Genomic DNA, 72089 nt, shown 5'->3' with positions numbered 1-72089 from the left:
TGCAAGTGTTTAGAATCCAGGGCGCGATTCTCCGACCCCCCGCCGAGTCGGAGAATCGCCGGGGGCTGGCGTGAATCCCGCCCCCGCCGGTTGCCGAATTCTCCGGCACCGGATATTCGGCGGGGGCAGGAATCGCGGCGTGCCGGTTGGCGGCCCCCCCCCCCCCGCGATTCTCCGGCCCGGATGGGCCGAAGTCCCGCTGCTAAAATGCCTTTCCCGCCGGCGTAGATTAAACCACCTACCTTACCGGCGGGACAAGGCGGCGCGGGCGGGCTCCAGGGTCCTGGGGAGGGGCGTGGGGCGATCTGGCCCCGGGGGGTGCCCCCACGGTGGCCTGGCCCGCGATCGGGGCCCAACGATCCGCGGGCGGGCCTGTGCCGTGGGGGCACTCTTTCCCTTCCGCCTTCGCCACGGTCTCCACCATGGCTGAGGCGGAAGAGACTCCCTCCACTGCGCATGCGCGGGAATGCCGTCAGCGCCCGCTAACGCTCCCGCGCATGCGCCGCCCGGAGATGTCATTTCCGCGCCAGCTGGCGGGGCACCAAAGGCCTTTTCCGCCAGCTGGCGGGTGCGGAAATTCGTCCGGCGCGAGTCTAGCCCCTTAAGGCTGGGGCTCGGCCCCCCAAGATGCGGAGCATTCCGCACCTTTGAGGCGGCGCGATGCCCGACTGATTTGCGCCGTTTTGGGCGCCAGTCGATATCAGAGAATTTTGCCCCTGGTCTTTATTTTCCCTTCCCTGTGTCAGCTGAAGGTGGCATCTTTTTCTCAGGGCATAATGAAGTTAATTTTATTTTCATTGTTCTGGTATTAGAGTTGTAAATGCCTTAAAGTTACACAACAGATTTCTATTCATTCTTGCTCCATTTTCCTCCCTACTAGTGTAATTACTCATTTCCTCTTATTAGGAGTTTGGTTTCTGGAAATTCCTATGAAATCCAATAATATTCCAGCAGGCAAGACAATGTTTACAATTTGACTTTTGAGAACTACAAGCCTAGAAATTGGCGATGAAATGAAGTATTACACCGCTGGCTAATTAGCGTCAGTGGCCAGTGACTCGGGGAGCCTTTCGTTTCACTCAACTCTGTCTGCATGTCAGGAAATTGCTGTAACACTGTTGAGTTGGCAGTTCTCTGGAGCTCCACATTCTGCATTAACTTGAATAAGACCATTAATTCCAGGATTGTTGCTGGTTAAGGCAAAGTGCACAAAATTCAAAATCTTCCACACATATAAAATAGGTATTGCAGTTGAGGCGATTTCTTGCATGTTGATACACAGGAGGGAGTAGCTCCATACAATTTGTTGGTTACACAAAGCTGATTAAAATGGCAATTGCTTTCAGTGCTCTCTCGTCCCTTGCCTTACAGAAGGAGGATGAATGGAAGCAGAGGAAGACTGCCAGAAATAGATGGCATCATATACATGGGCAGACTGCCACTGTGCCACTCATTATAGCTACAGGCCCTGACATGAATTACTGAAGAGCATTATTTCTGGCAATTCAGGATTAGGGATTGCCATCTGCTTCAGAAAGATTTGCAGACCAACTCAAACGTCAAAAAGGTGTGTCCTGACCAGAACGGGAGGTACAAGTAGACCACAAGGATGTACAGCCAGGAGGTTTGGTGTGTTGAACATTTTTACAAAAAGCATTTGCCTTAGTGCCTGATCCTGGTCATTTAAGGAAAGCTCCTGTCCATAAGTACCTGATAAAATAACCCAAATCACTTTTGATTGCTCGATCTTCTGGACTAATGTCAATGCTGATATCAATATCCTTTCTTTGCTGTGCTGATACCTTCATTCTGCACAATCACAAACAAAATATCACAGCAGGTTACAATTCAGAGTAATCAAACTATTTCACATTGGAATGTAGCGTTGAACTGCCTTTCTACATTGCTTCCTCCGAGTGCCAGTGTACTGTGTGGCCTATTAAACCCCTAGACCTCTACGAATTGCTTTCTGGAAGATGGGAGTTCTCTGGCTTTAATGTTTCAGTGGGCTTTAGGTGCCCCAGTATCACCTGAAGGTGGATCTGCTGCCAAGGCCCTAAGCTCTGGAATTCCCTAAACCACTCCACACCTCCAAATCGCCCTCCTCCTTTGAGTCGCTTCTTAACAAATGTACTTGCTTGGCCAAACCATTGTTCATTTGTCCCAATATACCTTGGTGTCAAATATGTCTGATAATACTCCTGTGAAGCACCTTGAGATGGTTTCACTACATTAATGTTTCATGTGAGAGTACCTTTAAGAAATGGGTGTTTAAGAAATGTACCTTTAAGAAATGGAGCTGCTCATGTTACTGGAGTGATGTCAGAGTGTGGGTTGAGCTGAGCTCTACTTCTGCTTTTTAGTTTCAGTTTGAGAAAAAGCTTGGGTGTGTCTGTGTTTTTCAGTGAGCTGCATCTGAATTTTAACAAAGAGCTGTACTGTTGATCTGTGCCATCCAAAGACTATCTATGGATTACTTGGTGAACCCAGAATTGTAAAAGATCTCAGTATTGAATGTAAACCTAATGTTCTCCTGTTTGAAGGTTTGATAAGTCTGCTGGATGTTAAAAAGACAGCTTACAGGGTTACTTAGTGTTGTAGTCGTTGGGGTTGTATTTGATTTACTGGTTGCCAAGATGTTCACTGTTTGTTTTAAAAAGGTTAACTTGAGTTCATAGAATAAACATTGTTTTGTTTTAAAGAAATACTTTTCCATTTCTGCTGTACCACACCTGTAGAGTGGGCCATGTGCTCCCCATACCACAATCTATTAAAAGTTGTGGGTCAGGTGAACCCCATGATACACTTTGGGGTTCTCTAAACCCTGACCCATAACAAATGTTCTATATAAATGCAAGTTGTCGGTGAGTGTAAACTGCAGATTGAATTAGTTTGTGGGATTCTGTGCATCTTCTAATACGTTTACTCAAGAATGGGATAAGTGGAAGCTTTGGAGTGCGTCATGTGATGGGTGGAGTGATAGGAGGGATGCAAAACAGAAAGAAAAAGATAAAATCAAATTACTGCGGATGCTGGAATCTGAAACGAAAAAAGAAAATACTGGACGATCTCAGCAGGTCTGACAACATCTGTGGAAAGAGAAAGGGGCTAACATTTTGAGTTTGGATGACTCTTTGTCAAAGCTGATGTCTCGTGTCCGGGGTGCAAGGTCAGGGGTCGCTGTGGCCCACAGATCACCAGTCCTGCATAATAATAATAATCTTTATTGTCACAAGGAGGCTTACATTAACACTGCAATGAAGTTACTGTGAAAAGCCCTTAGTCGCACATTCCGGCGCCTGTTCAGGTACACAGAGGGAGAATTCAGAGTGTGCAAATTACCTAACAGCACGTCTTTCGGGACTTGTGGGAGGAAACCGGAGCACCTGGAGGAAACCCACGCAGACATGGGGAGAACGTGCAGACTCCACACAGACAGTGACCCAAGCCGGGAATCAAACCTGGGACCCTGGTGCTGTGAAGCAACAGTGCTAACCACTGTGCTACCGTGCCACCCATAGTTCTGCTGTGCCAGTGTGTGCTGTGGCTCCAAGCATAGCTCACTCTCTTTAGCTGTCTTCGATATTATTGGAAGTAATGGAGCACCTTGTCTGCTATTAGAGCAGGTGAAGTGGCTTCATTGATGGTAATTAAAAAATAAACTTGAGCCAAAGGAAGAGTCAGAAGGAATCTAGTCATCCCCAGGATAATCTGACGTCTGTCGGGACCATTGAAGATAAAAGCACGGATTCAGAAATTCAAACCAAAAACAAAACAAAACAAAACCCAAAATGCATTAGCTCTAACTTAGATGCCGACCCTCAGTGAGGATGAACTCACCCTACAAACCCCAAACTTCCACCCCTCCCCTCTCCGGCCCCACTCATCTTCCTGCTAAACGAGACAGGGGCTGATAACGAAGAGCATCCCCCCCTCTCCCAATCACAAGGATTATAAGACACCATAAAGCATAACTACCAATAGGAGGAAAACTGCACAAATTCCATTTCCCAATCAGGATAACCAACAGTGCAGGCCGTCACACCCACATTTCACACTCCCCTGTAAGAAAAAGGACAGCATCAAGAAGACAACAACATGATCAACAGCGAGTAATATTCAGGATAACAGACGAGCTGCAAGGCAGTCCTCAGGATAAAGATATCATATGAAGCAAGCAAAAGCCAAGAATAAAGCAGGATCAAAGAACATTCTTCAGAATCTCTCAAGGATTCCGACAATTGAAGCACGAGACGTCATTACTTCCATCGTGCTGCCTCACCAACACCCAGGCATTCTACAGCTAGGCCTCGGTCGGGACGGGGGAGGAAATGACTCGACTGGTTCAACCACGTCCAACCCCTCAGGAACAGGACAATAATAGTCTGGTGACAATACCATCACGACACTGCCTCCCAGCGAGTGGGAGTGGGACAATGGCCTGGCTGGGAGGGGAGAGTTGCAGGCTCGGCAGGGTGCAAGTTTTTTGGGCTGTATGGAGGTCCTGGGGATATAATTTCCTGAGAGGAGGGGGTTGGCCCTCCCAGGGCACTCTTTTGTGGGGGGGGGGGGGGGGGGGGGGTGGCGCTCCATCGCAATTCCTTTCTTCCTGGAGTAGCCCCACCCTCCCCTGTCCTTCAATTAGGACTGAAATGATTATCCTTCTTCAAGTTCTGTGCCTGGCAGGTTATTCTGTCGTTCCTCTCGGAGTGAGTTGTCCTCTTGTCAGTGGAGTAGCCTTTTCCTTGTTTATGGATGGTTGCTTCACATGTGCTGTGGTGAGTCAGGCCCCGTCAGGGCCTGAGCTCTTGTCATCCATTGGGTTAGACCTAGTACCTTTAGTCTTTGATTTCTTTTTCTTCTTCTATGTGATACCCTGGGTCCAAGAACAACCTGTTGCTGCCGGTCTTCTCTTCATAATTTTGGAACCGTGTGAATGTTATTGGTTCTGTTCTGGGCCTGGGACTGGGGTCCTCGTTGTTTTCTTTTTTCATAGGGTTGAGCATGACGACTCCGTTCTTGGTTTCTGCATGGGGTCTGATAACCCAAGGAGATGACTAAGTTGGGTCACTGATGTCTGTGGCGCTGCTGGGGCCAAGGGAATTGTATGTTGGTGTGCACTCGATCAGGCTGCAGGAAGTCTATCCTGACTTCTTATAATGGTTATAGTCCTGGGCGGCGAGGGAGGGTGTGCACTGTTTAGTCATGTTTTATACAACCTTAACCTGGTCTTCCTTCAGTTCTCGTTGGGATCATGAGAGCATCCAGTTTCATTTAATGATTGTTCCGTGCCAGTTGTGATGTCGTTCTCCTGCACCATCCTGTGCCCATGTATGTTAAGCCGTTTTTTTACTTCCTTTTACGTCTGGTATTATTTTGTAACTTTGGTGCGTCAATTTCTAAATCTGATTCACCTGAGGAAGGAGCAGTGCTCCGAAAGCTAGTGATTCGAAACAAACCTGTTGGACGTTAACCTGGTGTTGTAAGACATCTTACTAAGATAACTTGAGCATTGTTCATGGTTTACAGTTACTAATTGATCTTGAATCAGTCGTTGGTGTGGATTAACTCTTAAAATCACCTTTAATAGCTTAAATGTAATAGTCAAAATATGATCAGTGGTCATTTTAATTATCCCTATAAAAATGCACAATGATGCATTAATGGCCTGATGAAAGTTTGAGTTGGCAATGATCTGGTTATTATCACAATGCTGTTCATGGGAGCTTGCTGTACACAATCAGTCACTGCATTTCCTACAGTACAATGACTACACTTCAAAATTACTTTGGCTGTAAAGCACTTTGAGACATCCTGAGATCACGAAAGGTGCAAGTAAATCTGAGTCTTTTTTTAATGGCATCTGGTGTTCATCGCTAGGATTTTTAGAATGGCTGTTGTTCCCTTCCCGCCAACTGAAGAGTCAGCAGGCAACACATCCCCGCCAATACTGCCAGTCATTTCAGGCTCCAACCAGCATTAATTGGCTGGAGGTGAGACTCGCCCTTCACTCAGGAGGAAATTCCGCCTCACAGAGTTGCCTGTCAATCCGATTGCCCAGCAGCTCTCTAGCCCCTGCAGTACCTCACGCTGCACTGGACAGGACAAGGACTGTCCCCCGAGCCCGCATTCCAGGAAGAGGCAGGGCAGAGTTTTTCCCTTTTTCACCCACGTGCTGGCTCAAGGCACAAAAATGCCATGAGCACGCCAGCTGCACAGCTGGCTTTTCTTGGCATATTGTGCAGCACTTGGATGAAACACAATTGGGAGACATGGCCCGCGTCGTCATGCTGGCGGGACGGGGGCCGGAACAAGCTGGCAACATCATGAATCCCGACATCAGGGCCCGATCTCTGATTAAACAAAAGACAAACCCCACTTCCATGCACACAGAGACCATCCCCCCCACATGCATGCAGGCAACCCCCCTCCCCCGATGGACACGGGAACCCCCAACAACATGGAGCTCCCCAGATGGAGTCCCCCTGACACTGCCCCCGGCACTGCCCTGGGAAAATGCCAGGGGCAGTAGCAGGGACAATGCTGGTGGACAAATCCAGGGGCGATACCAGAGTACTGCCCAGGCATGTCCCTCTCCCCCGGGAGCTTGAAATTAACTGTGCTCCTTCGGTGGATCCTTTTGCCTGGTTCCTTGGATCCCAATGTGGGGGATGAGATGAGAGTAAAGCCCTTTAATTATATTATAATTTATTTTAGTGAGGTTCCTGACTCTTCTGGGTGGGAATCTTGTTATGCCAGTAAACGGGACACAGACAATCGCACCACAAGATTTCACCAGCAAGAATCCTGTTTTATGAGTCTCAAGGGATTTTGCTCCCACGTTGCTGTTTGCGCCCATGGTAAAATACCAGCCGTTTGCACTGAGTGCTGAATTTGGTGCATTTGAGTGCGATAGTGAGAGTTTGGTGACCGAGGGAGTATAAGGCTTCATTTTTATCTAAAGTTTAGTCTTTCTTTTATTTAGTTAATTAACTTAAAAGTTGCTGTTTGGTTTAGAAGAAGGTGAATTTTCAATCAGCTTTAAACCGGCTTCTACTTGTAGGCACTTGCAGCTGGAGCTTGTTAATTAGTTAATTGGATTAGGCCAGGTTTTCAGAGGCTAGATTCACAGTATAAAAGTGATCCCCTACAGTGCAGACTTTGTTTGCACTGAGTGCTGAATTTGGTGCATTTGAGTGCGATAGTGAGAGTTTGGTGACCGAGGGAGTGCTGAATTTGGTGCATTTGAGTGCGATAGTGAGAGTTTGGTGACCGAGGGAGTATAAGGCTTCATTTTTATCTAAAGTTTAGTCTTTCTTTTATTTAGTTAATTAACTTAAAAGTTGCTGTTTGGTTTAGAAGAAGGTGAATTTTCAATCAGCTTTAAACCGGCTTCTACTTGTAGGCACTTGCAGCTGGAGCTTGTTAATTAGTTAATTGGATTAGGCCAGGTTTTCAGAGGCTAGATTCACAGTATAAAAGTGATCCCCTACAGTGCAGACTTTGTTTGCACTGAGTGCTGAATTTGGTGCATTTGAGTGCGATAGTGAGAGTTTGGTGACCGAGGGAGTGCTGAATTTGGTGCATTTGAGTGCGATAGTGAGAGTTTGGTGACCGAGGGAGTGCTGAATTTGGTGCATTTGAGTGCGATAGTGAGAGTTTGGTGACCGAGGGAGTTAGGTGAGGAGGGAGTAAGGCGCTCCTTTCATTTTGTTTCCGACATTTCCGCAAAGAGTGCGAAGAGAGCCAGGAGTTTACAGAAAGTGTAGCTGACTGGGAGCAGGGTCGGAGGGCGGAGATCTAGTTAGTCCACAGGGCAGCTATATTCTGTCAGGTAAGTGGGGATGCAGGCTAGGCCAGTTACATGCTCCTCCTGTAGGATGTGGGTGGTGAGGGATACCACCGGTGTCCCCACTGACTATACCTGCGGGAAGTGCACCCAACTTCAGCTCCTCAAAGACCGTGTTAGGGAACTGGAGCTGAAGCTGGATGAACTTCGGATCATCCGCGAGGCAGAGTTGAGAAGAGTTACAAGGAGGTAACCACACCCAAGGTACAGGACAAGAATAGCTGGGTTACAGTCAGGGGGAAAAAAACAAACAGGCAGAAAGTGCAGGGATCCCTCGTGGCCGTTCCCCTTCAAAACAAGTATACCGTTTTGGATGCTGTTGGGGGGATGACCTACCAGGGGAAGGCCCTAGCGGCCAGGTCTCTGGCACTGAGTCTGGCTCTGGGTCTCAGAAGGGAAGGGGGGAGAATAGAAAAGCAATAGTTGTAGGAGATTCAATGGTTAGGGGAATAGATAGGAGATTCTGTGGTCGCGAGCGAGACTCCCGGAAGATATGTTGCCTCCCGGGTGCCAGGGCCAGGGATGTCTCGGATCGTGTCTTCAGGATCCTTAAGGGGGAGGGTGAGCAGCCAGAAGTCGTGGTGCACATTGGTACCAACGACATAGGTAGGAAAAGGGGTGTGGAGGTAATAAACAAGTTTAGGGAGTTAGGCTGGAAGTTAAAAGCCAGGACAGACAGAGTTGTCATCTCTGGTTTGTTGCCGGTGCCATGTGATAGCGAGGCTAGGAATAGGGAGAGAGTGCAGTTAAACACGTGGCTGCAGGAATGGTGTAGGAGGGAGGGCTTCAGGTATTTGGATAATTGGAGTGCATTCTGGGGAAGGTGGGACCTGTACAAGCAGGACAGGTTGCATCTGAACCAGAGGGGCACCAATATCCTGGGAGGGAGGATTTCTAGTACTCTTTGGGAGGGTTTAAACTAATTTGGCAGGGGAATGGGAACCGGATTTGTAGTCCAGCAACTAAGGTAGCCGATATTCAGGACGCCAAAGCGTGTAATGAGGCAGTGGGGAAGGGAACACTGACAAAGGAGAGTACTTGCAGGCACGGAGAGGGGTTGAAGTGTGTATACTTCAACGCAAGAAGCATCAGGAATAAGGTGGGTGAACTTAAGGCATGGATCGGGACTACGATGTGGTGGCCATCACGGAAACTTGGATAGAAGAGGGGCAGAAATGGTTGTTGGAGGTCCCTGGTTATAGATGTTTCAATAAGATTAGGGAGGGTGGTAAAAGAGGTGGGGGGGGGGGTGGCATTATTAATTAGAGATAGTATAACAGCTGCAGAAAGGCAGTTCGAGGAGTATCACCCTAATGAGGTAGTATGGGTTGAAGTCAGAAATAGGAAAGGAGCAGTCACCTTGTTAGGGGTTTTCTATAGGCCCCCCAATAGTAGCAGAGATGTGGAGGAACAGATTGGGAAACAGATTTTGGAAAGGTGCAGAAGTCATAGGGTAGTAGTCATGGGCGACTTTAACTTCCCAAATATTGAGTGGAAACTCTTTAGATCAAATAGTTTGGATGGGGTGGTGTTTGTGCAGTGTGTCCAGGAAGCTTTTCTAACGCAGTATGTAAATTGTCCGACCAGAGGAGGGGCAATATTGGATTTAGTACTGGGTAATGAGCCAGGGCAAGTGATAGATTTGTTAGTGGGGGAGCATTTTGGAGATAGTGACCACAATTCTGTGACTTTCACTTTAGTAATGGAGAGGGATAGGTACGTGCAACAGGGCAAGGTTTACAATTGGGGGAAGGGTAAATACGATGTTGTCAGACAAGAATTGAAGTGCATAAGTTGGGAACATAGGCTGGCAGGGAAGGACACAAGTGAAATGTGGAACTTGTTCAAGGAACAGGTGCTACGTGTCCTTGATATGTATGTCCCTGTCAGGCAGGGAAGAGATGGTCGAGTGAGGGAACCATGGTTGACAAGAGAGGTTGAATGTCTTGTTAAGAGGAAAAAGGTGACTTATGTAAGGCTGAGGAAACAAGGTTCAGACAGGGCATTGGAGGGATACAAGATAGCCAGGAGGGAACTGAAGAAAGGGATTAGGAGAGCTAAGAGAGGGCATGAACAATCTTTGGCGGGTAGGATCAAGGAAAACCCCAAGGCCTTTTACACATATGTGAGAAATATGAGAATGACTAGAGCGAGGGTAGGTCCGATCAAGGACAGTAGCGGGAGATTGTGTATTGAGTCTGAAGAGATAGGAGAGGTCTTGAACGAGTACTTTTCTTCTGTATTTACAAATGAGAGGGGCGATATTGTTGGAGAGGACAGTGTGAAACAGATTGGTAAGCTCGAGGAAATACTTGTTAGGAAGGAAGATATGTTGGGCATTTTGAAAAACTTGAGGATAGACAAGTCCCCCGGGCCTGACGGGATATATCCAAGGATTCTATGGGAAGCAAGAGATGAAATTGCAGAGCCGTTGGCAATGATCTTTTCGTCCTCACTGTCAACAGGGGTGGTACCAGGGGATTGGAGAGTGGCGAATGTCGTGCCCCTGTTCAAAAAAGGGACTAGGGATAACCCTGGGAATTACAGGCCAGTTAGTCTTACTTCGGTGGTAGGCAAAGTAATGGAAAGGATACTGAAGGATAGGATTTCTGAGCATCTGGAAAGACACTGCTTGATTAGGGATAGTCAGCACGGATGTGTGAGGGGTAGGTCTTGCCTTACAAATCTTATTGAATTCTTTGAGGAGGTGACCAAGCATGTGGATGAAGGTAAAGCAGTGGATGTAGTGTACATGGATTTTAGTAAGGCATTTGATAAAGTTCCCCATGGTAGGCTTATGCAGAAAGTAAGGAGGCATGGGATAGTGGGAAATTTGGCCAGTTGGATAACGAACTGGCTAACCGATAGAAGTCAGAGAGTGGTGGTGGATGGCAAATATTCAGCCTGGATCCCAGTTACCAGTGGCGTACCGCAGGGATCAGTTCTGGGTCCTCTGCTGTTTGTGATTTTCATTAATGACTTGGATGAGGGAGTTGAAGGGTGGGTCAGTAAATTTGCAGACGATACGAAGATTGGTGGAGTTGTGGATAGTAAGGAGGGCTGTTGTCGGCTGCAAAGAGACATAGATAGGATGCAGAGCTGGGCTGAGAAGTGGCAGATGGAGTTTAACCCTGAAAAGTGTGAGGTTGTCCATTTTGGAAGGACAAATATGAATGCGGAATACAGGGTTAACGGTAGAGTTCTTGGCAATGTGGAGGAGCAGAGAGATCTTGGGGTTTATGTTCATACATCTTTAAAAGTTGCCACTCAAGTGGATAGAGCTGTGAAGAAGGCCTATGGTGTGCTCGCGTTCATTAACAGAGGGATTGAATTTAAGAGCCGTGAGGTGATGATGCAGCTGTACAAAACTTTGGTAAGGCCACATTTGGAGTACTGTGTACAGTTCTGGTCGCCTCATTTTAGGAAGGATGTGGAAGCTTTGGAAAAGGTGCAAAGAAGATTTACCAGGATGTTGCCTGGAATGGAGAGTAGGTCTTACGAGGAAAGGTTGAGGGTGCTAGGCCTTTTCTCATTAGAACGGAGAAGGATGAGGGGCGACTTGATAGAGGTTTATAAGATGATCAGGGGAATAGATAGAGTAGACAGTCAGAGACTTTTTCCCCGGGTGGAACAAACCATTACAAGGGGACATAAATTTAAGGTGAAAGGTGGAAGATATAGGAGGGATATCAGAGGTAGGTTCTTTACCCAGAGAGTAGTGGGGGCATGGAATGCACTGCCTGTGGAAGTAGTTGAGTCGGAAACATTATGGACCTTCAAGCAGCTATTGGATAGGTACATGGATTACGGTTAAATGATATAGTGTAGATTTATTTGTTCTCAAGGGCAGCACGGTAGCATTGTGGATAGCACAATTGCTTCACAGCTCCAGGGTCCCAGGTTCGATTCCGGCTTGGGTCACTGACTGTGCGGAGTCTGCACGTCCTCCCCGTGTCTGCGTGGGTTTCCTCCGGGTGCTCCGGTTTCCTCCCACAATCCAAAGATGTGCGGGTTAGGTGAATTGGCCAATGATAAATTGCCCTTAATGTCCAAATTGCCCTTGGTGTTGGGTGAAGGTGTTGAGTTTGGGTAGGGTGCTCTTTCCAAGAGCCGGTGCAGACTCAAAGGGCCGAATGGCCTCCTTCTGCACTGTAAATTCAATGATAATCTATGATTAATCTAGGACAAAGGTTCGGCACAACATCGTGGGCCGAAGGGCCTGTTCTGTGCTGTATTTTCTATGTAAGCTTCTGGAGCCTCAGGGAGGGAAGGGCAGGGGAGACCCGAAGGAGTGTGGACAGTGGCGGATTGGTGTGTCGGCAGAGAGGCCTGTGGGAGGGGGCAGGGGGGGGCCCCATTTTCCGCCGGAGGCCTGAGCCCAATGAGGCTGGGCAGGAAACAGCCCTTAAGTGGTCAGTAATTGGCCACTGAAGGACCTCAATTGGGGCAAAGAAGAGTGGACCAGCCAAAGTCTTTCCCACCACAGTGTAAAATTGCAGAGAGGTTGGGGTGGGCAGGAGCCCAGCGGGAAACCAATCTGATTAACTTTACGCTGAGCCTCCTCCGCGCCCCCCCCCCCTTCCCGCTACAAACACAGCTGTGGGGGAAGGTAACCTTCCATCCCATCTTGCAGTCAGCTTGGCATCAGAGAGTCGGAGTTCTTCAAATGGGGTCATTTCAAACTTCACCACCTGAGGTAACAGAGCAGAGCAGATAGCCAGGCCACTTTGTAAAATATCCCATCCCACAACCCCATCCCACCTCCACCCATACCACAAGTTACATTGATTTCAATGGAAGGAATAGCAGGCAGTGTCTACCACAATGAATGATTTTATCCATTACTAACCAGCTGATGAAGCTGTAAGTCACCTTTTACTCAGTAAGTGTAAAGACTGGAAGCAGGTCGGGGAAGGCCTTCGTGGGTGTGTGCCTAAATGCAAAGGGTTAGGTGAGTAGGAAATAAGTAGATGAAACAGATATGAGAGTTAAATAATTGGAGCACTAATCACAACTGAGTCTGCAGATTACGGGAGTAGACAGGTAAAGTAAGTCAATGTTGTTAGCCAATAGAATATTTATTGAACAGAAAACAAATTGAAGCGAAGGGCTTTGTTTTTCAGTAAACAGTAGATTAGAATCTGTCCAAAAAGCAACTCGAGGGTTGAATTACTGTTGACTTGTAAAGGGTTAATTTCTCCTGAGTATCAGGCCTGGATTCTCCGATCCTGCGCCGGGTCGACGGATCGGCGGGGGGGGGGGGGCGAGAATCGCTCCACGCCGCTCCGACGCCGGGCCGGCGATTCTCTGGCGACCGGAGAATCGCGGTCACCGCCGCGCCAGTCGGGGGGCATTGAAAGCACCCCCCCAGCGATTCTCCGTGCTCGACGGGCCGAGTGTCCGCTGAGTTCCGCCAAGTCCGGCCGGCGTGGGTTCCATATGGACCCACTTGGCGGGACCTCGGAGTTCTGGCTGCGGGGGCCGTCCTGCTGGGGGGATCAGACTCCGGGGGTGGCCTCCACGGTGGCCAGGCCTGCGATCGGGGCCTACCTGTAGGGCTCCGCCATATTGCCCGGGAGCCGGCGCGGAGACGGCAACTCACGCGCATGAATGGACCTGAGCCGACCGTGGCGTGAATGTGCGGACCCGCGCCGGCCGTGACGCGCATGCGCGGACTTGCGCTGGCCGTGGTGTGCAAGCGCGGACCAGCACCAACCATGGGGCGCCGGCTTTCGAGTGCACAGCACTCGGCGCCATACTAGGCCCGAAGAAGGGGTGAATGCCTGGGCTTGGAGGCCCGTTGACGCCAGCGTCGCTCGTGCCGGTTTTGCTGCCAGCGTTAACACTTGGCCGGGATTTCGGAGAATCCCGGCCCATGAGTTTAAACTGGTCCCATTATAGATTAGAGATAGGGGGAAGGAATATTGATTTTGAATAGCTCAACTGCTGGTTAGAACCAACTGGAGTATTGTGCTCTTGACGGACAAATTACTTTTGCAGAGCTTTTCCTGCAATGGGATTAATTCTGGATAATGACAGAACCCTTATTATCCGGCAGTGCCTCCTTGCTCCGATTATGTCATCCAAGAACATTGTTGCCGACATGTGGGTGTCGACACTCTGTCAAAATGCAGGGAACCAGTGCAGCAGAAGCAGAGGCAGAGCTGCTTTGAGTTTGACTGCCTGCAATCCCATTTACCCTCATGGGGAAGTTCAGCAGTTAAAACCTGAGGCCCACCAGCAGCTACTGGAAGCTGCTGCAGAATAAATCAAAACACAAGGCTTTTACTCCTGCACTTCGGTGTTCCTCCTTGCCTGAGAAAGTCATCATCGACTGGTAAAGCTGCTTTACCTCAGAAAGAAATAAAAGATGTCCATCTTCTCCTCAGGAAATGGTTCTTGCCGCTTCAGGCCATATTTGACGGCCCACAGAGACTATCGTGGCTTTCCTGCTCTTCCGCCTTCCACTTGACGATCGTGCACAGGATTATGCAATAATGCTTAATATCTTTGCACTGACATGTTTTTATAATCATTACACAAAAGCCTTTTGCTCTCAGGATATATTTTGTTGGCATCTGTCAAAGGAGTTAGTTGACTGGTAGTCAAAGGTAACAACTGTAATCCATTAAATTCACTTGCCTTGAAAACAGATTGAAAGAAAGATTTGATTGGTGTACAATTTCTCACAATGTATCTTGATCCTCTTTAATGAAACTATAATATTCTATCTCTGTATTCGTGACCATTCATCACAATCCAAAAGTCTGTAGCTTCAGAGTAATACGTGAGTGCTCTTGGAAAAGCAGAAACGTAATTCAATTTAGCTGAATGGCAAACGACCAGTAGCTGAGGTTACGAATTGCATTGCAAAATTAAGCAGACAGAGTCTTGGCAAAAATGTGTTTTCAGTACTTTGTGCCAGAATTAGCTTCGATGCTGATAGTGGACTCAGCGATGCAGCAGTAAACACCTCAATCTGAATTGCTTTCGTCAAACTGAATTTAACTGCTTTTATATTTTTTGCTTTCCCATTTTCATTTATTTTTCTCTTTTTTCCAAATGTTGCTAACTCTCCATGAATGCCAACTGGTCTCTCACGCTTTTCCAATTGGTCAGTTTTTATATGCGAGGGACGCAAAGGCCAGGAGCGGGATTCTCTGTCAGCTGATGTTGGAATTCGGAGACACAAGTGGGCGGAGAATCGCCCGTCAGCCGAAAATCGAGGCCGGCGTCGGGCGCCCGACGGAATGCCATGCGTGCCTCGGCGCTGGAGTGAATGCATTCTGCACCGCACGTACAGTAAACACCGTTTACGGGCACATCATTAACGGGCACATCCCGGTTTTCACCGGGGCCCCCGCGATGCTCTGCCTCCGCCAGGAAGAATTAACGACAGCAATGTTCAACTTGAGGTTTTAAAAATCGGGAAACAGAGACTGGTAACAGCGCCAAAGGAGATCAATCGGGCGTTCAAGACCTTCGACCGGAGACTGTACACCTCTGAGCCCCCCGATGGAGATGCGGGAATGAAACTGTTCCTCGACAGACTGGAACTGCCAGTGGTGGGGGAAGACAGATGGGGGGAGCTGGAAGCACCAATAGACCTGGGAGAAATCATGGAGAGCATCAGCTCCATGCAGGCGGGGAACGCACCGGGACCCGACGGGTTCCCGGCGGACTTCTACAAAAAATTCGCACCAGTCCTGGTCCCACACCTAAGGGACATGTTCGCGGACTCACTGGCAGGGGGATGCAACGTGATGCAAAAATACTCGCAAAGGTCCTGGCCAAAAGATTGGAGGGCTGTGTACTGGAGGTGGTCGCAGAGGACCAAACGGGCTTTGTCAAGGGTAGACAGCTCACAGCGAACATCAGGCGGCTGCTGAATGTGATAATGACCCCCCCCCCCCCCACCCACCCACCCACCACCCCCGGGAGAGAACACCAGACGCAGAATCGGCCTTTGACAGAGTCGATTGGAGCTACTTCCTCGAGGTACTGGAACAGTTTGGGCTAGGAGCGGGATTCACCACCTGGGTGAGGCTGTACAATGCTCCCAAAGCGAGTGTCCAAACTAACACCACCAGCTCTGAATACTTCCAGCAACAGAGAGGAACAAGACAGGGCTGTTCCTGTCATAATATACACCAGTATATCATGGTGCAGACACACACACTGATGGACACACAGCAAGACCAATCAACACACACAACACCGCAGCCAATCACCAGTTAGAGCACACTCACTATATAGACAGGGGGCATCAGAGTTCCCGCTCATTCGGGATGCAGCCTCTCAGAAGGACAGAGCTTACAGCTTACAGCACAGATCTTCACCATGTGCTGAGTGCATAGACTGGTTAGGACGGGCATAGGTCTTTAGTTTAATCTAACATCGTGTTAACCCACAGTGAAAGTATGTTCAACGGTTTCTAACTTAATAAAATAGTGTTGCACTATTTTAAGTGTTGGTGGCCTGTATGTGTTCCACGGATCCAGAGCACCCAACACATCATGGTACCAGTAGTTGAGGGATGTTAGAATTCCTTAGACCTACCTGCAAGTGATCTGCCTTCCACCAGCATACAGCCATCCTGCAAAATGGACAGCGTCCGCCCGCCGCCGCCGCTCCGCATCACCGGTAACCTAGGGGCCAACTGGAAGATATTCAAACAACGCTTCCAGCTCTACCTTGAAGCCACAGACTGGGAAGCTGCATCGGACACCAGGAAGATCGCTCTCTTCCTATCCACGGCCGGGGAACATGCCATCCACATTTTGAATTCTCTCACCTTTGCTGATGGTGAAGATAGAACAAAATTCAAGATGGTCCTCCTTAAGTTTGACACTCACTGCGACATCGAGGTGAATGAAAGTTTCGAGCGCTATGTATTCCAACAGCGTTTTGCAGGGTAAGGATGAACCTTTGCAGTCCTTTCTCACCCACCTCCTCATCCTTGCGCAGTCCTGTAATTACGCGCCCACCTCCGACTCCATGATACGCGACCAGATCATTTTCAGTGTTCAGTCGGACCCCCTACGCCAGCAGCTCCTCGGGGTAAAGCAGCTCACCCTAGCGATTGCCATTGAGACCTGCGTGCTACACGAACATGCCACTAGTCGGTATTCCCACATCCAAGCGGCTGAAACGGCACGGCATGGTCCCCACGAGGCAGAATGCGTCCAAGCAATCGAGCAACTCCAGGGCCTCAGCCTGGATGAGGGCGGCCATTTTACACGCTTTTCACGGACTCCCGTGCTTGTGCGCACCGAACGAGGGGACGGCGACGTCGCCGAACATACTGCGCAGGCGCGCACCACGTACGACCACACCGCGCATGTGCGGTGGTGCAGCGAACGTACTGACGCTACAACGTGCGGCAACTGTGGCTCTGCCCACTTAAAGTGACAATATCCTGCCAAATCCGACGATGCCTGCGATGTGGCAAACTTGGCCACTATGCTGCTTTATGTAGATGAGCTCACCCTGCCAACTCGTGTCGCTCCAGCCAGCCTCACAGGAATGTCCGGGCCATTCAACCCACGGTCACCGAGCCCGATTCGGACCTGCTATCCGATATTGACACCGAGGACCCGAAGATGCCTTTTCGAGTTGGTATCGTTAGAATCCAGCCTCTATCGGTATACAGCATCGATCCGGGCGATGAGTGGTGTGCCACCCTTACGGTCAACCGGTCCCAAATACGATTCCGCCTGGACACTGGTGCCTCCGCCAATCTCATTGCGCGGTCTGACCTCCAAAGCCTTTGTGTCAAACCAGCCATCCTCCCATCAGCCTGCCAGCTATTAGATTATAATGGCAAGGGCATTGCTGCCAGCGGCTCATGCCAACTTGAAGTGACGCACAGGTCATGCAAAGCCATCCTTCCGTTTGAAATTGTGGGCTCCTCTAAAGCCTCCCTGCTTGGCACGCAGGCAGGCAAGCTGTTGAACCTAGTTCAGAGAGTTCACTCTCTCTCTCCTGCTGACGCGTCTGCCTTTCAGGACACTAACTTCAGGGCGCAGCTCAACGCCATTATCAACCAGAAGAACGACGTCTTCGAGGGCATGGGCACGCTCCCGTACACCTACAAGATTTTATTAAAACCGAATGCCACGCCTGTGGTGCACGCACCTCGCAGAGTCCCAGCACCCCTTCAGGACCGCCTCAAGCAGCAGTTGCAGGACCTCCAGAACCAAGGAGTGATTTCCAAAGTCACGGAACCGACCGACTGGGTCAGTTCCATGGTATGTGTAAAAAAGCCTTCCGGTGAATTGAGAATTTGCATTGATCCCAAGGATCTAAATCGCAATATCATGAGAGAGCACTATCCAATTCCCAAGCGCGAAGAGCTCACATGTGAGGTGGCTCGCGCCAAGCTCTTTGACAAACTCAATGCCTCAAAAGGATTCTGGCAAATCCAGCTCGATAAATCCAGCAGGAAACTCTGCACATTTAACACCCCCTTTGGAAGATATTGTTACAACAGGATGCCGTTTGGGATCATCTCTGCATCAGAAGTGTTCCATAGGATTATGGAACAAATGATGGAAGGTATTGAAGGTGTTCGCGTCTATGTCGTCGACATAATCATTTGGTCCACCACCCCGCAGGAGCATGTTAGTCGCCTCCAGCACGTTTTCAGACGTATCTATGAGCATGGCCTCCGCCTCAACAAGGCCAAATGCTCTTTTGGTCAGACAGAACTCAAGTTCCTCGGGGACCACATCTCCCAATTGGGTGTGCAGCCGGATGCGGACAAGGTAGCTGCCATCACAGCTATGAAAACACCAGAGGACAAGAAGGCGGTACTCCGATTTCTGGGCATGGTCAATTTTATGGGGAAATTCATCCCTAACCTTGTCTCTCACACCACAGCTCTCAGGAACCTGGTCAGGAAGACGAATGGAGAGAACTCAAGGAAAAACTGACCATGGCCCCGGCCTTAGCTTTCTTTGATCCAGAAAAGGAGACCAAAATTTTGATCGATGCCAGTCAATCCGGCATTGAGGCAGTGCTCCTTCAACGTGATGAGGCCTCATCATGGGCCCCCATTGCATATGCGTCACGTGCGATGACCCCAACGGAGCAGCGCTACGCGCAGATAGAAAAGGAGTGCCTGGGCCTTCTGAACGGTGTTGTTAAGTTTCACGATTATGTCTACTTACTTCCTCAATTCACCGTCGAGACCGACCATCGCCCGCTGGTCAATATAATACAGAAACACTTGAACGACATGGCGCCTCGCTTCCAGCGTATTCTTCTCAAGCTCCGACGATATGACTTCGAGCTGGTATACACCCCAGGCAAGGATCTCATCCAAATTCGCCGCGAGACGGCGGCTGACCCCTTGCTACAGCGGGTCATGCGCCACCTAACAGACGGGTGGCTCAAGGGCCAATGCCCTCAATTCTATAATGTCAGAGATGATCTGGTGGTAGTAGACGGGGTTCTTCTAAAACTGGACCGCATTGTCATCCCGCATAGCATGCGCCAGCTCGTCCTGGAACAACTACACGAGGGCCACCTTGGCGTGGAAAAGTGCCGCCGACGGGCCCGAGAGGCAGTGTACTGGCCCGGCATTAATGAGGACATAGCCAACACAGTGCTCAACTGCCCCACTTGTCAGCGCTTCCAACCGGCCCAACCACGTGAGACCCTGCAGCCCCATGAGTTGGTCACATCACCATGGACCAAGGTGGGCATCAACCTGTTCCACGTGCTGGGTAGAGACTATGTCCTGATCGTGGACTACTTTTCGAATTACCCGGAGGTAATACGGTTGCACGACCTCACCATGTCTGCAGTTATTCGTGCATGTAAAGAAACCTTTGCTCGACGCGGCATCCCGCTCACAGTTATGTCAGACAATGGCCCCTGCTTCGCCAGCCAAGAATGGTCCAACTTTGCCAGGCGCTACAATTTTGCCCACGTGACGTCCAGTCCCCTGCACCCCCAATCCAACGGCAAAGCAGAGAAGGGAGTACATATCGTCAAACGGCTCCTATGCAAGGCTGTTGTTACCGGGTCTGATTTCTACCTTGCTTTGCTGGCCTATCGCTCCGCCCCACTGTCCACTGGCCTGTCGCCAGCCCAGTTACTCATGAGTCGCACCCTGAGGACGACGGTGCCGTCCATCCATGTCCCAGACCTCGACCACGTTCCGGTCCTTCGCCTGATGCAGCTGTCTCGTGCACAGCACAAGGCGGCTCATGACTCCCGTGCAGCTGATCTCCCTGCTCTGGCTCCAGACGACAATGTCCGCGTCCATCTTCCGGATGGTGGCTGTTCTGCAACCACTGTTGTCCTTCGGCAGGTGGCCCCCCCGCTCGTTCCTGGTTCGTCTACCGGATGGCTCTATTCTGCGCCGCAATCGACGCGCCCTTCGTCTCGTTCCACGCTCGCCACGTGATCCTCCAGTATCGCCTCGCCCTCCTGCTGACCCTGCCACGGACTATGCAGAGCTCCCTGTCACTCTGCCTCCCCCTGACTTTGACGCAGTCCAGCCCACTCCTGAACCGGCGGCTCTCGACTCACCTTTGAGGCGGTCAACCAGAATTTGGCGCCCACCTCAGAGACTAAATTTATGAACTTTTCGAATTTATGGACTCTCTGAATTGTTTTGTTGCTTTCTTTGATCGTTTCCCTGATTTGTATATAGTGTTGATCTTGTTACTCTTGTTGCACACTGCTTTTCTGCACCAGGCACCTTCCCATGTAAATAGCTTAGTTCTCATGTACGTAGTCCTGTAAATATGTCTTTGCACCCCACACGTAGTTAGGAACATTCTCACCACACATTGGGCGGGATTCTCCACCCCCACGCCGAAGTGGCCGCGCCATCGTGAACGCCGTCGAGGTTCACGACGGCGCGGAATGGCCCCGGTCGCGACCGATTCAGGCGCTGACAATGGGCCAGTATCGGGGCCGCGTCATCCTCCCAGGCGAGGCCTTGTCGCCCGCGTAAAAGCGGCGCCGATTAGATGACGCGGCCGGCGCCGCATAACGGACGTCATCCGCGCATGCGTGGTTGCCGTCCTGTCCAAATCCGCCCCGCAAGAAGATGGGGGACGGATCTTGCGGGGCGGCGGAAGGAAGGAGGTCCTCCTTCAGAGAAGACGGCCCGACGATCGGTGGGCACCCATCGCGGGCCACCCCACATTTAAGGTACCCCCCGGTGCAGGATCCCCCCTCGCCCCCCCACAGGCTGCCCCCACAGCGTTCACGCACCGCCCACGACTGTAGCAACCAGGTGTGGACGGCGCCGGGGGGAACCCGCCATTTTGGCCTGGCTGCTCGGCCCATCCGGGCCTCAGAATAGCGGGGGTGCCGGAGAATCGCCATTTTCGGTGTCTCCGGCGATTCTCCGGCCTGCGGCACGCGAAACTCGACCGGGCCGATCCCGCCACTTGGGAGAATCGTGGGAGGGCGTCGGACCGGCGTCCCCGGAAATTTTGGCACCCCAGGCGATTCTCCCAACTGGCGTGGGAGTGGAGAATCGCGCCCATTATTTATTGCCATACACATACATTTTTTAATAAAAGGGGGGATGTCATAATATACACCAGTATATCATGGTGCAGACACACACACTGATGGACACACAGCAAGACCAATCAACACACACAACACCGCAGCCAATCACCAGTTAGAGCACACTCACTAGAAAGACAGAGGGCATCAGAGTTCCCGCTCATTCGGGATGCAGCCTCCTAGAAGGACAGAGCTTCCAGCTTACAGCACAGATCTTCACCATGTGCTGAGTGCATAGACTGGTTAGGACAGGTCTTATAGGTCTTTAGGACAGGTCTATAGGTCTTTAGTTTAATCTAACATCGTGTTAACCCACAGTGAAAGTATGTTCAACAGTTTCTAACTTAATAAAATAGTGTACTATTTTAAGTGTTGGTGGCCTGTATGTGTTCCACGGATCCAGAGCATCAGCACATCAGCTCCCTGTCCCCACTCTTGTTCGCGCTAGCGATCGAACCCCTGGCGATAGCCCTGCGGGACGCAAAAAGCTGGAAGGTGAATCCGGAGAGGAGACAGAGAGCACAGAGTCTCGAAGCCACAGGAGGGACTGAAGGCAATACTGCAAATACGGAAAAAGTTTGGAACGTTCTCGGGCTACAAACTTAACCTGGGCAAAAGCGAGACATTCCCAATGAACCCAACAAGGGGAGGGACAGAGCTGAAGGGGCTCCCGTTCAAAACGGCCCAGAACAGATTCCGTTACCTGGGGATCCAAATAGACAGAGACTGGACACAGATCCACAAGTGGAACCTGACCAGCCTGGTGGAGGAAGTAAGAAAAGACCTTCAACGGTGGGGCTCACTCCCACTCTCCCTGGCGGGAAGAGTGCAGACGATCAAGATGAACGTACTGCCAAGGTTCCTCTTCCTATTTAGATCCATCCCGATCTTCATCTCCAAGGCCTTTTTTAAAAACATAGACAGTGTTTGTGTGGGGGGGGCAAGAACCCGAGAATTCCCAAACCGACACTGCAAAGAGGGGGCCTGGCTCTACCAAACCTACAATACTACCACTGGGCAGCAACGGCAGAAAAAGTGAGGGGATGGGTACAAGAACCCGACACAGATTGGGTACAAATGGAGGAGGCATCCTGTAAAAGAACAACCCTCCGGGATGCCCTGGCCACAGCAGCACTCCCATCCTCCTCAACAAGATACACAACGAGCCCAGTGGTAGCGGCCACGCTGAGAACGTGGACCCAGTTGAGACAGCACTTCAGGATAACCAAAATGTCTCTTATGGCCCCAACCTGCAGCAATCACAGATTCCCCCAGCCATGATAGATACCACCTTCAAAAGATGGAGGCGGGACGGGGGCACATTGACGGTCGGGGATGTTTACGTAGGGCACAGACTGGCAACACTGGACAAACTGATGAGCAAGTGGAAACTAGCAAGAGGACAGGAATTGAGACACCTCCAAATCAAGCACTTCCTCCGCAAAGATACAGTAGGGTACCCCGGGGCCCCAGAAAGCACACCACTAGAGGATCTGATTGGCACAAGCAGCGAGAAGGGGGCTATGTGGGAGAATATACGGACAGCTACTGGACAGAGCCCAAACACCACCGGATGGGACCAGACAAAAATGGGAGGATGAACTGGGGACAGAGGTAGGATGGGGACTCTGGAGCGAAGCACTGAGCAGGGTGAACTCCACCTCCTCCTGCGCAATACTAAGCCTAATGCAGCTCAAAGTGGTGCACAGAGCGCACCTGACCAGAACCCGAATGAGCAGGTTCTTCCCGGAGGTGGAGGACAAATGTGAGCGGTGTCGGAGGGGCCCGGCCAACCACACCCACATGTTTTGGGCCTGCCCCAAACTTGCTGGGTTCTGGACAGCCTTCTCCGAGGCAATGTCCAAGGTTGTGGGGGTGAGGGTGAAGCCATGCCCAATAGTGGCAATCTTCGGGGTATCGGGGGGGGGGGGGGTGGTATCGGGAAACCACAAGAGACGAGGAAGGGTGCTGAAACCAATGGTGGGGTGGGGGGGTGGGGGGGGGGGGGGGGTGGGAGGAAGGAAGGGATATCATAGACCGATCCAGAGGGCAGCAAAATGTACGTACAGTTAGTCAAATGAAGGACAAAACAAACCTCTCTGTAAAATAAAGCGAATTAGCACGGCCAGGAAAAATGTAATGTATATAAGTAACAACTGTTTATAAATATGAGAAAGATTTTCAAAAAAAAAAATCAGGAAACAGGCATAGTGGCTGCTGAGGGAGAGCGAGGAGGTTGGTCATGTTACCAGCGGCGCGACCATGGGCTGCCAGTCCTGCTACTGGCATGGCTGGTTGGGGGGAGGGGGGCGTCTGCTCGAGGGCAGTAGTGAGGGTGATCGGGGATGGGCTGTGGCATCGGTGTGCTTGGGTGTTCAGGCACAGACTGCCATTGCCGCTGCCTGCAAGGCAGCCACCCTGCTCCACACCCCACTGACCACCCACCGTGCCCATGGTGGCGTAGAGCGACTCCGGCCATATTGGTGCACCCACCCTACCCCCTCCATCCGCCGCACCTCCACCCTACTAACCCCCCTCCCGCGGGGCATCACACGGCCCACCAAAGGGCAATGCCTACAGTAGTACCTACAGAAGTAAGCTGGAGGGGGGCCACCATGTAGCCCATTGGACCTGGTCGGACACGGGGGTACGCACCATGCTAATATGTCTGCCTCCCACCCCCCCCCTCCCCTTCCCAGCCCACCTCACCCCGCAAACAATGGATTTTGGAATCTGACCAGGAATGGTTGCCATCAACCGAGCTGCCAATGGCCAGGGCGATGCACTGAGGCTGTACGAGCAGGAGCTGCTTGGGGGGGTTCCTGCAGCAGTGGAGCCTTCCCACAGGAACAGGAGGCAGCTGGTAAGGATGGAGAACCGGTCGCCCCACAGGCCGAGGAGGAGGAGGTGGGATTGAGGCGCCACATTAGGTGTCATGTATACCGGCAGCGTCTGTCATTCGAGAACCTGCCGGGCATCGCTCTCCGTCGAAGACTCCGGCTGAACTGTACGGCATATCGGCCGTATCATGATGCGCCTGGAACTGTGGGGGTATGGCGGAGAACGCCCATTCCCAGTGGCCATCAAGGTGACGGTGATCCCGAACATTTGCGCCGCGGGATCCTACCAGGTGCCGAATGGGGACCTGTCAGTGATCGCACAGACCTCGGTGCACAGGTACATCCGTGCCATCACAGAGGCCCTATATGCCCGGTTGGCACGATATATCAGGTTCAATGTGGATCGCACCCAGCAGGATGACCGGGCAGTGGAGTTCGCCACCATCGCTGGGATGCCCCAGGTTCAGGGGTGATCGACAGGATGCATGTCCTGCTACGAGCAGCGGACCATGACGGGCCGGTCTTCACAAACCGAAAGGGGTTCCACTTGATGTGCGTGCAGTTGGTGTGTGACCACGAGATGCACATCACACATGTCTGCGCCCAATATCCAGGCAGTGAGCACGACACCTTCATCCTGTCACACTCGACGGTTCCCGACACCTTCGAGGTGCACCCCTGGGTGAGGGGTTGGCTCCTGGGCGACAGGGGTTATCCGTTGATGAAATGACTGATGAAACCCATCCGGAGACCACTGACCGACACTGAGACCCGCTACAACGATGCCCATGCAGCGACCACGGGCATGATGGAGCAGTGCATAGGCGTGCTCAAGATGCAGTTCAGGTGCCTGGGTCACTCTGGAGGGGCCCTCCAGTACAGCGATAGAATAGCCACTCACGTTGTGGTGGCCTGTTGCACCCTGCACAACATTGCGTGGCGGTGGGTGACGTGCTGGAGGAGGAAGATAAATTCCAGGCCTCGTCCGACAAAGAGGAGGCAGGGGAGTGCTAGGATGGGCAGAGTATGGGGTCTGGGCAGGCACAGGAGGCCACACAGCATGAAAAGCTCTAATTGCCTCCAGGTTCACCGACAAAGGGACCTGGCCGACAGCGGCACGACATCCTATCCCACCCCTACGCTCCCCATCCCCAGCTGACCACCCCCTCTCATGGCTACCCTCCCTGAATCAGCCGCATCTGCAACGCCCTCCATGATTCGAACCTGCCTCACCATGGGTTGTGGGCCCTGGGTTGCCAGTAACAGTGGATCTGGTCCACGGGATGGAGGATGATGATGACCCACACTGTGGTGAGCTCTTGTGGCTCCACATCATTTAACAATATCTGACTCCTGCCCACGGTAGCACTTTCCACTCTCCACCTGGGTGATCCCTGCATGTGAGCTGGGCATTCCATCCCACGGTCCCACTGAACCCTTGGAGTGGCGGAGGCAGCGACGGGGTGCGGGGGAGGGGGGGAGTGGGGTTGGGATGGAAAGGGACGGGCGAGGCCAGGTACTGGGGCGGTAAGTGGTGGCTGACCTGGGGGCTTTGCCCTGGCCCTGGCCTATGCCCACCTCCAATGGCCGCGCATCCACCCCGCCCTCCCCCCATCCCTCACCACCACCACCACCCTTCCCAGTGCCCCTTCTGCAGCCAGCCCAGCCCAGCCCATCCCTCACACCCTTCAGACAGAGCACCGAGGCAGGTTGAACATCTGTGAACAGGTGTTTATTGTGAACATGTTTTTACAGTTTTGTACCCTAGCTCCTAATGCTATCCTTTGTGCTGCACCCGAGCCAACTTAACTGCTGTCTAACTTTCTGGCCTTACGGGCCCATATGCTACATCAAGTTGGATCCCCAGGCGGTACATCAGACCTGGAGGCGCCTCCTGCGAGTCCTGCCTTGTGACCTGGGTCCCCTTTGGGGCCGGCCTCTGTAGTGACCGGGCCTGAATGGCCCCAGCAGCCTCTTGGGTGTCCCAGGTGCCATGGTGCCACATTGTTCTGCCGATCACCAAGGACAGGAGGGCGGGAAGTCTGAGATGCTGTGGTATTTCAGCACCTCCCCTTCGGGGCTCACCGGCATGAGCCCCGTCACCTCCTCCTCTCTCGGGGTGCTCCATTGTCCACGAGCTACTCCTTGGGGCCGGGCTGCAGCCGGCCTGTCTTCATAGCTACTTGTGACAAGGCAGCCCTGTCCAGTGCCCCAGACCTTGGACATCTTGATCAGAACCATCGCCCACAAGACCTCCAACGTGGATGCCACCTGTGCAGTGTTGGCCTGGGTGGCACACATGGTCAGCACCGCTTCCTGCCCCTGCACGCGGTTGGACTCCTCCAACTGCACCTGCAGGCACCGGATGGTTGCTGACAGCCCTCAAGTAGCCCCTGACTCTGCGACTGCATCTCCACTATCGATAGGACCACCATTTCCAGAAGTTCGAGGCCCATCTGGACGGCAGCTGGACCCTGGAGTCGTGCTCTTACCATCCGCCCCCTCGGAGGTTCCAACCTCCACCTGATGTACCACTGCACGTGTATGGTGCGCACCAGATAGTGCCCCAGGAGCCTCTTCACTAAAGTGCCCGACCGAGGTGAGTGTCTCTGGTACGATGGAGGGTGTAGGAGACAGCTATGATGGGAAGTCAGTGTCGCCCCCGGATGCGAGCACCGGGGTGTCGCAGGCCGGTGTTTGGCGGCTCGCTTTCCGGTGCTCCCTCATCGCTCGACGTGTCCTGGGGTTGTGTGCAAGGGTCACCAGAAGGGCCCGGCCTCATCACCAGGTGATCCTGTAAAACACAAGACATGACACATGGTTGGATTGCGGGTTGGCGTGGTGGTGTGGAGGTGGTGTGCTGGGTTTGGGGTGGGGTGCTGTGGTGGTGTGGGGGAGGTGGGGTGGTGTGAGGGTGGTGTACAGGTGTGGGGGAGGTGGGGTGACGGGGTGGTGTGGGGGTGATGGGGTGGTGATGGGGTAGTGTGGGGGTTGTGCCACACGCGCCGATAGGAACTCCGCAACTCAGCGGGAGCTCACTTGGTTCCCCCATGCCGACCTCTGCCTAGGCGAGCCCTCTCCCGAGTCCACCGGCCGGGTCCAGTGTCCGCTGCTCTGCGACGGTGAGGGGCTGCAGGTCCGGCGGGTCCCCTCCAGTCTTCTCTCGCTTCCTGCAGTTGTGTGCCGCTTTCTCCTGGGGAGGTGGGGGGTGGGGGAGACAGAAAATGCAGTGTTTGGCAGTCAGACGCGGGCAGCTGGTGGGCAGGTGGTATGTGGTGCAAGGTGGGGTGCAAGCAGACTGCTGATGCATGGGGTTCGGTCACCCTCCTGGTATGTGGGGTTACAGGTGTGTGGGACGGAGATTGGTGCCAGGGGCATGGTGCTGGCTAATCACCCTGACCATCCTGAGGAAGTTGTGCAGCTTTTTCCGGCACTGCTGGCCGTTCCTGGCGGTGGGGCTCACAGCGCTCACATCCTCTGCCACCTGCACCCAGGCCTGGTGTACAGCAGCGGATGACAGCCTCCTCTCCACTGCAGGAAACAGAGTGGCCCGCCTTTCCTCCATGGCGTCCAGCAGGATCTTGAGCTCCGCATCTGTGAACCGGGGTGCCATTCTCCATGCTGCCATGTTGTTCGTTGGAATGGGTGTGTGTGGGGGGAGTGCTTATAAGCGGCTACAGCATGTCAGCCTCTCTAGAGCCAATCCCAACCCTAGCGAATTGGACACCGTTTTTCATTGGAATTGCTCTAGTTCCACGTGTGCTGGTGCTAATCCATTAACGGATCCTGAATTGATCCGGCACCAGTGCCGTTTCCGTAGTTGTAGAACACCACCGATTCTGTCCAGGCGTCAGCACTTAGGCCGGGATTCTCCGAACCCATGCTGGGTCGGAGAATCGGGAGGTGGGGGGGGGGGAGGGGGGGCGCGAGACTCCCGCCACCGGCTCGCTGATTTTCCAGCGCCGATTTTCGGGCACCCATGGGATCGCCGACGCACAAGTCGGGGGCCGTTGAAAGTGCCCGCCCCCCCCCCCGGTGATTCTCCGGTCCTCGACGGGACGAGTGCCGACCGAGTTCGGCCGAATCCCGCTGGCGTGGGTTACGTACGGTCCCACCCGGCGGGATCTCGGAGTTCTGTCTGCGTGGGCCGTCCTGGTGGGGGGGGCAGGGGGCGGTGGGATCCGACCCGGGAGGGGCCTCCATGGTGAACTGGCCCGCAATCGGGGCCTACCGATCGGCGGGCGGGCTAGTTCCGTGGGGGCCTATGTTCCTCCGCACTGGGCCCGTAGGGCTCCGCCATATTGCCTGGGGGCCGGCGCGGAGACGGGAACCCACGCTAATGCGCAAACTCGTGCTGGCCGTGGCGCGCATGCGCGAGCTCGCCGTGGCACACCGGCTTTCGGGCGCCAGAGCTGTGGACACCACTCTGACGCCATAATAGCCCCCTAGGTGGGGTGGATAGCTGCCAGTTGAGGCCCGTTGACGCCGGAGTGACTTGCACCACTTTTCACACCGGCGTCAGAACGTGGCCGCAGGATTGGAGAATCCCGGCCTTAGTCTCTGAAACAGAGAATCTGGCCGCAGGGGTTGCCTTGAAGGTGTTTGCATTCCACTGTTGGAACTTTGGTGAGACGGGCAGTGGGGGGTGAGGGAATTTATATAGTGCCTTTAATTTGATAAAGCATCCCGCGGTGCTCCACAGGAGCGTTATCAAATGTTTTACAAGTTCTGATGTACTTGTGATATCATTATGGGCGGCACGGTAGCACAGTGGGTAGCACTGTTGCTTCACAGCGCCAGGTTCCCGGGTTCAATTCCCGGCTTGGGTTACTGTGTGTGTGGTGTTCTCCCTGTGTCTGCCTGGGTTTCCTCTGGGTGCTCCGGTTTCCTCCCACAAGTCCTGAAAGACAGGTGATTTGGACATTCTGAATTCTCCCTCTGTGTACCCGAACGGTGCCGGAATGTGGCGACGAGGGAATTTCATAGTAACTTCATTGCAGTGTTAATGTAAACCTACTTGAAATCTTATAAAAAGATTTTAAAATTATTGCAGATTTCTGGGAACATCTCTAGGAAGACCCCTGGCCAAACTGTGAGGAGGCTTTCCATTTCCTTCCTAGCTGGGTCCATTTCTGCCTTTACTCAACACCCACTTCCCAGCAAGAGACACTGAATGCCAATTGTGAGTGCTTATCTTGGCAGATCTCTGTCCTCCTCAATTTACAATGTCAAGCTATTGGCCTTCTACTGCTACTTTGATTGAGGTCAGCTAACACGTTTCAGATCCAAACCCCCTTCACAATTTCACCCTGGAAGGTGCGCTTATAGACTGCGTGTCAAGCAGAGCTCGAAGCATCAATCCTTAACTGTTTTACTTTGTGTATGAGATGCTACTGGATTAATGCTTCTTACGGCTCCTGGAAAGTCACTCCCTCAAGTCACTCACAACTGCACTCTCAAAATCACAACTTTCCAGCCTTTGGCTCTGCACTCACGACAACATTTCCACCTCAACCGCACCTTTGGCATCCTAATCCCCATTAAAATGATTACTCACTCCCCCCCTGGCCATCCTCCCTCGTCTGGTCCTCATCTTGGTTCCAATAAATCCAAGGGACACACGCATGAAGAATCCAGTGGACAACTGGTTTAGCCAGCCACATCTGGCTGTGAAGCACTATCGAATCCTGCTCTTTCCTGTGAAAACTGCCAGCACCTCACACACAAAGTAAAGCAGTTTAAGGACTAATTAGAGCTAATTACTGGTCGCCAATCAGTAAGTGCACCTTTCAGGGTGGAACTGAACCAAGGAAACTGGGAAAGGATTTCAGTTCTGTGCTGAGTTAGCTGATTTCTCAGGGCATTGGTTGAAGTTCGATAATTATCCTCAACACTATATGCTAAAGAGACGAGAGATTGGTCAGGATTCTCTCTCATAACCGGATCATCCTTGGAATGCAAAGGCAATTCAGCTTCTTTTCTTGACTGCAAGGTGTATTTTTATTCCTTTCTTTAGCTATGTCCTCCACTCTCATCAACGACAAGTGTGAGGAGCGCCTACACTTTTTTATCACCAAGGTTGAGATCATCTGATTAGCTGTCTCTCTCATTTCCCTCCCTTCCCCGAGCCCGCAGGGCTTAAATCTCTCTAAGGCTCCCCCCTACCCCAGCCAAAAACTTTGCAACCTTCTCTAAGTTCTTTCCTATCTCGCCTCATGCCCTCTTCTAGCTAATCTTGTCTATGTGAGTCACTTCATGCTTTTTTGACCCTGTTGCCACTGAACTGCTGACTATCCATTCCCCATCTTGGTTCCGAGGTGAACTCACATTGTTAACGGTTCCCTCCAGGCAGATTCTGCCCCTCTCGCTGTCAAATCTGTCATCGTCACATCTCTCCTCAAAAGACTAACCCTTGAACCCACCATCTCCAAATTCCCTTTCCTTTCTAAAACACTGGAACAAGTAGTGGCCCTCTCAAATTGCTGGCCATCTTTCCATGAACTCCATGTTTGAATCTCTCCAATCTGGTGTCTGCCCTGCCGCAGTACTGAAAAGACTCCTGCCGAAGTCACAAATGCCATCCTATGTGACTATGACAAAGGTAAACTATCCTTCTTGATCTGTCTTCAGGCTTTGGCACTGTTCAACGCAGCTTTCACTTTCAATGCCTCATCCAATTGTATGAGAGTGCTCTTAGAACATAGAACATACGGTGCAGAAGGAGGCCATTTGGCCCATCGAGTCTGCACCGACCCACTTAAGCCCTCACGTCCACCCCATCCCCGTAACCCAATAAACCCTCCTAACCTTTTTGGACACTAAGGGGCAATTTATCATTGCCAATCCACCTAACCTGCACGTCTTTGGACTGTGGGAGGAAACCGGAGCACCCGGAGGAAACCCACGCAGACACGGGGAGAACATGCAGGCTCCGCACAGACAGTGACCCAGCGGGGAATCGAACCTGGGACCCTGGCGCTGTGAAGACACAGTGCTAGCCACTTGTGCTACCATGGAACCTCTTGCCTGGTTCCATTCTTATCTATCGAGTCATAGCCAGAATATCTCCATCAGTTTCTTCTTTTCCCATTCCCATACAGTTATCTCCAGCGCTCCCCAAGGATGTTTCTTTGGCAGCCACCTATTACTCATCTATATGGACAGTATGTTACACAGCGGTTAGCACAGTTGCTCTCTTGACCTCTCCACTCTCTTTAAGTTGTTGGACTACTCACCTGATAGCCAGCACTGGATGAACAGAGATTTTCTCCAGTGAAATATTGGGGAGACTGAAGCCATTGCCTTTCCACAGGGCCACAAACTCCCTTCCCTCGCTATCAATTCGACCCCTCCCCCTGGGAACTTTTTGATGCAGAACCATACTGCTCACAATGTTTCTTCCCATCTGACCTGCGATAAGCTTTCACAGGTCCAAGCCTTCGCTGAGACCACCTCCGTAGCATTGTCCATCTCTGCCTCAGCTCTTCTGCAGCTGAAGCCCCTACTCATGGCTTTGCTACCTCAGACATGACTATTATAACTCCTCAAGGCCATCAGCGCCATGTAAAATCCAAGCTTCTGTGTGCATTGTTTTAACCTAGATGTTCATTTGTTTATTTTCACACACATAGGAATTCAGTGCAAGTGCTTGCATGGTGACACGTAGACTTATTTGATCAGAGGCCTTTTTTGAGACAATGTGCTGGCATTGCAGGCAAAGTGTTGAGGAAGACCTGACTTTCAGGAAGGTTGCTGCAGTTATTTACATCTTTTAAATTATATTCTGAACATAAATCATAACAACAGGAAATTGTTCTGAAGTTTTTTCTCTCTGTTTCATTTTTTAGATGTTATTTGCATATTTAAAACAAAACAATACGAACCTAAGTGCTGGTGCAACAATAGTTCACGAGATTGTTTTCTGTGCTGAGGGGAGACTGGGCCTATACACTTTGGAGTTTAGAATAGTGGATCTCATTGAAACATCAGATTCTGAGAGAGCTGCACATGATAGATGCTGAGGGGCTATTTCCCCTGCCTAGGCAGTCTCGAACCAGGGGGCATAGTCTCCAGATAAGGGGCGAAATTCTCCTACCCGCCCCGCCACATTTATGCCCCAACCGGCCGGCGGGAGTCTCCGTAATACCGGCCGGTCAATGGGGTTTCCCATTGTGGGGCAGCCCCACGCCGTCGGGAAACCCCCGGGTGCCGGCAAAACGGAGACTCCCGCCGGCGGAGAATGACGCCCCAGGTGTCAGCCATTTTTGAAACTTTGGAATTCTCAACATGCCAGCGAGCTGTAGATGTTCAGCTGCAGGGTACATTCAAGACAGCGGTTGTTAGAGTTTTGGATTCTACGGGAATCGAGAGAAATGGCAATCGGGTGGGTAAGGAAACTGAGGTTGAAGGTCCGCCATGATCTCATTGAATGGTGGGGCAGAGCAGGCTCAAGGAGCCTCCTCCAGCTCCTGTTTCTTACATTCTTATGCCATCCATAAGCAAAAGGTCAGATGGGCAGGTGTCCAGCCTGTTCCCTGGCAAAAACAAATGCAGCTCTGAAACCAGCTGCTAAAGATTTTGAAAAATGCCTGTGTTGTTACCTTCTTCCTACCGGGGGAAATGCCAGATCTCCCTCTCACTGAATTACAATGAAAAAAAACGATTGGTCAATATAGTGCAAACTGATATCACACCTTAAGGCATGCTGTGATAACACTGATGTGGAGATGCCGGCGTTGGACTGGGGTGAGCACAGTACGAAGTCTTACAACACCAGGTTAAAGTCCAACAGGTTTGTTTCGATGTTTCGATGTTTCGGTGACATCGAAACAAACCTGTTGGACTTTAACCTGGTGTTGTAAGACTTCGTACTGTGATAACACTGGTACACACTGCTGCCGCCGGAGGGTAATGCTGATCACTTCTGTCTTTGTCATGTGGGGGTGCTGGCAAATCGGCAGGGCGGATTACCCACGCGTTATACAAACCACACAATTCTCATCTGCATCGCAGTCAATTTTGAAAGTGTGAGTGTATTTACTGGGTGTGTCATTGTCTCTCTGCTGAGTGGGGTTTTATATCCTTCAGAATGGAAAATTATCTTTAGTACGCTGGGGAATCCAATCTTGTACATTTCAGCTTCTCTCACAGTGTCCACTGGAAGTCTGGGTGAAGAATATGTAATGAGTAAGTGTGAAATGCCAAATTGTATAAATCTCATAACTCACAAGTGACACGGTGAAGTGAGCTCGCACTCGACAGGAACCAATTACCCATTCTATTTGTACCGTAAAGTTGTCAAAGGCTTCATTCAACACTGTGGGGTTTTTTAAAACTGCTTTCTGGCCTTGTTATATTATAATTTTCAAACACACTTATCATGTAAATTTGACGTGTAATTTGCAGTATGTAGCAGTTGGGCTTTTTGGAACTTAGTCTGAATGTCAACAGTAGTAGGATTGCCCCTGGTCACTAACTTAATGGCAGAATAGCAATGTGCTGACTTCAGTCACATTCATATCTTTGACCATGAGGGGGAATCTAGTGAGATATATATCTAACAGTGGACAACCAGGAGTGATTACAATGCAAGGATTTTGTCAAGGACTTCAGTTAATATATAATAATCTTCATTGTCACAAGTAGGCTTACATTAATACTGCAATTAAGTTACTGTGAAAAGCCCAGAGTCGCCACATTCCAGCAGCTGTTCGGGTACACTGAGGGAGAATTCAGAATGTCCAATTCACCTGACAAGCATGTCTTTCGGGACTGGTGGAAGGAAACCGGAGCACCCGGAGGAAACCCCTGCAGACACAGGGGTACGTGCAGAGTCTACACAGACAGTGACCAAGCTGGGAATCGAACCTGGGACTCTGGCGCTGTGAAGAAACAATGCTAACCACTGTGCTACCATGCCGCCCATATAATTTTAACATACAATTGAGCTTACAGTTATGAAACCTTTTCGTTTTTTTCATTTCTTTTTTCCATAAAATATCTTAGATATCCTGTCACATTGCTAACAGGAAGCTGGAGAACATTGGGCTTAAAATTGCCGTCACTCTGGCAGAAGTCCCATCTCCAGCCGAGGAACACTTCTCGAAGCGTTAAACGAATGTGCTGTAGCTGTGAAAGGCAGGGATGTATTCTTCACTGACTCTTTGGGTGGTTGGACTTTAATCCCAGCCATACGAAAAATCCTGCCCCAATGTTCCTTTTTGCAATCCAGTGAGCATATCTCAGTCAGGTCATGTATAAACAATTGTTGGATTCTAAGAGTGCATTCACAACCTCAGTAGAATACACCCTTTTCTATAATACAAACTTTCCCGGTCCCTGCACAAGTCATCCTTTGGTCCCTGCTGGCGAGGTTGCAAATTTTGTGTTGAGTTATGAGTAGTTCTGGAGCAGTCCATCATGATCTGTTGACTTTGGATAAACTCACAAGACTCCTGCAGCCAAAAGAAAGAGAATTTAATCTTTTGCAGTCCAGGCGGGTATCCCAGGAGTGAAAGCACAGCATTTTAACCCAATTCTTTATCCAGTCTCCAGGACATAATTAACAATATTTGTTCACTACTTAGCACAAGGATTTCATTGTTGCCATAATTTTCTTGCAAATGCAGAAAAATAACTAGGGACCTCAGACAAAAGTAAGTCAGAAATCTACGCAGAATAAAAAAAAATATTTTGCTGTTTGCTTTGGTGAGCAGCTTCAATCTTTCATTTATGCACAGATCATGGAAGCAGTTTCCTTCAGTCCCACAGCAGCGTGAGGGCATAAATGTGAATGTTTGCCATAATTGCAATTGTTTGACTCAAGCAGGATCAGAAACTACCAGTTCCTCTTAAAAGGAGTGTAATGGTCAATGCTGAACCATATTACTGGTTCATGGCAGTGACCAGCTATCTAAATTATTTGCACTCACTGGCAATAGAAATTTATTTAAAAAAAGACTTGCATTCATATAGCGCTTTTAACTACCACACAATTTTGTGTGTTCTAGTCACCGTTGTAATGTAGAAAATGTGGCATTTGCATACAGCGAGCTCCCACAAGCAGCAACATGACGATGACCAGATGTATTTTGTGATGTTAATTTAGGGATTAATGTTGGCCAGGCCACCGGGGAGAATTCCCCCGCTTTTCTTCAAAGTCGCCCCCCAAAATCTATTGCAGCTACATGATAGGGCAGATGTGCCTCATTTTAACATTCCAACTGACAGACAGTGGTGGGAATTCAATGCCTTCACCCCCCCCCCCCCCCCCCCCAACCTCCCTCCCCCATTCCCCCGGTGGTGAGCTTGGAAGCAGTGGAAAGCAGGGAGGAGGCCCTGTGGCCTTCCTGCCACCCCCTCCCCCCCATTAAATTCAGGGCGGGAAGACTGCTGGATAGCCTTCTTACCCAGACTCTAATTTAGGCCCTCAAGTGGGCAATTAATACCCACTTAAGGGCCTCAACCTGCTGCTGGCATTCACAAAATGGCACCTCAGACTCTCGAATTCCCCTTCAATATTGCACTGAAATGCTGCAGTCCTGAAGTGGTTGTTTTGTGCGTGTACATGGGTTCATGAGAAATAAGAAACAGTAACTACAACAACGCTGAATGCTCAGTCTGCAGCCAAATGATGTGTATTAGAAGAGCTTTCATGTAGTGATGGTCACTTTTCTTACCTTTTGTTGGTTCTCAGTTTCTCCATTAATCTGCTATTGTAACATAAGCAGTAACAATCTATGCTTTTTGCAGTTTAAAAAATCTTTTGCTACCCTTTTCTCAGGAGATTCTTGCTACTACTGCTTGTTATGTAATTTATGATTAAACATGACAGGGAGTGTCGCTGGTGATATATCAGCATCTGGTATCCACATCCATGTTACCAAAATGATTGTGACAGACCCAAAGGATCCATGTCTATTCCGACCAGAGGAATGACCATATTGCATGTTTTTCACAGGTAGCTATGCCAGTAATATCATAATTCTAAAATATTTCTTTCACTTTCTATCAGGGAAGAATGTTTCGCATTTTAAGTGGCAGCTTCAAGGTGAGTTGGTGTGGAGTGGTGGTGAATTAACTTTGCTTATACTGATTGTTTAAAGAAGAAACCCTCACCGAGACCATCCTTATGTCTTTGAAATCTACTTTGATCGACATCGCCGATTAATACAGAGAACACCTTTATCCCCCCATGGGGATCTCATGTACCGCAGTGATTTCCATCTCCACTGCTCTTTATCATTGGCTGGTAGGACATTCACGGAAGGTCAGCCTCATGTCAAACTTTGCATGCTCCAGATTTACTGAAGAGAACTGCAGATGGGATGTTAAAAAGTGCTTTTGAAAAAGTGCTGTAAAATGAAGTTAAATACATTGCAATCTATCTAACAAATTGACTTTCCCACTCTTGTTTATTTTTTTTAATAAACAGAAATTAATCTGTTAGTCTGAGCTAATGGACTGTCAGCAGATCATAAGACAATAAGACCAGACGATATGGAATATTGTGAGCAGTTTTGGGCCCCGTATCTAAGGAAGGATGTGCTGGCCTTGCAAAGGGTCCAGAGAAGGTTCACAAGAATGATCCCTGGAATGAAGAGCTTGATGTATGAGGAACGGTTGAGAACTCTGGGTCTGTACTCGTTGAAGTTCAGAAGGATGAGGGGGGATCTTATTGAAACGTACAGGATACTGTGAGACCTGGATAGAGTGGACGTGGAGAGGATGTTTCCACTTGTAGGAAAAACTAGAACCAGAGGACACCATCTCAGACTAAAGGGACCATCCTTTAAAACAGAGATGAGGTGGAATTTCTTCAGCCAGAGGGTGGTGAATCTGCGGAAATCTTTGCTGCAGAAGGCTGTGGAGGCCAAATCACTGAGTGTCTTTAAGACAGAGATGGATAGGTTTTTGATTAATAAGGGAAGCAGGGGTTATGGGGAGAAGGCAAGAGAATGGGGATGAGAAAATATCCGCCACAATTGAATGGCGGAGCAGACTCGATGGGCCAGGTGGCCTAATTCTGCTCCTATGTCTTATGGTCTTATGATATAGGAGCCGAATTAGACCATTCGGTCCATCGAATCTGCTCCGTCTTTCGATCAAGGCTGATATGTTCCTCATCCACATTCTTCTGCCATTTCCCCATAAACCTTGATCCCCTTATTCATCAAGAACACCAGTTTTGTGCATCAGGTGCTGTTACCCACAGGGGTACAGACCAAGAGCTGGAAGGTGGAATTAGATAGAATAGTCCTTTCTTAGAACATAAAAACTAGGAGCAGGATAGGCAATTTAGCCTCTCGAGCCTGCTCCACCATTCAATGCGATCATGGCTGATCTCAGCATGGCCTCAGCTCCACCATACTGCCCGTTCTCCGTAACTCTTCAACCCAAGGGGCAGCACGGTGGCACAGTGGTTAACATTGCTGCCTATGGCGCTGAGTACCCGGGTTCGAATCCCGGCACTGGGTCACTGTCCGTGTGGAGTTTGCACATTCTCCCCGTGCCTGCGTGGGTTTCACCCCCACGACCCAAAAGATGTGCAGAGTAGGTGGATTGGCCATGCTAAATTGCCCCTCAATTGGAAAAAAAAATAATTGCGTACTCTAAATTAAAAAAAACACCTTCAATCCATTACTAATTAAAAATCTGTCGAACGTCTCCTTAAATTTACTCACTGTCCCTGCATTCGCCACACTCTGGAGTAGTGAATTCCCCAGATTGACAACCCTTTGGGAGAAATAGTTTCTCCTCTTCCCTGTTTTAAATTTGTTACCCCTTATCCTGAGATTATGACCTATTGTTCTAGAATGCAGGGAAATGCTTGGGCAGCACGGTAGCATTGTGGATAGCACAATTGCTCCAGGGTCCCAGGTTCGTTTCCCGGCTTGGGTCACTGTCTGTGCGGAGTCTGCCCATTCTCCCCGTGTGTGCGTGGGTTTCCTCCAGGTTCTCCGGTTTCCTCCCACAGTCCAAAGTTGTGCATGTTAGGTGGATTGGCCATGCTAAATTGCCCTTAGTGTCCAAAATTGCTCTTAGTGTTGGGTGGGGTTACTGGGTTATGGGGATAGGGTGGAGGTGTGGACCTTGGGTAGCGTGCTCTTTCCAAGGCCGGTGCAGACTCGATGGGCCGAATGGCCTCCTTCTGCACTGTAAATTCTATGATCTACAATGCCCCATAAGAGGAAGGGGAAGATCAGCAATGTACATATGCAGGCTGCACTATTCTCGCTCCAGATAAATTGGTTCATTCTTCAACTGAGTACCTAATATTCCAGATACTGAAGTCAGGTTTCAATTCGCAGGACGTATGACTGTGGACTAAAAGAGTGAGCGCCAATAACTTGGACTGGGTGAGTGTCTGAATCATAACAGTCATGGTAAGGGAGTAGGGAGACTTCATGCATGCAGTTTGCTATGTTGTCAGTAAACGGCCACATTCGCTCAGGCTAACAGTTGAGAATAGACAGGAAACGTGGAACGTTGCATTTGGATGTCGACTGTTCAACCTGATAGGACACAGGCAGCTAGCGGTCAAAAATCACTCTCTATTTTCAGGCGAGGAAAACGGAATGGGAGGAAACTGTAAGAATGAAGAAGTACACAACACAAACACCCATTTTCTTTGTTTTTTAAAGTCCACACCTTTACTGCTTTGAAAGCACATTTGCTGTTCCTTTGCGTTCAAAAAATAATTCTTGGCTGAATTATTCCGTCAAAATTCTTATAAATTGATACACATCCAGCATTCAAAATATGCCAGCTTGGTATTAAAGGCTTTTTAAAATAGTAAATTTTCAAACGGCAGACATGGTTAGACCAGGTGATCACTAAAACCAAATGAAATGTGATATGGTTTTGCTTTTTTTAGTCAAACTGGAAAAATTATAGGAATTCTGCATGCTTCTGAGAGTCTTCATGCCTGTACCCTGACAACACATTGAATTGGAGTCGTGACCACTAGATCTATCCCTCACAGTCAATTTGAATTACCATAAGGCCATCGGACGTCGGAGCAGAAATAGGCCACTCGGCCCATCGAGTATGCTCTGCCATTCAATGAGATCTTGGCTGACCTGATACAATCTTCAACTCCACTTTTCCACCTTATCCCCACAACCCTTGAGTCCCTTGCTGATTAAAAACCTGTCTTTCTCAGCCTTGAACAGACTTAATTGTCCACCTCTACAGCTCTCTGCACTAACAAATTCCAAAGGTTCACTACCCTCCAAGAGAAGAAATTCCTCCTCATCACTGTTTTAAATGAGTGGCCCCTTAATCTTTGATAATGCCTTCTGGTCCGTGACTCTCCCACAAGGGTAAACATCCTCTTAGCATTTACCCTGTCAAGCCCTTGAGAATCCTGTATATCTCAATAAGGTTGCCTCTCGTTCTTCTAAACTCCAATGAGTACAGGCCCAACCTACTTAACCTCTCTTCATAAGAAAATCCCTCCCTACCTGGGTTCAACCCAGTGAACCTTCTCTGGGCTGCCTTTAATGCCAGTATATATTTCCTTAGATAAAGGGAATAAAACTGTTCACAGTATGCTGGGTGTGATATAACAAGTGCCTTGTATATAGTAGCAGCACATCCCTATGTTTATGCTTCATTCCCTTTGAAATAAAGGGCAACATTCCATTTGCCTTCCCAATTACCTGCTAAACTTGCAGGCTAGCTCTCTGTGATCTGTGCATGAGGACCCCAAATCCCTCTGAGCTGCTATTTTCTGCATTCTTTCTCCATTTAAATACTATTCAGCTCCTTTATTCTTCCTCCCAAAGTGCATAACTTCACATTTTCCTACAGGTGGCACAGTGGTTAGCATCGTTGCTACACAGTGCCAGGGACCCAGGTATGATCCCGGCTTGGGTCACTGTCTGTGTGGAGTCTGCACGTTCTCCTTGTGTCTGTGTGGGTTTACTCCGGGTGCTCCGGTTTTCCCCCACAAGTCCCGAAAGTGCTTGTTAGGTGAATTGGACATTCTGAATTTACCCTCAGTGTACCCGAACAGGCACCGTAGTGTCATAACAAGGGCATTTTCACAATAACCTCATTGCAGTGTTAATGTAAGCCTATTTGTGATCCAATAAAGATTATTATTCAAAGTGTTCCCCAAAAATTCTTTGTTTGATAAAGAATGCACTCACTGAGGTGGAACCTGCTGAAATTCCTCAAAACTTGCTTCTCAGTTTTGACTTACTGGCAACAAATGACCACCTCATTGACAATATTCCAGGTGCCATGTGAAGGGGGCATGGACTGTCTCACCAGCACCATGAAAGTTCCGAGATGCAGCCAGACAGATGGAAGAAATCACCCTTACAGTAACAAACATCCCCAGCAGTGAGCCTAACGACAGAAATACATCATTCACTAGAACTAGCCACGGACCCTCCCATAAACTAACATATTACGCTCACCCTATTCACACTACATTATGTGCACTGTATCAAGATCATTGATCCATGCTTTATATACACTCTGCCCGCAAAGTAGATGTGCGCGACTGAAAATAGATACAAAATACAAATACGAGTCTGTGATGCCTCACAATGGCAAATGGCTTTTTGATATTCATTTTTTGCTGAGGTACTGCAATGTTGCTGGTATCTGCAGAGCAGCACCTCAAATTAAGCCATCAACTTCAGGAGATGGAGATAAATAAAACTCCATGTTGCACTTTGGAAGTTCAGTGGTCGCGAAGGGAACATACCTACGAGTTGGTTCTAAAAGAGTCTCCTTGTAGAATAGGGTCAGCAACTAAAACCACAGTGTTGAACATTGGAATGTACACAAAGTTCCGTCAACAAACAGGCAGAAATCCTGGCTACTTGCTACAGCCGCAAACATTACATGATTCCAGCTATTCATACAAAATAGGATATGTGTTGATACGGTTGGGTGAGCAGACTGAGTACTGAATAGAAATCTGGATTTCGGCGTTTGCTCAAGACCTTTTTCATGATGTTTATTGCTACAGCTGAAAAATGGTGGGTTTATTTGGAAATACAATTAATAAAATGGCAGTTAATATATTTTTTCGCTTCACAAATCTTTCAGTCACTCAAGTTGTTTGAGATTCACAAACACTGAACTACCGTAAGTGTATTTTCATAGGCGAGTGACAGTTTAGTCATGTAATTTTGACCTTCTAACTCATTCATGATTTAGAACTTGAGAGAATCAGTTATGTGTATTTGTCCAATCAGGTCATTAATTTTATTTAATGAAGTAATGTCCCTTTTGTGTTGGATCTTAAATAATGAGCATTCTACTCAATGAATAAATTAAACTGATATATAGAACCACAAGGAACAAAGGAAAATGAAACCCTTTGAGCTATCTGATAGGAAGCCATTAGGAAACTTGGACACCCAATGTCACGCAGGTGTACGGAGAGAAGCGAAAGGAGCAATAAATACCTGTATGAAGCAGTTCCAAAAGGATAGCTGACCTTCACACTGCTTGGAACCATATCTGATTTTTCTGCCATTTTAATGCCAAAATGATCTTTGTTAATCGATCCACTGACTTAGCTATCTTAACCAAACAAAGGGTAGGTCTACAATCTACAATTTAAACATGTCACCCACTTTTCCCAACAGAGGATGTGTATGGACACTTAGAATGACAACAGGATGCATATGTTCTTTTCTTCAAAACAAACCATAGCAGTTAAAAGGCAAAGATGCAGACACTGAAATGTGAGCTATGGCTGAAATGATGCAAAAGTAAATGATCTAATTTATTAACAATTTTTGATCACAGGCAATCTGTCACTTGGTGCCACTCCCATTCTATAATGGGAAAGATGGCAGAGTAATAATATTGCTGGGTTAGTGTTAGAGTCACAAAGTCATAGACTCATACAGCACGGAAAAGGCCCTTCGGCCCATCGCATGTGCGCCGGTCAAAACAACCACCTAACCATTCTAATCCCATTTCCCAGCACTTGGTCCATTGCCTTGTATGCGCTGGGATCGCAAGTGCACAATGCTTTTTAAAATGCATTTAATGCAAAAGCATTTAAAATGCTTTTAAATAATTCTTAAATTCTTAAATAATTCTTAAATATGTCTTAGTGAGTTGTTCATGTTAGCCTACTTGGAACAATAATAAAGATTCTTATAAAATTAGCGACGTAACACCCTTTCATAAACAAGCAATCCCACAACCAATGGATCAGAGATTTATGCTCTGCAGTCCTGTCATATCCAGTCGTGAATGATGATGGACAGTTAAACAACTCACTGGAGAGAATTGCTGCACAATTATCCCCATCCTGAATGGCAAATCTAACCTGGCTAATTTCTGCCCCATCAGTCTACTCTTGATCATCAGTAAAGTGAGGGAAGGTGTTGTTGACAGAATGATCAAATGGTGCTTACTCAGAAATAATTGACGCTCAGTATGTATTCCTCCAGGGCCAGTCAGATGCTGACCTCAATATAGCCTTGGTTCGAACATAGACAAAAGAGCTGAACTTAAGCGGTGAGATGAGAGTGACTGCCCTTGAATTCAAAGCAGCATTTAACTGGGCGTGACACCAAGGAACCCGAGTAAAATTGGAGTCAATGGGAAACAGGGAAATAACTCTCCAATAGCTGGAGTCATACATGCCACAAAAGAGAATGGTTGTGAGTGTTGGAGGTCAACCATCTCAGTTCCAGGGCATTCGTGCAGGAGTTCTTCAGGGTAGTGTTCTAGGCCCAGCAATCTTAAACTGTTTTATCAATGACCTCCCCTCCATTATAAGGGCATAAGATTGGTTTTCACAGATGATTACACAATGTTCGGCACCATTCACAACTCCTCAGGCACTGAAGCAGTCTGTCTATATGCAACAAGACTTAGACAATATTCAGGCTTGGTCTGATAAGTGGCAAGTAACATTCCCGCCACACAAGTGCCAGGTGATGACCATCTCTGAGAAGAGAGAATTTAAGCATGTCCCCTTGACATTCAATGGCATTACCATTGCTAAATCCCCAACATCCTGCAGTTACCATTGACCAGAAACCCAACTGGACAAGCCGCATAAAAATTATAGCTACAAGAGCAGGTCGGGGGTGGGGAATTCTGCGGAGAGTAACTCATTTCCTGACGCCCCAAATTCTGTCCATCATCTACAAGTCACAAGTCAGGAGCGTGATGGAATACGCTCCATTTGCCTGGTTGAGTGCAGCTCCAATAACATTCAAGAGGCTTGCACCTTCCAAGACAAAGCAACCTGATTGGTACCCCTTAAACATTCACTCTCTGTGCTTATGATATCGTATGCTTATGGTATCGTCAACAAGATATATTGAAGGAACTCACCAAAGCTCCTTGGACAGCACCTTCCAAACCCATGACCTCTACCACCTGGAAGGACAGGTACAGCAGATACATGGGAACACCACCACTCGAAGCTCTCCTGATCGTCACTCAGCATCCTGACTTGGAACTATATCTCTGTTCCTCACTGTGGCTGGGTCAAAATCCTTGAACTCCCTCCCCAACTATTCTGTGGGTGAACCTCCACCACATGGACTGTTCAAAATGACACCAGATTTTCAAGGGCAATTAGGAATGGGCAATAAATGCTGGCCTAGCCAGCAATGCCCACATCCCATACTCGAATATACAAATAAGGTCACCTCTCAAATGGAACAGTTTCTGAATCTGCACCAATTAGGATCATTCAATGATGCCAGCAGCTGCTAACTCATGGTAGGTTTTAGAAAACATGTTTCAAGAACACCTTCCCAAAGAGCAAACAGGAGCAAAAATGCCCCAGAAGGGTTGTAATTGCCCCCTCCACCATCCCATGGCACCTGAACAAACTCCCAAGGGCTGATATTGGACATATTTAGTTCTTCCATTGGACTGAGTTCCATAGAATCACTACAGTGCAGAAAGAGTCCATTCGGCCCATGGAGCCTGTACTGACCCGCTGAAAGAGCACCCTACCCAAGCCCACTTCTCTGCCCTATCCCTGTAATTCCATGCATTGATCATGGCAATCCACCTAACCTGCACATCTTTGGACCGTGGGAGGAAACTGGAGGGCCCAGAGGAGACCTGCGCAAACACGGGGAGAACATACAAACTCCACTCAGAAAGCCATCCGAGGCCGGGATTGAACCCAGGTCCTCGGTGCTGTGAGGCATAAGTGCTAACCACTGTGCCACTATGCCACCCCATTGCCTGTGGAGAGTGACCACTGCTGGCAGCTAGACTGGAATTTGCAGAAGAAGTCCACAGGCTACTTTCCATTAATCCATGACTTTTTGGGTGCATTTCACCGGAAAACTCTCAAAGTCCAGTTTCGGGCGTTTGGTGGGATGTTGCGTAAACGCTGCAGCGCTGAGATTGACACCGCTTTTCAACGGCACTTAACCATTTTTGGGGCCTTGATCAGGGTCACACTTTGAAAGCATTTTATCACCAGGGAGCTGAGTTCACCAGCAGGACCGACTCCTCAAAGGGCCATTTTGAAAAGCTGCCCCGATCTCTACAGCCCCCACTTTCAGAACCGCCCACTTTCAGGGCCTCCCCTTCATCTCCCAATGTTTCTGCCCCCCCCCCTTCATGGCCATGGTCCCATAGGCCCTGACACTTGGCAGTGCCAACCTGATACCCAAGCACCGAGGTGCCATCAGCCTGGCACCCTGGCAGTGCCAATTGGAACTTCCAGGGTGCCAGGCTGACAGTGCCAAGGTGCCCAGGTGCCAAAGGAATGCTAGGTAACCCCCTGCCATGTCCCTGACATCCTGGGGGCTCTAATGGGCCCACGAGGTGCCACCTGGTCTACAGTTGTGGAAACCATTACTAAATGGCGTCCAGGTGAGCCTCTCAGGGGCGGCCATTGTCTCCTGGGCGCCGGGTGAATATGGCGGGATATGTTTTTTAAATTTAGAGTACCCAATTATTTTTTTCCAATTAAGAGTCAATTTAGCGTGGCCAATCCACCTAACCTGCACATCTTTGGGTTGTGGGGGCGAAAACCATGCAAATACGGGGAGAATGTGCAAACTCCACACAGACAGTGACCCAGGACTGGGATCGAACCTGGGACCTCAACGCCATGAGGCAGCATTGCTAACCATTGTGCCACCTTGCTGCCCGAATATGGTGGGATATTTAAATGAGCCAAATGAGCAAGGGCATGATCCAAGTCACGTTGGGTGCTGCGAGTTGAGTGACTCACATGAGGTTTCGCGCTTGGCGTGAAGTCCGATTTGGGCTTCTCCCACGATTCGCCCGGTGGGGAGTGCTGTGTTTGGCCCCTTGTACTTTTTGAAGTAACTCACCAAACACTTCAATATGTCCAAACCAGGATACGTTTATTGTGTCTTGTGCAGTAGGATGACAATCTGAGACAGAGCACATTAGCATGGAGTCTTGCTACTCCTCTGGAACTTACACCTAGCCCTGACCAATTACCTGTAAGTTTTATTACCCTCTCAATCTTCTTCTGAAGTTGGCCGGATGTGTCTCTCTTTATATCCGGGTCCCAGGTCACATGTCCTTGGTCTGGAGACCACATGGTGTGCCTGTATTGCCACCTGCTGTTTGGAGGTCGCACACTGTCCAACCATGATATAGCCCAAAGGCATATCGCCACAGGGAGGTGGACATGATGCGGTGGCAAATTCGCACCTCTGTTTCCAAGTGCTGCAAATGAGCCAGAAGCAGAAAAATGGTTAAGTGGAAAACCGGTTCCATCTCATCAGTTTCTTGTCAGCCAGCCTAAGTAGTAATTATTCCCCTAGATGGGTGTTGCAGTCTCTAGAACCTTATCCATTATTGACAGTAGGCTGAGTAGTTTGATTTGTCTTCCGTCCGTTTTGAACAGAGGCGCTACATTGGCAACCCTCCAGTTCTCTGGCTCTCACGTCTAAGAATGTTTGGAAAACTGGTCAGTGTTTCTGCTAGTGCCTGTCTGATTAGCCAGTGCTTTTTTCCCCACTTATTCACATTTCTTTTGTTACTGTATACTTATCTACATTCTCTTATCTAAAAGCTCTTCCTCTTGCACCCTTCATTCCCAGAGCTACACTCTGTGCTGAGAAAGTGCTGCATCCTATGTTCTGTCCTCGCTGAAATCAGCTCACTCAGCAGAAACCAGAATGAAAATTGGGACTTGTAGTCTGTGTGAATTACTGAAAGCTCAATGTCTTTATCCACTCAGGTATAAGGACTTTGTCACAGGCTGGGAACTGAACCTGAGCTGAAAAGTATCAACCAAGAGGACAGCACTGCTTTTATTATGGGCGGTGCAGTAACGCAGTGGTTAACACTGTTGCCTCATAGCGCCAGGGTCTGCACGTTCTCCCTGTGTCTGCGTGGGTTTCCTCCAGGTGCTCCGGTTTCCTCCCACAAGTCACGAAAGATGTGCTGTTAGGTGAATTGAACATTCTGAATTCTCCCTCTGTGTACCCAAACAGGCAACGGAGTGTGGCCACTAGGGGCTTTTCACAGTAACTTCATTGCAGTGTTAATGTAAGCCTACTTGTGACAATATTAAAGATTAAATTAAAAAGCAGAATACTGTGGATGCTGGAAACCCAAAATAAATACAGAATGGTTCAGCCTGGAGACAGTGCACAAAGAGGAGCCAGGACCCCAGCCAGGACACCAGGAAGGGTGAGCTATTTTTATTTATTCAGGGGATGTGGGTTTTCCTGGCTCAGCCATCATTCATTGCCCATCCCTACTTGCCCTTGAGAATGTGGTCGTGAGCTGCCTTCTTGAATCGCCACAATCCCTGAGGTGTAGGTACATTCACTCTGCTGTAAGGGAGGAAGTTCCAGGATTTGGACCCAGAGTCCGTGAAGGAATGGCAATATATTTCCAATCTCAGAATGGTGTGTGGCTTGGAGGGAAGCTTGCAGGTGGTGATGTCCCCATGTATCTGTTATGCCTGTCCTTCTAGATGGTAGTGGTCATGGGTTTCAAAGGTCTGTCTGTGGACCCTTGGTGAGCTCCTGCAGTGCATCGTACAGGTAGTACACACTGGCCGGATTCTCCGTTCCAGATTCTAAATGTTCCTGCACAGCAGAGAATTGGGACTGTGTCCTGCTGGCACTGGGAACACCACCGGGTGGGATTTTCATCGCTTGACTATGCAAAAATGTGCATAGCAGCGAACACGTGGTTTCCCTGTAGCTATTTGGTGAGAGGCAGAGACTCAGGTTGGGTGGGCGGGAGGGATGATATTCCAGTGAACCTGTGTTGGAAATCTCGCTTCCTTCCAGGTGAGGGGGCAGCTAGTTCAGGAAGTGGCAGCTGTTGTTGAACCTGCAGCTGGAGTTGTTGGTGGTGGTATGTCTTCTCAGCAGAGGTGGAAGATGAAGCTACATAATCTACTTCCATTCTGTGGTGATGTCCTGCAGCAAGGAAGTGCAACGTAAGAAATGGACAGTGCTAGACTTGTGAAGGGCCTTCAAAGAAGTTAGGAATCACCTATGAAGCAGGAGGAAGCAGCAGCAGGAGCACGCTCTGAGAGAAGAAGTGCTTTGAACAGCAGCCTCTCAACGACCATGACTGGAGCTCTTCAGTGTAATTAAAAGCCTTCCCAGTTTGTCAGTTTCACTGAAGAAGCTCTTCTCACTGTGTGCCCAGCAGGTTGACCCTGGGAAATTGCTGACAGGTCAAGCCCCCAGGTTGGGAAATTCAGCATTGTAGGTTAAAATGGATCTTGATTGCCTTCCTAACAATCTCAATGACTTCTTAATGACTTACTGGACAGATCCAAGGAGCTCCCCCCATCCCCCACATTCAAACCCTCCCTGCAGAAACTGGAAGAGGGAAGGATGATGTTGGAATTCTGGGGCGGGATTCTCCGACCCCCCCGCCGGGTCGGAGAATCGCCGGGGCTGGCGTGAATCCCGCCCCCCGGCGTGTAACCTCCTTTAAGGAGGTTACTTCCCCAAGAGTAAGCACCTGTAGGAAAGGTTGGGAGAAAGTTCAAGTGAAAAATGTTGGCCGCCTGAATTGTGGTATCCAATTTTGATTGCAGTACTGTATTGTAATACTCCTGTTGTTGCTATTCTGCTGTTCCTTATACAAGTCCAGACAATATGACTCAGAAGTAGGAATGAAACCTCCAGAGTCAGCACTCAAGAGGGTAGAACCACAAGACATCAGGCCTGTGAGTCAATGTGTTATCTTTTCACACAGCATGCTGCAATATACCAAAGATGCTTGGTGCTTTAAAACATATGCCTACTTGAAAGAACTAAGAACTCAACTTAAGATATGCCTATCAGTCCTCAGTACAATGGAATCACGTAGCACCGATAAAGCCCCATGACATATTTCAATAACCAGCTCAAACACTGAACAGCAGGCATCTCTTTGACTGCATCTCTGACAGGTTGCTGCGTCCATTTTAATATCAAACATCAAAGCACAGAACAACAGTTATCTTCGTGTGAGAATAGCACTGACACTCTTCAGTATAAAAAGCAAGCATTGTAAGTGAATCTGAGAGTGTGAACTTACCACTGACAAGGTTTTGACACTGTTCGTTCACAGCCAGAACATACCCAGGTGATGTTGACAAGAAGGTGATAGTGTCATTGCTCACTATAGCTGGAGATATTAACATGCCAGAGTAAAAGTTTTGCTTGAGACCCAGTGTACAATGTGTATACTCAGCGTTCTTACCTCCCCACAGCCTGAGCTTAGCATAGCTTGAGCACTTTCACCAATCTAGGTCTGAAAATCCATGGAGATGCTTCAGGCTTATTTCCATAACTCAGGAGACTAGTGGAATGCATCAGGAAGATCCCGTCAGCACTTTAGTTACATTGGGGCTCCCGCAAAGATTTCCAAGATGCCTTGTAAAGGGTAAAACTCTGCCTTTTCCTATGAAGAGGCAGCTTGGACCTGCACTCTGAAATCTAGGTGAAGCAGCATCTGACGGGGCTGGATAGAAAGAGGCACATGGTCATGGTGTTGCCAATTTAATGGAATACTATCCCACCAGAGTCACCAATAATGTTGCTCCTTAGAGTCGCCAATATGATACTGAGGCTCTTTTTATGATATGATGTTATGTCCCAACAGTGTTGCCAATACTGTGGGTGTTTCTATTTCTCTTACTGAACCACAAGGCTTTCCCGTGTATCGGTCAAATGGCCAACAACCAGTTAGTCAGTTCAAGTTCAAAGATAGTTTATTTACACACAAGGGTTACTTCGACATGCAAGCACAATATACTACAAGTTAAACTACACCTATCAACTACAATAGCCTGTACTTAACTTCAGGCGCCAGGCACTGTGCAAGTGGATAAGGCCTTTATCTTGATCTCACGTGGCTGGTTTGAAGAAGTGGCTCTGTCTCTGCTGGGCTCATCCATCAGGTAGCGATCGTTGGTCTTGAATTTGGCTGTCTGGTCATTATGCTGCAGTTGGGCTGGAACAGGCCGGATTCAAAGGAGGCTGGCACAGGCCGGGTCCAAAAGAGACAGAACACATGGCTGTGTCCCCTTTTATCCCTCTAGGGTTTTGCGCTCTTTGGGGCGGTCTTTAATCTTGGACCCAATTATTTGACAGTGCTTTGATCACTGCCTTCGATTTCGGCCAATAAAGGGGCGGGTGCCTTGGCGGCTGGGCGGGTCCTTAGCGGTCATTGACCTTGGCAGTTGGGCTTTCTGAGTAAAGGGAGTGGCGCCGATCAGTCTGTGGCTGTATCGGTTTCTTGAGTGCAGTCTTATTGTTCTGGGGAAATGGGCCATTAGAATGCAAACGAGCGGGGGTTTCGATCAGGTCTAGCTACCTGCGTTTCAAATACACACAAGCTCTGTATCTGTCTGAGTCCTGGGTTGGCCATAATTCCCATGATTCTTTGCAGGTGGCCATCTCAGATGGCTACAATGGCCATTGAGAGCTGTCATCAGTAGCGAAGATGACAGATGACAGATTCTAGCCCTGCCATGGGTCTGAGTGTCTGCTGATTGGCAGGAGGGCAGACATGTTGGCATTGGTTACTTCCTTCAGGCCCTGACAGAGCTGAAGCTCTCAGGTGCCTCCTTCCGTGCTCAAGAGGTTGAACTGTTCCCTACATTGTAAAAGAGCCTTGGGATTACATGAAGTGGCTCTCAATACCACAACCACATCTCTCCATAGAGTATGTAGCGTATTCTAGAGGGTCTCTGACCCCCAAACAAAACATCTCTCCTATTCTATGTGACCATCAAAGGACATGTTATTCTGGACTCCTGAACACCACTTGGATTATCTTGGATTATCTTGGAATTTACAGTGCAGAAGAAGGCCATTCGGCCCATCGAGTCTGCACCGGCTCTTGGAAAGAGCACCCTACCTAAGGTCAACACCTCCACCCTATCCCCATAACCCAGTAACCCCACCCAACACTAAGGGCAATTTTGGACACTAAGGGCAATTTATCATGGCCAATCCACCTAACCTGCACATCTTTGGACTGTGGGAGGAAACCGGAGCACCCGGAGGAAACCCACGCACACACGGGGAGGATGTGCAGACTCCGCACAGACAGTGACCCAAGCCGGAATCGAACCTGGGACCCTGGAGCTGTGAAGTAATTGTGCTATCCACAATGCTACCGTGCTGCCCAAAGCACTTCTTGTTCCTTTTCTGTGACTGTTATCCGATCACACAGGTCCTTTGTTTTCACAAGTGTTTCTGTTTGCTGAAACAGCAACACAGTTCATGTATAACTACTACTGTACCTCCTTCAGGTATTCAGGTATTCCATTCCCCAGTGTTGACAATTCCTATCTTGACACAAGCATTGTTGAGAAACTAATTTGATCTGGTGAATATCAGTTCAATCAATCCCTTTTGAAAACCAGGCTAACTAAATATTTGGTCATTTATGACTAGGACTATTATGTGTGTAATTTATATCCACTGTTACAAAACCTCTTCCTCATAGAATACATTGAGTATTCTACAGCCCTCCAGAAATTATCCTTTATATTAACTGTGACTTTAGTTACCTACAATTAAAAATAGTTTTGTTCACTCGATTGCACAATAGCTCTGAAGTCTAGTTTTCTGTATATTGTGTAGGCTTTATCTACACTCATTGCTGTCTTTGGTCACTGATAACTTTTGTGTAGACAAGATACAAAGCCCTTTTCGAGACAAACTGGATCCAAGACATGATAAGGATCAGTTTAGATGAACATTTGCTGTCATAGCCTCATTCTGTCAAGGACAGGATTGGTTTTTCAGGTCAAAGGACAGCCTTTACCATATTTTACAAACAACTCTGTCTTGTTTTATGTCTGAGATATCACAACTGTTTGCTTTTGATCTTTGATTATGCAACTGCTCAGAATTGCAATCAGTGACATGTCGAGATACTTAAATCTAAAATAAACAGAGAATGTCATAAATGTGCTAGTCTCTCAAAGTTAGAGCTTCGCTCTGATCAAATATTAATCTGCCACCAGAGTATAATAATGTGAATTACAAAGGATGCCAAGTGTGAATCTGTCACTTAATTCATTCAAGACAGAATATTGCGCTACAGTTAGGAAGTCAAAAATAAATTTACTATAATGTTGATATCACGGAAGTCAGAGAAGTGTTTTAAATCAGTGAATCACTTTTGAAACTTATCCATTATTCTTTCTAAAAAGGTGTCCAGAAATAACGGAGTAGAAATCAGCCTGTATCTAGGCCTAAAACCCATGCAAAATGTACCAATTTTAACAAGATGTTCTGTATCAACTCAGCATTAGCATTCACCCCAATGCTAAGTTTGTAGATTCAAATTTGTAAGTAAGCCCTTTCCCACATGAAGGAAGTATAACTCCTGGTCCCATTTCAATATAATATTGGGAACCTAAACTTCTCAAATGTCTGCAAATGCTACAACATGCTTTGTCAACGCACTTCATGCCAGACTACGGAAAGTCAGAAAACTGTTACTTTTTTTCTCCCCAAATCATCCTTATTTTTGTTCGTTCTCTAAATCAGAGTCAGCGAGCCATGACACCGGAGATATGCGCAAAAAATATCCATTATTTATTATAAATTATCATATCAGCCTACCTATTTAGTAGGGCTGCAAATCTTGTCAAAGTGTTGAGAGTTGGATTTGAACTTTTAATTTTAGCAATAACTGCACACTCTAGGCAATCATGGTGTGGAAGAACCCATTCAAAGAAAGAAGGCTGGAATATTTGATTGCTTGATATTTATTGTCACATGTACCGAAGTACAGTGAAAAGTATTTTTCTGCGGCCAAAGGAAGGTACACAGTACGTACATAGTAGACAAAAGAATAATCGACAGAGAACATTAGAACATAGAACATAGAACAATACAGCGCAGTACAGGCGCTTCGGCCCACGATGTTGCACCGAAACAAAAGCCATCTAACCTACACTATGCCATTATCATCCATATGTTTATCCAATAAACTTTTAAATGCCCTCAATGTTGGCGAGTTCACTACTGTAGCAGGTAGGGCATTCCACGGCCTCACTACTCTTTGCGTAAAGAACCTACCTCTGACCTCTGTCCTATATCTATTACCCCTCAGTTTAAAGTTATGTCCCCTCGTGCCAGCCATATCCATCCGCGGGAGAAGGCTCTCACTGTCCACCCTATCCAACCCCCTGATCATTTTGTATGCCTCTATTAAGTCTCCTCTTAACCTTCTTCTCTCCAACGAAAACAACCTCAAGTCCATCAGCCTTTCCTCATAAGATTTTCCCTCCATACCAGGCAACATCCTGGTAAATCTCCTCTGCACCCGCTCCAAAGCCTCCACGTCCTTCCTATAATGCGGTGACCAGAACTGTACGCAATACTCCAAATGCGGCCGTACCAGAGTTCTGTACAGCTGCAACATGACCTCCCGACTCCGGAACTCAATCCCTCTACCAATAAAGGCCAACACTCCATAGGCCTTCTTCACAACCCTATCAACCTGGGTGGCAACTTTCAGGGATCTATGTACATGGACACCTAGATCCCTCTGCTCATCCACACTTTCAAGAACTTTACCATTAGCAAAATATTCCGCATTCCTGTTATTCCTTCCAAAGTGAATCACCTCACACTTCTCTACATTAAACTCCATTTGCCACCTCTCAGCCCAGCTCTGCAGCTTATCTATATCCCTCTGTAACCTGCTACATCCTTCCACACTATCGACAACACCACCGACTTTAGTATCGTCTGCAAATTTACTCACCCACCCTTCTGCGCCTTCCTCTAGGTCATTGATAAAAATGACAAACAGCAACGGCCCCAGAACAGATCCTTGTGGTACTCCACTTGTGACTGTACTCCATTCTGAACATTTCCCATCAACCACCACCCTCTGTCTTCTTTCAGCTAGCCAATTTCTGATCCACATCTCTAAATCACCCTCAATCCCCAGCCTCCGTATTTTTTGCAATAGCCTACCGTGGGGAACCTTATCAAACGCTTTGCTGAAATCCATATACACCACATCAACTGCTCTACCCTCGTCTACCTGTTCAGTCACCCTCTCAAAGAACTCAATAAGGTTTGTGAGGCATGACCTACCCTTCACAAAGCCATGCTGACTATCCCTGATCATATTATTCCTATCTAGATGATTATAAATCTTGTCTCTTATAATCCCCTCCAAGACTTTACCCACTACAGACGTGAGGCTCACCGGTCTATAGTTGCCGGGGTTGTCTCTGCTCCCCTTTTTGAACAAAGGGACCACATTTGCTGTCCTCCAGTCCTCTGGCACTATTCCTGTAGCCAATGATGACATAAAAATCAAAGCCAAAGGTCCAGCAATCTCCTCCCTGGCCTCCCATAGAATCCTAGGATAAATCCCATCAGGTCCCGGGGACTTATCTATTTTCAGCCTGTCCAGAATTGCCAACACCTCTTCCCTACGTACCTCAATGCCATCTATTCTATTAGCCTGGGGCTCAGCATTCTCCTCCACAACATTATCTTTTTCCTGAGTGAATACTGACGAAAAATATTCATTTAGTATCTCGCCTATCTCTTCAGACTCCACACACAATTTCCCATCCCTGTCCTTGACTGGTCCTACTCTTTCCCTAGTCATTCGCTTATTCCTGACATACCTATAGAAAGCTTTTGGGTTTTCCTTGATCCTTCCTGCCAAATACTTCTCATGTCCCCTCCTTGCTCGTCTTAGCTCTCTCTTTAGATCCTTCCTCGCTACCTTGTAACTATCCATCGCCCCAACCGAAACTTCACACTTCATCTTCACATAGGCCTCCTTCTTCCTCTTAACAAGAGATTCCACTTCCTTGGTAAACCACGGTTCCCTCGCTCGACGCCTTCCTCCCTGTCTGACCGGTACATCCTTATCAAGAACACGCAGTAGCTGATCCTTGAACAAGCCCCACTTATCCAGTGTGCCCAACACTTGCAGCCTACTTCTCCACCTTATCCCCCCCAAGTCACGTCTAATGGCATCATAATTGCCCTTCCCCCAGCTATAACTCTTGCCCTGCGGTGTATACTTATCCCTTTCCATCATTAACGTAAACGTCACCGAATTGTGGTCACTGTCCCCAAAGTGCTCTCCTACCTCCAAATCCAACACCTGGCCTGGTTCATTACCCAAAACCAAATCCAACGTGGCCTCGCCTCTTGTTGGCCTGTCAACATATTGTTTCAGGAAACCCTCCTGCACACACTGTACAAAAAACGACCCATCTATTGTACTCGAACTATATCTTTTCCAGTCAATATTTGGAAAGTTAAAGTCTCCCATAATAACTACCCTGTTACTTTCGCTCATATCCAGAATCATCTTCGCCATCCTTTCCTCTACATCCCTAGAACTATTAGGAGGCCTATAAAAAACTCCCAACAGGGTGACCTCTCCTTTCCTGTTTCTAACTTCAGCCCATACTACCTCGGAAGAAGAGTCCCCATCTAGCATCCTCTCCGCCACCGTAATACTGCTCTTGACTAGCAGCGCCACACCTCCCCCTCTTTTGCCTCCTTCTCTGAGCTTACTAAAACACCTAAACCCCGGAACCTGCAACATCCATTCCTGTCCCTGCTCTATCCATGTCTCCGAAATGGCCACAACATCGAAGTCCCAGGTACCAACCCACGCTGCCAGTTCCCCTACCTTGTTTCGTATACTCCTGGCATTGAAGTAGACACACTTCAAACCACCTACCTGAACACTGGCCCCCTCCTGCGACGTCAAATCTGTGCTCCTGACCTCTATACTCTCATTCTCCCTTACCCTAAAACTACAATCCAGGTTCCCATGCCCCTGCTGCATTAGTTTAAACCCCCCCAAAGAGCACTAACAAATCTCCCCCCCAGGATATTTGTGCCCCTCAGGTTCAGATGTAGACCATCCTGTCTGTAGAGGTCCCACCTTCCCCAGAAAGAGCCCCAGTTATCCAAAAATCTGAATCCCTCCCGCCTGCACCATCCCTGTAGCTACGTGTTTAAATGCTCTCTCTCCCTATTCCTCATCTCACTATCACGTGGCACGGGCAACAACCCAGAGATAACAACTCTGTTTGTTCTAGTTCTGAGCTTCCATCCTAGCTCCCTGAAAGCCTGCCTGACATCCTTGTCCCCTTTCCTACCTATGTCGTTGGTGCCAATGTGGACCACGACTTGGGGCTGCTCCCCCTCCCCCCTAAGGACCCGGAAAACACGATCCGAGACATCACGTACCCTTGCACCTGGGAGGCAACATACCAAACGTGAGTCTCTCACGCTCCCACAAAATCTCCTATCTGTGCCCCTGACTATAGAGTCCCCAATTACGAATGCTCTGCTCCTCTCCCCCCTTCCCTTCTGAGCAACAGGGACAGACTCCGTGCCAGAGGCCCGTACCCCATGGCTTACCCCTGGTAAGTCCCCCCCCCCACAAGTATCCAAAGCGGTATACTTGTTTCTCAGGGGAACGACCGCAGGGGATCCCTGCACTGACTGTTTTTTCCCAGTCCCTCTTACAGTTACCCACCTATCTCCAATCTTTGGTGTAACTAATTCCCTGAAGCTGCTATCTATGACCCCTTCTGCCTCCCGAATGATCCGAAGTTCTTCCAACTCCAGCTCCAGTTCCCTAACTCGGTCTTGGAGGAGCTGGAGATGGCAGCACTTCCTGCAGGTAAAATCAGCAGGGACACTAACTGCATCCCTCACCTCAAACATCCTGCAGGAGGAACATTGCACTCCCTTCCCTGCCATTCCTCTAACTTTCTACCAAGATCTGGCTAACAACTAAATTAAATTTTTATAAAAAAATAATAATAATATAATAAAATATGGTACTTACCTCAGACCAATGGGTTTTATTATTAGGTTAGAGGAGGAGGGCGGGTGGGAGACACTACACGTGTAGTGTCTCGGGTTTCCTCTCCACCAGAATTTATTGGTGAGGGTCTTCCCAGACGTCCGCGGGTCGACTTCCTGTTTCCGCCTAAAAAACTAATTTAAAATTTTAAAAAAAGAAAAATTCTAGCTCCTGCTGAAATTGACTAACCAGCCAGCTGTTCTCACACCGCCGAAATCGACTGGCCTGCCCCTGCAAAGACAAGTGCTTTTAAAGGTTGACTTACCTCCCAGCAACCTCCTTCCGCAATGCTCCCGCTGAAACTGACTCACCAGCCGTTCTCCCGCCGAAATCGACTGGCCTGCCCCTGCAAAGACAAGTGCTTTTAAAGGTTGACTTACCTCCCAGCAGCCACTTCCGCAATGCTCCCGCTGAAACTGACTCACCAGCTGATTCTCCCGCCGAAATCGACTGGCCTGCCCCTGCAAAGACAAGTGCTTTTAAAGGTTGACTTACCTCCCAGCAACCTCCTTCCGCAATGCTCCCGCTGAAACTGACTCACCAGCTGTTCTCCCGCCGAAATCGACTGGCCTGCCCCTGCAAAGACAAGTGCTTTTAAAGGTTGACTTACCTCCCAGCAACCTCCTTCCGCAATGCTCCCGCTGAAACTGACTCACCAGCTGTTCTCCCGCCGAAATCGACTGGCCTGCCCCTGCAAAGACAAGTGCTTTTAAAGGTTGACTTACCTCCCAGCAACCTCCTTCCGCAATGCTCCCGCTGAAACTGACTCACCAGCTGTTCTCCCGCCGAAATCGACTGGCCTGCCCCTGCAAAGACAAGTGCTTTTAAAGGTTGACTTACCTCCCAGCAACCTCCTTCCGCAATGCTCCAGCTGAAACTGACTCACCAGCTGTTCTCCCGCCGAAATCGACTGGCCTGCCCCTGCAAAGACAAGTGCTTTTAAAGGTTGACTTACCTCCCAGCAACCTCCTTCCGCAATGCTCCAGCTGAAACTGACTCACCAGCTGTTCTCACGCCGAAATCGGCAAATGGTACATCAACAAACAGTGATTGGTTACAGTGCGGAACAAAGGGCCAAAGAAGCAATACATGAGCAAGAGCAGCATCGGGCGTCGTGAATAGTGTTCAATATTTTTGTAATGGTTTGCATTCTTTCCCTCAGGTTTAAGAGAATGATAAGGGATTTACTCCCAGGCCTCCATCAAAATGTCAATGAGACATATTGGAGTCACCCAGAATGGCTCTTCCTCGCAATTGTCCTTACTTTCTGTCGAGTGACTATCATCATCACTGCCAAACACCAACACAATCTGGACATCTGGAGGACATAAATAGCAGGGTTGGTGGGAAACATAAGCATCAGTTACAGTTCCCATGTGAGGAGAAACAAGTTATTGGAGCAGAATGTTGGAGCTGGTTTAGCACAGGGCTAAATTGCTGGCTTTGAAAGTAGACCAAGGCAGGCCAGCAGCACGGTTCAATTCCCGTACAAGCCTCCCCAAACAGGTGCCAGAATGTGGCGACGAGGGGCTTTTCAGAGTAACTTCATTTGAAGCCTACTTGTGACAATAAGCGATTTTCATTTCATTTTCAATTTCATTTCATGATCCATTTGTGCCCATGCAATGTACACTGTGAGGCCTGATGAGTAGCTTGGTGAGCTCAACTGATTACTTATTGATGAACAGTTGTCAGCATTGCAGTACGCCATGCAATGGATTACAAATGGATTCTTCAGTGACAAAAAATCATAATCAGAAAGTAATGGCTTGGGTAGAAGAAAGTAATTTGTCCATCCAGCCCACCGTTCCAAGCTCTCATCAGCTTTGCCATTCACCCATTTGCTCTATTGGTTTGCCATCCTATTTCTTGCTGCCCTGGCGTTGTCTCTGCCAGAGGGCATTCTGAGGTGGGGATGGAGGCGGGGGGTATAATTGTACTGGAAGGGCCCTGTAATTTTTCAAGACATATGACGTGCTGCTTTAAGACCGCAGTGATATGATTAATAATCATTCTGGTTGAGGTATCAGCTTCAATATACAGGAACTCTGATTCTGTCTTTGATTGGTGCAAGGGTGCTGTCATCCATTCATATTGCAGCTTTCATGAACTTGACCAATAAAGTGCAGTCGCTGTTGCAATGTTGGGAAGTAGGGCAACCAATTTTCACACAAGGTACCGCAAACAGTAATGAGACAAATTACCAAATAATCTGCTTTAGGTATGTTGGTTGAGCGTTAAATATTGGTAAGGACACAAGGAAAACTCCCCTTATCATTAAATAGTACCATTGGATCCACCTATCAGACACGACAGACAAGGGGCGGCATTCTCCGTCCTGCCAGCCCCATTTTCCGGCGCGCCCCCGTCGGCAGCAGGATCCTCTGTTCTGGCAGCCAGCCAATGGGGTTTCCCACCGTGACCATCCCACGCCGTCGGGGAACCTGCGGGCGTGGGTGCGCTGCCAGGGAAGCGGAGGATCCCACCGACGGAGAATCCCATAGAACAAAGAAAATGACAGCACAGGAATAGGCCCTTCGGCCCTCCAAGACTGCACTAACCATGCTGTCCATCTGAACTAAAACCTCTACCCTTCTGAGGACCATATCCCTCTATTCCCATCCTATTCATGTATTTGTCAAGACGCCCCTTAAAAGCCACTATCGTATCTGCTTCCACTACCTCCCCCGATAGCAAATTCTAGGTTCCCACCACCCTCTGTGTAAAAAACCTGCCTCGTACATCTCCTTTAAACCTTGTCCTTTGCACCTTATACCTATGCCTCCTAGTAATTCCACCCTGGGAAAATGGACTATCTACTCTGTCCATGCCCCTCATAATCTTGTAAACCTCTATCAGGTCACGCTTCAGCCTTGGTCGTTCCAGTGAGAACAAACCAAGTTTCTCCAATCTCTCCTCACAGCTAATGCTCTTCATAACAGGCAACATCCTCGTGAATCTTTTCTGTACCCTCTCCAAAGCTTCCACATCCTCTGGTAGTGTGGCGACCAGAATTGAACACTATACTCCAAATGCGGCCTAACTAAGGTTCTATAAAACTGCAACACGACTTGCCAACTGTTAAACTCAATGCCCCGGCCGATGAAGGCAAACATATCGTATGTCTTCTTGACTACCTTCTCCAACCGCGTTGCCACTTTCAGTGATCTGTGTACCTGAACACCTAGATCTCTGTCTTTCAATACTCTTAAGGGTTCTGCCATTTGCTGTAGAAGGTCTTAGTGTAATCTCTCATTTTTAATATAAAGATAGAGTACCCAATTATTTCTTTTTCCAATTAAGGGGCAATTTAGCGTGGCTAATCCACCTAACCTGCACATCTGTGGGTTGTGGGGGTGAAACCCACGCAGACATGGGGAGAATGTGCAAACTCCACACGGACAGTGACCCAGGGCCGGGATTCGAACCCGTGACTTCAGCGCCGCAGACCCAGTGCTAACCACTGCGCCACAGCTGCCCAGTAGTATAACCTCTCATGGCAGATATGGCAGTACAACCATCGTTTAGTACCGTTGCAAAGTCAGCCCCAATTATAAGTCTTCAGAGTGAAGCTTGAAACCAAACATTCTGACTGGGAAGTGAGATTGCTAACACTGGGCTAATGCTAACACCTATAGCTACAGGAGTTAGCTTCACTTTCCCAGGAGTTGTGGTGTTTTTCTGTGTTCAGGGTACTCTATAAATGCAAGCAGGATTTCAAAGAAGGTTTAAATGGCTGGAAGCATTCAAATGCAGGCCGGGGAGGCAGGCGTGACGACAGAACAATTCCTCTGTCTCATTTTTCTGTTCGGTAGACATTGGGAATGGACAGTGAAATTGCGCCCTGCCCCTTTAGGCTGGAGAACTGAAGAGAGTTGGCAGCAAATTCCATGGGGAGGGAGAGCAGCTGGAACAGACGTGTGCTGTTTCATAGCAATGGCATCACACACTCTCAAGTAACAAAATTCCATTTTTTTCCCCCAATTATGTGTTCTGACATGAAATGCAGTCTCGGGTAATGCTTTGTGGCAAATTCAGGGAAAAAGATTCATTAAGCAGTTTTCAAATGTAAAAAAGTGATTTTTTAATAAATGGAATATATTTTCTAACAGGACCAAAAGAGGGTTCTCTGACTGCTTGCGTTCTGAAAGCCTTCCAAAGTAAACCCTGTGCTTTCCAAATGTAGCTGCAATAGTAAAATGCAAATGATTCTTTGTTTCATAGCTATGTACAGAACCTGAACCAATTACCGTACAATGCCTACAGTGCTGAAGGTGGCCATTTGGCCCATTGAGTCTTCACCGGCCCTCCGAAAGAGCACCCTACCTAGGCTCATTCCCCCACCCTATCCCCGTAACCCCATAACCCCACCAAACCTGCACATCTTTGGACTGTGGGAGGAAATGGGGGCACCCAAAGGAAACCCAGGCAGACACGGGGAGAATAGGCAAACTCCACATAGACAGTGACCGAAGGCTGGACTTGAATCCAGATCCCTGGCACTCCGAGGCAGAAGTGCAAACCACCATGACAATGTGCTACCCTTCAGGAGGAATTCCAGAACAATCCTTGAATTCCTGTTCATTGCGCAAAATAGGCAATTTCTTTTCATTCCAGTACTGATAAATATATCCTTAATTTTTAAATAAAGAATGACAATGATGCGCAATCAATTACTCTCAAGACGAAGTGATTCCATAACTGAAGGCTTTAATCTGCTAGAAATCTTCCCCAGCAGTTTCGATACAGAAAGTGAAGGCTGCTGGGATGGCACCGGTTCTTATACTCCGCCTCTCAGGGTGGAGCTACGTACATCAGCCAATGGTAGACTCCTGGATCTAACCAATGGTCATCCACCTCTCAGGTACCGCAATATCTGGTATTACCACAGACAACAATTAATATAAATGTCACCACAGTCCCACAGGCTGCTCTCACTTTTGAGAGCTGACTGGTGGTGATTTAATCTGAGGGTCACCACACCTCAGGCGAGGGGCAAGGTTGAGAAGGTGGGGCCTTCATGAATCACCTCAGTGGTACGGAAATTGAACCCACACTGTTGGCGTCATACTGCATCACCAACCAGCCACCCAGCCAACTGACCTAACCAACCCCCAATTATAGACCAGAGTTTCATTTTATCAACATGTACAAAAGGCTTGCCTTTGATCATCCATATTTGGTTGAAATACTAATTATTGACCATAATTTAAAATATGCAACAGCAAGTTAACAAGGAAAATGCTGGTGTTGTGGTAATGCTACTGGACTAGAGGCCCAGTCTGATGCCCTGGGGACACGGGTTCAAATTCAATTAATAAATGTGGAATATAAAGCTTGTCTCAGTAATGGTGACCATGACAACTACGCTGAGGGAAGGAAATGTGTCATCCTTACTGGGTCTAGCCTATGTATGATTTCAAACCAACAGCAATGTGATAGACTCTTAACTGCTCTCTGAAATGAGTCTGCCTTAGTAAGCCAATCAGTTCAAGGGAAATCAGGGATGGACAACCAATGCTGGCCTTGCCACTCACAGCCACATCCCACTAGAGGAAAGTATCAGCATTTATACATCAGGGCCAATATTCGCTCCCATTGAGTGCCATAGAAAGGAATATCTTCCATGGGGTATAATGGAAGGCCATTTTGATATCATCTGTTTTACACGCCCTTCTCCCATTTTACTTGGGGTCGCCACAATGCTCGTTGATTATCCTTCTCCATCTCCTCCTGTGAGTCACTCATTCTTCATCCAATTCTACTATTTGTAAGAGTTTTGCCACCATCTTTAATAATAATAATCTTTATGGTCACAAGTAGACTTACATTAACAGTGCAATGAAGTTACTGTGAAAATCCCCTCGTCGCCGCATTCTGGCGCCTGTTCGGGTACACGGAGGGAGAATTCAGAATGTCCAATTCACCTAACAGCACGTCTTTTGGGACTTGTGGGATGAAACCAGAGCGCTCGGAGGAAATCCATGCAGACGCAGGGAGAACGTGCAGACTCTGCAGACAGTGACCCAGCCGGGAATCGAACCTGGGACCCTGGAGCTGTGAAGCAACAGTGCTAACCACTGTGCTACCATGCCGCCTTAGGTCTTAGGGTTTCCTTTTTTTCTACCTCCTGGCAGTCCCATCTCCATCAGTCACTCTGCCACATTTCCTTTTGTAACTGTTACGGTCCTAGTTGATATTATAACTGGACGGGAAGGATCCCAGAATGGAACTCTGTAGGGGTTAGTGGCAGGAATGACATCCAGCTGTAAAACTGCATACCAAAACCAGACGTTGGTTGATAATCCATTTTACACTATTGCCCAAAATGAAAATGACCCTCTCCCGCCTGGGCACACACAGAATCTGCAAGACCTTTCTAAAGTTGCAGGCTTGCTGGTAATGGAGCTGGGCCTTGATGTTACCATCCATACTCAGGGCTGGTGAGACTCTTTTGCTGGGAGATGAGATTACCACCATTTAAAATGGCCGCTTGGATGAGGTGCCATGGGGTAACGGCCATCTAATATAAATGCAATTTCTTACAATCACTGAACCTTCTTATAGCATGACTGAACTTCTTGGCATAAGAAGGAGCTGATTTTATAGTGGTTTCATCATGTTTCCTGAATGCCTCATAGACTTTGTTACGAACGAATTAATTTTAACATGCATTTGTGGTACTGGAAACAGGTTGACAAGACCCATAGGCCCGGAACAGAAACTGCCAAATGAGGCCCTGGTTGGAATTGATGCCAGCCGTTCTGCAAGAGCACTCAAGTCAACACATAAACTTGTTGTCGCTATATGTACTTAGTGATTACCCACTCACATTTACACAAAAGGACAAGACCATGCTATGAATATGTAGCTACGGGTCAGCATGGTGCCGCAATGGTTAGCACTGCTGCCTCACGGCGCCGAGATCCCAGGTTCGATCCCGGCTCTGGGTCACTGTCCGTGTGGAGTTTGCACATTCTCCCTGTGTTTGCGTCGGTTTCGTCCCCACAACCCAAAGATGTGCAGGGTAGGTGGATTGGCCACACTAAATTACCCCTTAATTGGAAAAAATGAATTGGGTACTCTAAATTTAGAAGAAAAAAAAGAATATGTAGCTAACCTCCAGACACAGGGGATCAACTTTGCCGAAGGAAGAAGGACGGACAAAAGAGGCCATCAGACTCCACGATGGATGAATAGCTGGTCAGACAAGAGTGTTTTAAAGGACAATGAATCTTGATTGAATCACCCTGACTGAACAGGACAATCCTGTTCATTAACACAAACGTGTTTAACTCTGGATGGGACCATAGAAGTCAGGCCAGGTGTGGGTGTATACCGATGACTCAGTGCGAACAGAACTGGTATGAAAGAAGGAACATTGGAACAGACCATCAGCGATAACCCTGGAGTCCCCCAGGCACAACCATCGAAAGAAGAAGGAACCCTGGATTCCCAGTCCAGGGAAGACATCCACATCAATTGTTAGCCTGATCGTAAGCGGGCCAGCCTCCTTCACTAAGTGTGGGTAATACCTAGAGCTCAGCTGTGAGTCTGAGTCATATTTTGTGTGAATGAGAGAGTTGTGAATAAAATTGGGTTAAACCGTGAACCTGTGTTTACCGTTTGTTGATCTCATGAACAAGGACACCTGGATAAAATGTTTTAGTAATAACTGGTCGAAGTGTTTGATAATTTACAGACATCACATTCTCTGTTGTTATGTGGGCAGCTGTTTTGCATTCTGCAAAGCCTCATAAACAGCAAATGAAAGGAATGAGCAGTTAGTGTGTTTTTGGTAGCGTTGGGCAAAGGCAGGACCTTGGCCAGGACACTGGGAGTCTCCATTCTCTTCTTCAAATAGTGCCGGCTGTGAGATGTCCACATGAGACATCAAAGACTCTGTCCCATTCCCTCAGCAGTAGCTTCTGCACGCAACCGTCTAATTCAGAGGTATAAATACTATCAAGCTGTGAGGAAAGATGAAGTAAAATATTTGACAACAACCTAACAATCTAAAGATATGTCCATTCAAAACTTACAGGTTATACAAAGTCAAAGATTGATTAAGAATGGAAATGTTAAATACAGATTTCAATTATAACTAGTGGTAATGACAAATCCCTTGAAACTGGCCATTATTGTATGGAACATTATCAGAACTTGCGCTAAACATCAATGAATTCTGCTTATCTGAACACAGAGATAGTGGGCGGGATTATTCATTCGTGAGAGTGTTAACGCCAGTGCAGGATTTGTGGAGTTCCACTGCCGCACGTGGACCGATTCAGAGACTGTGGAGGGACTAGCACTGGCGTCACGTGGAATACAATCGATTCCAATGAGAAATAGTGCGGGTAATGCATGATCAATAACTGCAGAAGCGAGGTTGGAGACAATTGAAGGCTTTAATACGCTAGATGTTTCCCCCAGCAGCGCAGGTACAGAAGAAAGCTGCTGGGGCGGCACGGGCTCTTATACCCCGCCTTGCAGGGCGGAGCTAACATACAGGCTTAACCAATGGGAACAAGTATATTCTCCACCAGTGGTATTCCAGCATTACCAGGTACCGTAATCCTTCTAACACAGACTACCACAGCGGGGTTCGCCGGTGATTGACACTTCACTCCCCAAACACACCGACCCAGCCGACAAGATGGCAGCAAGATGCGCAGCCCCATGACTTACGGATGCTGAGCTGGAGACCTTGCTGGATGCAGTGGAGGAGAGGCGGGCCACTCTGTACCCTGGCTGGAGGCTGCCAGCTGTCGCCATTCGCCGTGCCTGGTGCAAGTGGCAGAGGCGGTCAGCGCCACCAGCAACACCGTCCGGACCGGCCCGCAGTGCAGGATGAAACTGCACAACAGCGGCCATGGTAGTAGGCAGCACTGTGCCCCTGGCACTAACCTCCCGTCATACACACCCGCAACCCTACCGCACCCCACCCAGAGGGCGGACAAACTCCCACCCTGCACAACATGTCTGCGCCCATACCGGCCGCCATGGCCGGGTGCCCTGGCCACCAGCCACCCCCTGGGCTGTGACAAGGGGTCATCTGGACGAACGTTAGCTCTTTTCTCTCCTTACAGATGTTGCCAGACCTGCTGAGATTTTCCAGCATTTTCTCTTTGGTTTCAGATTCCAGCATCCGCAGTAATTTGCTTTTATCCTGGGCTGCATGCGTTGGACTGTCTAACACTGGACATTTTCTGTTTCCACCCCTCCAGGACAAGGCTGCCCCTAACCGCTGGGAGTGGAAGAAAACTGGAGGGGGACCGCCAGACCTGCGGCCCCTCACCATGGCTGAGCAGAGGGTCCTGGACGTGGTCGACGGCCTGGAGGAAAGGGAGGTTGCCAGGGTGGAGGTCATCTGATGCTCACATATCAGCTGCATGTTCATCGAGTGGAACCCCTTTCAGTTTGTGTAGATCTGCAGGCGCTCATAGGGCGACATGCAACTCATCGATCACCCTCTGGGCGAACCCCACTGCCTGGGCATCCTGGTTGGCTCAGTCCACATTGAAATGGATGAATTGTGATGACTGGTTGTATAGCACCTGCGACAGCGCAGTTGCACCTGTGCACCAACCTCTGTGAGATCTCGGACAGGTCCACACTCGGCGCTTGGAAGGACCCCATGGCATAAAGGTTCAAGGGCAACCGTCACCTTGATGGTCACCGGGAGTGGGTGTCCTACCCCATTCCCCCGTGGTGCCAAGTGCACCATGATCCGGCAGATATGTTGCACTGTCCCCTGCTCAGCTGGAGTCTTCGACGGTATGCCCGGTGCAGCGGGTTCTCAAATGACAGGTGCATGCCCCCCATGCCCAACCAGGTTCAATGGGCTACATGGTAGTCCCGTTTGGCCCTGTGGGCTCTGCCCCACATGCCATCCCACCATCCCCGCACCCCTAGCCCTGACGGTGCCTGGCACTGTGGGGGCCTCTGGCCCTGGCACCTGTTCCTGCTGCCAGGGGTATCATCAGCTGGCGCTGCCCTTGCCAGCAGTATGCTCCGTGGTCCCTGCCCGGTAGCCCCGTAGGGGCTACTGTGGGCGGGCTGCCTGATGCTCCACCAGCGGGTAAGGCCAGTTGGGTGGTGGGGGGTGTGGCGGAGCATGGGATGCGGGGATGAGGGAGTGGGGGCACCTATATGGCTGGTGTCACTCTGCAGAACCAGGGGCCAAGGTGGGCGATCAGTGGGGTGCGCAGAAAGATGGCTGCCTAGCAACCACAGCAATGGTGGGCTTTGCCTGGACATGCCCTAGTCCCATGGGGAGTCACGCCGGCCACATGGCTGGTTCCCCCCACCCACCCCTTCCTCCGCCCTGGATAACCCCCCCCACCCCCCCCCCCCCCACCCCATCCAGCCCGGCCAGTGTCCCCCTGGCAGCCCACAGTCATGCCTCTCCGTGTCCTACCTCCTCTCTCTCCCTCATCAGCCACGACACAGGTTTCACGATTTTCAAAAGCACAAGTGAACCTCGCCGTCGGGAATTCAGCCCATCTGAGGTGGAGAATTGTCGTAGCCCCGAAGACTACTGGGTCGGGCTCCAAACGATACGCAAACGGCGTTTACCGTACGTGTGTTCCGGAACGCATTGACGTCGCTATGGAGACATCGGAAATTTGCAATTTGGCATCAAATCAGCGCCCGCCTCGATTTCGGCGTCAGAACCGATTCTCCGCCCAATCACATTTCCCGATTTCTCTGTGTGTCTCTGCAATCAAAGCTAAATTCACTTGACCCCATAATGATCTTTAATATACATATGAGCAGTTGCTTTTGACTTTTTATCAAATGAAAACATGCTGGAAAAAATAGTTATTAAAGTCCAGCAGTATTGTGTTTATTTTGTTTTAATTTTTATAAATTTAGAGTACCCAATTATTTTTTTCCAATTAAGGGGCAATTTAGCGTGGCCAATCCACCTATCCTGCACATCTTTGGGTTGTGGGGGCGAAACACACGCAAACACGGGGAGAATGTGCAAACTCCACACGGACAGTGACAAAGAGCCGGGATCGAACCTGGGACCTCAGCGCGGTGAGGCAGCAGGGCTAACCCACTGCGCCACCGTGCTGCCCTAGTACTGTGTTTATAATGTTGATTATTAACATTTCTTCTCTACTTCTGCATTTATGGTGGAGTACAAATTTCTACACTTATTGACCTTTCAAACACACTCACAACATGTAATATTATCTCTTTGATTGCTGCGCACCATAGCTGCGTAAGCCTTTTTTTGGATGGAGCGATAACCCTGTCACTCCCACCCTGATGTCTCCATTCACTTTGCTGTTGCTTTCTGTTCTGTAGCCATTTTCTATGCAAAGTAAGGTCAATAAATAACGCTTCTCATACCTGTTCATTTACAGTTGTTGAACTGAAATTTCAGAATTAACAATATTTGCCAGTAAACTCACCATTATTATAACAAAGCGGCTCAGAGCTCAGTTTACTTTTGTTCATTATTATAGGGTACGAATGAATGCACTGCAACACAGTAGCTTTATGAAAATCGTACTTCTAATAATTCTGATTGAGTGGAAAATTATTTTTAATAATTCATATCATTTTTAGAACTTAACAAATGTGGAAGTACAATAGGCATTCCGCACTCAAAAAGCTTAATTTGCTGTTTCATTTCAGTCACTTGTGCCAATGTGATCCTCAGAAGTGTTGCACGATTTGTAAAAGAGTCATTAAACATGAATTACACCCTTCACACAAACCCAGTTATATTTGAGAAGATTTATTCTTTAAATACTTGTCCCCTTTCTAAATGATGATTCTTCTAATAGGTTAGCTTTTACTTTTCGCCAAACTCAAGGGCAGATGTAAAACTGTATTGATGATTCAGTTAGAGCAGTAAACTTAAATAATTGCAGCTGAACTAAAAGCAGTGTAAGGGTCCTTCCTGTTTATTCCCTGTACATGTCCTTATTTCCCCTTTCTTTTATTTCTGCTGTCCCATTTTTGATCCATGGGTGTCTAATGGACCTTTGGCTTTGAGGCAAAGCAGCCTGCAGCTTTAATCCAAACAGGAAGATCCAGAAGGCTGTACTGTTTTAGACTGACATCAGTGATGCCTCGGATTGATTGATGTGACTGGTGGTCAACAAATGGGCCTAAAAGGCGGTGCTCTGCCCAATAACAGGTGGTGATTGGTTCTGTTCCCACTGAAAGAGCTTTCAGTTTCACTTTTGGCAGCTAAGGGAGAGAAGCTCTCTTTTTCCCTCCACTCTACTATCTCCAGAAATTACCTGTGAATTCTCACCAAAAGGATACTGTGGGAACCAATTCTCTCTGCACAAAAGGCTGATGCAAGCAGAGACCAGAATCTGCTAACGCTCTCTGCAATGCAGGCTGGTGAGAAGCCAGGGGCCTCTCCTGGAAAATCTGCGAGTAAGATATTGCTAGCTGCAAGAAAGATCATTACGAGCTGTAAGCCAGAGACTTTAAACCACATTCATATTGTGAAGAAAATGATGCACTGAAGAACTCATCATCTGAAGCAAGGACTCTTATCCTTTGACCTTATTATTTTTACTCCTTTCCACCCATCTGCGTTTGTCTGTGTTGTGTGTGTGGGTAGAGGGTGGGGCTGTTAAAGGGGGCAGTCAGGTTTTAGCTGTTTATTAAGCAGCTGTACTTACTGCGTATTTCATATTTGTTCTTGTTATAAATAAACAGTAATTATGTTTAAATTTACAAATCTGGTGACTGCCAATTATTGCACAGCCAAGGACCAAAGATTTGGGGTATTTTTATAAGAATTATTGGTTAATTCACTTGGTTTTGGTACTCCGGGACGGGTGGAGCTGACTGCACAATGTTCAGCACCATTCCCGACTCCTCAGATAATGAAGCAGTCCATGTCCAAATGCAGCAAGACGTGGACAATATCCAGGCTTGGGCTGACAAGTGGCAAGTTGCATTCGCACTACATAAGTGCCAGGCAATGACCATCTCCTACAAGAGAGAATCTAATCCTTACACTGCTTTTAGTTCAGCCTTGATATTCAAAGGCATTATCATCGCTGAATCCCCCACAATCAACATCCTGGTGGTTACCATTGATTAGAAACTGAACAGGACTAGTCAAATTAATACTGTGGCTACTAGGGCAGGTCAAAGGCTAGGAATCCTACGACGAGTAACTCACCTTCTGACCGCCCCCCCCCCCCCCCCACCCCTCCAAAGCCTAGCCACCATCTAGAAGGCACAAGTCAGGAGTGTAATAATAATCTTTCAATAATAATCTTTATTAGTGTCGCAACAAGGCAATTATTGTAAGTTACTGTGAAAACCCCAAGTCGCCACACTCCAGCGCCTGTTCGGGTAACCTGAAGGAGAATTCAGAATATCCAATTCACCTAACATGCACGTCTTTCGGGACTTGTGGGAGGAAACCGGAGCACCTGGAGGAAATCCACACAGACACAGGGAGAACGTGCAGACTCCGCACAGACAGTGACCCAAGCCGGGAATCGAACCTGGGTCCCTGGTGCTGTGAAGCAACAGTGCCAACCACTGTGCTACTGGATAGAATACTCTCCACTTGCCTGGATGAGTGAAGCTCTAACAACACTCAAGAAACTCAACACCATCCAGGACAAAGCAGCCCCCTTGATTTCTCCCCCTTTCACAAACATTTAAACTCCATCACCAACGAGCAGTGGCAGCCGTGTGCACCATCTACAAGATGCACTGCAGTGAATTACAAGGTTCCTTAGACAACACCTTCCAAACCCACAACCACTCCATCTAGAAGGACAAGAGCAGCAGATACCTGGGAGCCCCACCACCTGGAGGCTCCCCCTCCAAGTCATTCACCGCCCTGACTTGGAAATATATCGCCATTCCTTCACTGTCGCTGGGGCAACATCCTGGATCTCCCAACTTAACTGCATAGTGGGTGTACCTACATCTCAAGGACTGCAGCGGTTCAAGAAGGCAACACATCACCACCTTCTGAAGGGCAACTCGGGGTGGGCAATAAATGATGGCCTAACCAGCGACGCCCACATCCCATAAATGAATAGAAAATATCATTAAGGCCCTGGAATTCCTCAGGGTGTGATCCTGATTGTTATGCTGCGATTGCACTCATGCCACTGTCATCTTCAACAACAACAGCTTGCATTTATATAGCACTGTTAATGTGGTAAAACAGCCCAACCTTCTTCATGGAGCAGTATCAAAAAGAAAGTAACATTGAGCCACATAAAAGGTATTTGGACAAATGACCAAACGCTTGGTTAAAGAAGTAGAGTTTGTGGGTGGGTAGGTAGGGATCTAATTTACTTGAGCAGGTTCGCACAAACGATAATATTTAGTACTTACGTTGTGATATGATTTGCATATACCTTTAAGGGAGCATTTTGTAAACTACTGTCAATCGTTACCACATTGACAGGATGTGATACCTGCCTCTTTTGACTTGAATCTCTGAAGCCCACCTGCTATGTTGGATATTGTCCAGGTACCTCTCCCCTGACTTCAGCCATAATCTCTTTGGGTCTTGGTGTGAGGAGCAGATCTATTAAAAAAAAATCAAATTAGTGTTTCTTCAGTGAGCCAGTCTTTGGCTGTAATTCCCACCAGGGAGCCAATCTGCTTATACGTGGATCAATGCGTTTAACTCACCAGCGTGCGACGCTGCGATGTTACAACAGTCTTAATTCAGCCACTAGAGCATCAGACTCCACTCCCCCAAAGACATTTAACTTGCACAGGGGAGCAGAGCTTCTGAAATGCTCAGAAACAGCAGTCACAGTGAGATCAGTTATCCACCATTCCCCAAAGGGATCTGTGTGTCTCCCAAGTTAAAGAGGGCAGTTGATGGAATCCCCCACCCGCCCCCGCATCTTTCAGACTATGAACATTCTTGATCACATCTCATTTAGGATTCCAAGGAATAAATTCCCTCCCTGCTTTATGGCCTAGGCATGACACATGCTGTGACACTTAAAGGGGCACGAATAATTGGATAAAAACAGTAAATGATTTGCCATGGAAAAGAGTGAAGGGGTATTGATCCTGGACTGTTGTTTTTTTAGGTTAGATGATTGAATTAGCCCTGAATAGCCTTAGAGGGTACATTTTCCAAAACCCCACGAGCAGTGCCAAATTTGCAATACAAATTGGGTAGGTTCCATAACGGCCTCCGATCCACCCAGCAGATCACCACCTCAGAAGTGAAGATGAAAATCAAACCCAGTCATTTAAACTCTTCTGCCTGGTTGAGTTATTTCAATTCTAGGCAGTCATGCTGTGCAAGACTTTTTTTTTGTGTCTCTTACTTGTTCAAATTCTGGGGGACGTGCACCTGCTGAATGTTCCCGCTATGCTGCAGATGTGGGTGAGATTGTGCATTAGGCCAGCATAATATTTTTCATACAATCAGAAAATTGGGTGTTAGACGCAGATGCGCAGCCAATCCGCCAATACACTATATAATGGTGGTTTTGACAGCGCAGAGCTGCTTTGCCTCTCTGGGTTGAAAGATTTACCCCTCTGACTTTATTTTAGCACAGCTACAGTGTTTGCTTTTCAAGTGATCT

The 72089-nt window shown here is 48.5% G+C and overlaps 1 long non-coding RNA gene across 1 annotated transcript; it reads right to left on the bottom strand.

The window, feature by feature from the left end:
• Positions 1 to 33262: 33262 nt before the first annotated feature.
• On the bottom strand, positions 33263 to 71233 carry LOC140403499 (uncharacterized). Its single transcript, XR_011938383.1, has 3 exons — positions 71173 to 71233; positions 70986 to 71065; positions 33263 to 34679 (listed from the first exon to the last, which is right to left on the bottom strand). It is a non-coding gene; the product is annotated as an uncharacterized lncRNA (long non-coding RNA).
• Between the last annotated feature and the right edge of the window lie 856 nt (positions 71234 to 72089).

This window comes from Scyliorhinus torazame, chromosome 1 (assembly GCF_047496885.1).
Source record: "Scyliorhinus torazame isolate Kashiwa2021f chromosome 1, sScyTor2.1, whole genome shotgun sequence".
NCBI lineage: Eukaryota > Metazoa > Chordata > Chondrichthyes > Carcharhiniformes > Scyliorhinidae > Scyliorhinus > Scyliorhinus torazame.
The sequence above is the reverse complement of the archived record's forward strand: the minus strand, read 5'-3'. Positions and strand labels throughout refer to the sequence as shown.